The 72,089-nt window shown below is 43.6% G+C and overlaps 2 protein-coding genes across 2 annotated transcripts; both read left to right on the forward strand.

Annotated features, from left to right (window-relative positions):
- The first annotated feature begins 6,577 nt into the window (after window positions 1-6,577).
- Window positions 6,578-28,093, forward strand: TH (tyrosine hydroxylase). Its single transcript, XM_081213444.1, has 13 exons — window positions 6,578-6,753; window positions 13,438-13,653; window positions 17,158-17,332; window positions 17,923-18,011; window positions 18,460-18,527; window positions 20,186-20,236; window positions 20,898-21,043; window positions 22,302-22,437; window positions 22,564-22,633; window positions 22,807-22,863; window positions 23,079-23,174; window positions 23,327-23,460; window positions 26,175-28,093. The coding sequence occupies exons 1-13, from the start codon at window positions 6,664-6,666 to the stop codon at window positions 26,332-26,334; spliced, it is 1,488 nt and encodes a 495-aa protein (XP_081069570.1). The 5' UTR covers window positions 6,578-6,663; the 3' UTR covers window positions 26,335-28,093.
- Window positions 28,094-47,398: 19,305 nt separating this feature from the next.
- Window positions 47,399-52,299, forward strand: INS (insulin; the record flags this gene model as incomplete). Its single annotated transcript, XM_081205834.1, has 3 exons — window positions 47,399-47,424; window positions 49,189-49,392; window positions 52,163-52,299. Exons 2-3 carry the CDS (start codon window positions 49,206-49,208, stop codon window positions 52,297-52,299), a joined length of 324 nt encoding a protein of 107 aa, XP_081061960.1. The 5' UTR covers window positions 47,399-47,424; window positions 49,189-49,205.
- Between the last annotated feature and the right edge of the window lie 19,790 nt (window positions 52,300-72,089).

The following is a 72,089-nucleotide window of genomic DNA, read 5'->3' on the forward strand; positions in this document are numbered from 1 at the left end:
AAGCAATGGACGGATGGGGTTTTGAATGTTCAGAGAAAAACGGTTAAGCAATTTCTCATCCCTCCATTCATTTGCTTAAACTGGCAGCCTCCCAAAGCTTCTTTACTTTAAAAAACCCCAAACAAAAACTTTTAAACCAAAGCCGCCTATGTGTATTGGTAAAGGGGAGCATAGGTGCTGAAGGCTACAGTCTTCACATCACCCATTCTGGAATTCTCCCATTGGCTTTAATGAGACGACACAAGGCTACGTTGTTTGCCGGTTGCAGCCAGCATCCAAGTTGCTATATAATGAGAGGCTGTGAAGTCTGTGTAGTGATGTGGGTTTTAATTCTATTTTTTCCTGTTGTTGCTCAAGCCCCAGAAAGTTTGCTGGAGATGCTAAGGCGTGAGTTGTCATTATGGGTTATTAAACTCTATTGCTTTTGGTACGGTTGATTGGAGCTGCAAAGGCGGAACGGCTCTGTTTTACAGTGAAAGCTCAACTGTGCTGTAATTGCTTCAAAAGACATACTGTAATTATTCAAGATTATAGGAGAGAGAAGGGGGCAGGAGAGGAAAAAAACTACATGGAGATTGAGCTGCACATATGAACATCGGTGACATTTTGTGTTGGTATTATCCCGCTGCCTGGTCATCAGCAAGTACTTGCCATGATCACAGAATTATATACAACCCTCAATAAGATATAGGGCAAGGGTGGAATAACTTTTTCTACCCAAGGGCCACATTCCGTCACGGTCAAGTTTTTGCGGGCCACATGCTAGTGGTGGGAGGAGTCAGAGGTCAAAGCAGATGGGGCAATGTGTGTGACTCCTACCTTTGCACAGTGGACCACATTTCGGCCATGTAAAAAAACCCAGACCTCTCTACACACACCCTAAGCAAGAGGCATCGTCACAATTCAAGGACAAATTCTAGTCAGACAAAGCACACAAGGAGCTCACAGAGCAGGACTCCTAGGGGTGTGGCTTCATGAGGGCCCAGTCCTGCCACTCACCACCTGGCCCAGGGTGTGGTCTTATGGGCTCTATAAAGGACTGCTGCTGCTACTGCTGAGCAGAGAGGCTCCGTTTTGTTTTGTTTTTGTTTTTTGTTTAAATTGCTGTTATATTTTACCTATGTCATTTTAAGCTGTGATATTAATGCTGTATTCTTAGTTTTATATTTTGATTTATGTGGAAATTGTTTCTTGTTTGGTTGTGTACTTTTTGATGTGGTTTATTTATTGTTTATGACTTTTGTAATTATGTAAATCGTTTCCTGCTTGGCAGGGGGTTGGACTCGATGGCCCTTGTGGTCTCTTCCAACTCTATGATTCTATGATTCTATGATTCTATAAATCTTGTTATGCTGTAGGCCACATAATAATAATAATAATAATAATAATAATAATAATAATAATAATAATAATAATAATAATTTATTATTTATACCCTGCCCATCTGGCTGAGTTTCCCCAGCCACTCTGGGCAGCTTCCTATCAAGTGCTAAAAACAATGAAGCATTAAATATTAAAAACTTCCCTGAACAGGGCTGCCTTCAGATGTCTTTTAAAGAGAAGATAGCTGTTTATTTCCTTCACATCTGAAGGGAGGGCGTTCCACAGGGCGGGCGCCACTACCGAGAAGGCCCTCTGTCTGGTTCCCTGTAAACTTGCCTTGAGCATTGTTTCTTAACTGTGGAAAGGCGGCATGCAAATAAAAGATGATGATGATGAAGGTGCCCTCTCATTCCTTTGGTGACTTTGGGCCAGGCATTCTCTCTTTCAGAGACAACGCAGCATGGTTGTGAGGATGATACGAGGGAGGGGAACCCCTTATCGGAAGAGGGCCCAGGAGTCGAGACAGCTCAAGTAGATGGAGCAAACTTGACAAGGAGCTGCCTTGCCAATTGCCCCAAATGTCAAATTCACCCCCCAAAGCCAACTGTCCTGTCAAGAGACCGCAGGTGTACCAGGGTCCAGGTAGAGGATGGGCATTATAAGCATTCTTTGCTCCAGGAAAAGAGTTCAAAACAGTGTTCAGGTTCTACATAGACATATAGAGTAGTGGTTCTCAAACCATCACACATGCACCCTGCCCAACCACTTGGAAATTGCTGAGGGTTTTGGCGGACCACTTCATGATTTTTCTGCCTTTTGTAGGAATTGTAATGCACTGTACTAGATGTTGTGTTATTTTTAATGGCATTTTTACTGCTTATTTTATTTCTTACATTGCCTTTTATTGTATTACAATTAAATTACATGGATTTTCAAATGATAAGCGTTCTTCACAGACATGACATGGGCCACCCATATGAAGATCAAAGAGCACAAGTAGACCATGGACCACAATTTGGGAACCCTGATCCAGGGCTTAAGCTTTTAGAAATAGCATGGGAGCTGTCCAACAGTCCTGCAAATCCTTCTTGTAACTCCATTACTCCCTACCCAGTCTCTTTTTATAGCTGTCTCCCCATTAAATCTCCACTCACTTTGCTACAATAGATATTGGGCTACAAGGCACTGCCACATAGTTCATCCTCTGTGTCTCTGCATGGTTTTGCCCAATCTTCAAGGGCCCTATTTTGCTCCATGGGCTTTTACTAGCAAAGACAGAATGAGCCATAGATAAATCAAGGGGGCATTTCTCCCAACAAGTTGAGTGCAGCTGAAAGAGTCCTATCCTTACAGGAGTATCAGCAACTGCAAGGTGATTAAACAGAAGGTAAGGAGAGGTGCAAATTAAAGCTTTAGTGGATTGATCTAGATCAGTAATGGGGAACCTGTGGCCTTCTATCTGTTGTTGGGTTGCAACTCCCATCAGCCTCAGCCAGCATGACCAATGGCCATGGGGGATGGAAGTCGGAGCCCTACCACTGCTGAAGTGGTAGTCTGACAATCAAAAGGGTGACATTTCCCCCAGCCTTGATCTAGATGAAAATGTACAGCCTTAGATATTAAGCAGGAAATGGAGGACACTGAAAGAAGCCTTAGCTCTCAAGGCCAAGGCATAAGACTTCCCTGCTTCTGGTGGACACATTCCCCTCCCCTCCTCAGCTAATGACATATCCCTGGTTGCGGGGGGGAGGGGGAGGGGTAGATGGAACACTTGGGTTGTTTGCCAGTATGGAAGCGATACTTGTGTTCTCACCATCACCTGTACTGAATAGTAGATGGTCCATGGAGCTGTCTTGGAATGCGGAAACAACCAGTGTCTGCCACAAACAGGATTCATGTGGGCATCAACCCTTGTGAGAAGAACATTAGCAGAAAGAAATTGCACAAGTGCCGCAGCTCTGCAGACTTTTCAACCAACAAAACCAAATTGAAGAACTTCAGCGAAAGTATTTAATAATATAAAATTTCAAGGTGGCAGAGTTTAAATTTAAATATGCCTGAGAGGTCCAAAAATGAATTATACAATCCTGGCTCCTGGCCTTTCTATCTCCAGCGCAATGCTCTGAAGGCAATGCAAGCATCCCAAGGATTGGCATTGTTGCCCTTGATAATGCCACTTCTTTCATCTCCTTTGGCCCTTTGTTTGAATACAGCCTGAATTGTTTCTCTCCCTTTTGATCGGTTCGGTTAAGCCAACCCTGAGGGTAGTTTTCTGTTTTCCGCTTGTTTCAGTAACCACATCACACAAATTCCTTGTTGCATGCCCACCCATACCTTTGCAGATAGAATCTTTTTATTTAAATGTTGGAGAACAAAGTCCTAATCAAGACTGGGCTTTTTTCTTTTTCATGTGTAATTCCTTTCCGGCTTGTCTTTCTTCATTAACAGGATGACTTTGTTCGCAAACCACAGAGATCCAAATGCTAACATAGGAATACCCAAATCAAAGGTTTTTGGCATTAGCGCTTGTAATGGATTTAGGGGTTGCTTGTGCGTAAGTTGCCGCCACTGCTGGCGAGGTTACCTGGTTAAACCCTTTCTGACTGAACAGCCTCCAGCATCGTGACTGTCTCAATCGCTGGCAGAATCCGTCAGTGGGCGTTTCTTGAACCTTTTCCAGCATAAAAGTTGTTTGACGCCAAGTCTCCTCCTATTCTCCCTGCGCGGAAGTCTTCTGCGCAGGGAGGGTGTGGGCAACGGAGTACCCGTACTCTCTCCGCTGGTCTCCGGTGAGGAGTCTTGGAGCCTCCTCTCCGATTCCCCCATCTGCCCCCCTTCTCCACTGGTGTCACGCTGATTTCCTTCCCCAGCAGATGGGCTGCCTCTCTCCCTACTGGGACCCTCTCCGGCATCCCTCTGGAGCCTTCCCTCTGCCTCTAGCTCCGATGGCAGTTCCCTGACAGCGCTAAATGCATATCAAATGGGACACAGAGCTAACAGAGATGCCAGGGTACCTGGCTGATGCAAATTCCAGAGATGCCTTGTTGTTGGTGCTTACAAAACCCTCTTGTGCCACAGCAACACTTGCAAAGGCCCAGGGTTTTTCAGGTGCCATAGATCAGCTGATCAGTAGCGCTTGCAACCACTGCTTTCAGAATGCAGTGAATCTTTACCTGTCACAAACCTGGTGTCACATATGACACCAGGTGTAGGACAGGTGGGTGTGGCTTGGTTGAAATGGCCAAATTACAGGTTCTCAACTGCTGCCTTATTGTCACTGATAGGGTGCTATTTCTTTCCTCCTTGTGGCTGAAAGGCTAATAAATGGAAGCGATACTGAGATTTCACCAATGTTGGCATTCACAAGCAGCAGAACATGTGAGCTGACAGTTCATCTGTCTTTGCTATTACAAGTTCTGGGATCTCTGATGCTCCAAAACTGTATGTCTAAAAAATTGCCATGGCTACATCAAGTCGCATTTTCACTGGAATGATATTGCAGGTCATCAGCAGTAACACAGTAGTATAAGGCTCTCTGTGAAAGGAGAGGGGTTGACAAACATTGGTGCTGCCCAAAAGAACCCTCAGTAAAGTGGTAGTCCTCAATAACTTGTTCTGGTCCAGACAGTGAGCCTAAAAGATAGCTCTAAGTGGTGCTATTTTTCTAGAAAAAGAGGCGCTGGAGCTCACTATGACCTCCTCCACTGTTGTCTTATAATGACAATGGCATCCACCTGAGAGGTGCTGAAACTGAGTTCCAGTGAGCTATGGCTGAAAAAAAGCCCTGGCTCTAAGTGAGAAGCTTGCTCCCAGGAAGGCTGGAGGTGAAGTGAGGCCTTCTGAGTCCCTCTCAGACTCCACCCCAGAGGATACCCCATAGCAGGCCTTGCCCAGGTATCAGCATATTTGATTGCAAATGTTGCCAGCAGATGATGACTGGCTTAATATTTTAATGTGGCTTTTAATTCTGGTGGACAAGGTATATGAAGACAAGCAGACCTGCTGAGGTCCAGTAGTATGATTCATAGTTGCTGCAAAAGGTCATAAGTCCAAATTCAGCAACTTCCACTGAGGATCATAGGGTGACTATATCTTTCCACTGTGAAGGATAACTTTATCAACTGTGATTAATCATGAGATCTAAATAGAACCTCTGTGTTCAGAAGAAGGTTAGCTCTGAGTACTGGATGCGATGCTGAGGGTAGGGGAGGATACCAAGTCAACAGAACAACATCCATTTGAATCAGGGATCTAGTCTTCAGGATTCATTGAATTGGGACAATTCCCTGAAGCTCTGTGCCATTTCATCCATCCTTCCTTGTGCAGTTGTGAATGAGCAGGGTGCTCCACATACCACAGGGCCAGCATTTTGGCCATTCAAGTGAAACTCTGACCCAATTTACCAGCCTACACTCTGACTTCCAGTTAGGAATGGAGCATAAATTCAATTCAGTTCACATTTGAAGAACCTACCTAATCCACACTTTCTGAAACAGTACTTGGACTGAAACACAACCAGCCTTCAGAATTTGCAATGAATTTTGAAATGCAGTTCTCCAACCAAGCAAGTTAAGTACTTTGTACAGAAGTGCATATACCCGTATAAAGTATGCATAAAAATGAAAATATTGGTGAAAATAACACCCCAAACTGCATTATAGTAGGGGAAACCTCCTTGCAAAAATCTGTATATTAGGCAAAATTGCATATAAGAAGAGATTCACACCAACATTCTGATGAATTTCCATGAGGGTTTATTTAAAAAAAAGATACAGAAGTGGAATTATGGGGAACTGAACTTACATTTGGAAAAATGAGAAACTGATAGAACCTGAAAGTGAACGGTTTGACCATCCTGACTCTTAAAACTAATCTTAAAGTATATTTTCCTTACTCCCATATAGCCAGATTAAAGGGAAGCACCTTTTGCTGGTTTCCTCCTGTTCCTTTCTTGTTTGGCAGTGTTAAGATGCTTGCATGAACTGGAACCCCCACTGGAGCAGAGCCCTATGGAATATACAGCTTACACAGTGGAAGAATCAGCTGCAATAAAGCACCAGACGAGCATTTAGCCTACCAATTTTGGGGTGCAGCAAAAGTGCCCACGGTGGATTTGCAGAAGCTGGGTGCCTGTAATCTTTACAGCAATTAGATTTAATGGGATACAAGTGCTTCTTTCCTTCGCCTCTGCTCCCTCCTCCCCTTTTCTCCCTCAGGCTGGAGAGAGGGAGGTGGGCAGAGGGGGATCGGAAAGGGTCTTTGACGTCAGACTTGCCCTATAAAAGCCCAGGGAAGAGAAGGCAAAGCAAAGCTGAATGCTGAGCCAGTGCACCAGCAAGGATGCCAACCCCAAACTCTTCCAGTTCTTCGGCCAAAGGCTTCCGGCGGGCAGTGTCAGAGCTGGACTCCAAGCAAGCTGAGGCCATCATGGTAAGAAAAGATCCCCACCTCTAACTAGCCACAGGTGCTCATGCTGCTTTGCTGCGGCCAGCAAATGGACCGATGGCACATGATTTATAGAAGTTCCAGAATTCTAGAATTTCTAGAACAGCATTCTATTAAGGGGGAAGCCAGTGGCTAGACAAAATTCTCCATTCAAAAGGCTTTAGGAATTGTGCAAATAATTTGTATGCAGTTATCATACAGGTGCCAAAGGAAAAAAGAATGTAGAAATAAGATGCTAATGAAAAAGAATATAGTATAGCAATTATGCATCATAGACTGGAATGATGTTAAGAGTTATGCTCAGAGAAGAATGATGGCAAGGAGGGTTATCATCATTGAATTCTGAGTTGCTGTGCAGGGCTTTTGATTCCTTAGTGTTAAAGTGAGATGTTTGTTCTATTCCCATAAAATGAAAATCTTTGCCCCCCCCCCATACCATGCCTTGAACCAACAAGGCAGTGGGGACTCAGACCAATTTTCTAACTGCTACGCTGCAATATTGCAATCCTTTCATTTTTCTCACTATGGCTTGCAAAAATCATATCTGAGTTATATCAGGTTTTTGCATAGAGCAGATATGCAAAGGGAAATGACATAAAATCTCATGAAGAGTTTATGCACCTGAACTAGGTTGGATTGAACTCTGACAAATTCTGCTAGCCGAGTTGGGAGTATGTGATCCTTGGTTTTCATTGCCATCTTGTTTAGTTGATATGCTCCTGTCTGCTTCTTAGCTTCTGCATTTGACATAGATGTCACCGAGACATTATGTCAGCCTTTCCCAGCCAAGTGCCCTTTAGATATTTCAGACTACAACTCCTATCATTCCCAGCCAGCATGGCCAACAGTTAGGGATGATGGGAACTGTAATCCAAAACATTTGGAGAGCACCAGGTTGAGGAAGCCTGCTTTAGTATGGTTCACACATTAATTTATTATTTTATTTATTACATAAAACTCATATGCTGTTTGATTGTTAAAATAAACTCAAAGCAGTTTACATGTACATCCTTCCGCACATCAGTCCATGATTGACAAGTGTGAGTGACCATCACAGGTGGAATGCCAAAGGTGAACACACCATATACCAGGATAATTTGATTGGCAACTGACGGTGTGAACTGAGCCAATCACCAAGTGCCAGGAAACCAAATGGTGTGCCTGGGGGAGCCAGGTGGCGTTTGCAAGTTGCTTACCCTCCAATTTTACCACAGATTTCAAGGGGATGACAGACACACTAAGCAGTTTGAAAGTTAGAAGCTAAAGGCTAAATAACATGCGGTGTTAAATGTATGGTCCCATTTCATTGGTTAAACAGCAGCTAGGAGGATCAGGGCTAGGGTTATGGTGCAATGGGAAGAGAGCTTAACCTTTCTCCCTGTACTTCAGTCTCAGTGAAAATCCTACCCACCCACCCACCCACAAAATCCAGCTACATAGCAGTACATTTTATGTCAAGACTATGATGCAGGAAGAAAGGGTTAAAACCCACCACCCATCTGCAGCATGGTTCTGATCCTTCTTTCTGTTTAGAAAAAGTTCTCCTGCAAACCATTAGTTATTTGTACAATATTTTCATTGGCTTCTTAGAGGGTTTTGTTTTTTGTATTTTTGTATGTGGTACTACACAAGAAAGGTTTAGTTCTGCTGTCCAACCTCCAAGGAAACAAATGGGAATTTCGTAACTCTCATTTCTACAGACCTTGGGCAAAATAAATTCTCGGTGGATTCTGCACTTGGGCAAAGAGCTCCACACTGGCTTTCAAACAACATAGAAGTTTCTTCTGTGAAGAAAAGTGAATTCCCACTGTGGATAGCAATGTGTGATGATCTTATATATGTACACCCCACTGAAAATTCACTTCTTGGGAAGCCACAGCAAATTATGGTTGCCCACCACATGCATGTATAGCAATTCACACACATTTTGGATCATCACATTGTACAAATTTCAATGGGAATCAGGCAAAACTCTGATCTTGTGCACTGCTCCTACCATGCAGAAGAGCATTAAATCAAGCTTTTAGACACTTAGATAGAGCATTTTAAATTTAAGCACTCCAGGTTTTGTGGATAGCAACCTTTGTACCGAAGTAGATATATGAAAAGTACTTAAACTACCCCAAAAGTAAGGGATTAAAGACTGCATTTTCTCTCTCTTTGGGAATAGATATATTATTCTATTAATTTAGAAACAGACTATGATTTAGAAATGTAATGATGTACAATAACTTGCAAAGGTCTGTGGTTCCCAAATGGCTATTGCTTCTTCATGACCTATATCAAAGCATCATGTTGAAATAGTGGTCTTCAAACATTGTATTAAAAGCAAAACCCAAAGGGACCACTATGTTGCATCTCTTTTTTATTAAGCTCCTGTCTAATGTGGTTGCACTGGATTAATAAAAAGAAAGAAAGAAAGATATACCTTCATTTCTGATAGTTGGTATGGTATGAAAATAAACATTTTTGCAAGTTGGTTTGCATTAGTGATAATGGGCAGAGATCTGTCTTTAATGAAAATGCATCTTAACCTCAAAAACTCATGGAAGTATTAAGGATTCCAGCCACTGTACTTTATGTTCAGGAGAACAGATCAAGAGGCCTGGGGCACCACATTCAGCATTTACACCTGCGGTTCCTCAACTCTGATGCCAACAGACACCACAATAGGTGAAGTTTCCTTCACATGCTGACAGAACCTTGTTTCACAGGTTTGACATCTGTCTCCTGTATATCACAGGTGCTGAAAGGTGGATTAAGTGCAGGTGCACTTAGTAATGTAAATCTCCATTTTACAAATCTAAAGCCAAGTGTTTTCATCTTAAGTCTTTTGGAGAGCCAGTTTCTGATACCTTTACTTAGGGATGTTTGACCTGTCACACCGAGGAACTGAAATTTCCGTATACTTTAAACAGGTGCATAATTGATTTTGGTGAGCATACACTGTATCATTGCCTGGAATAGAGCCCATACATACATTTCCAGACCGGTAGCTAGGCTGATCCATTGCAGCAAAACCAACAAAGTGCCTTGATTTCTGCAGCTGCAGGTGCAATGTTGAGTACTAATCACAGACATGCGTTTATTTACTTTTTGCTTATTTTACGAGCCTGCAAACAATTAGATTTGCTTAAGAATGGGGAAGGAGGATCACCCTCCCTCCAAGAAGTAGTTGAAATAAGCTGCTGCTTATGGCTGTGAGCAAGAGAATAAATCTCTGGTTTTGAGCAAAAGAAGGATGCCCCAGACTTTACATCAACAGTTCAGAGCGAAGAGGAAATGAAAAAAAGAGGAAACCAGCATGTACCTTTAAATAAGCATTTATAGGTACATTCTAATGGAAGAATACCATGTGCCCTCCACATTATTATTATTTTTAGTGCAAGTCCATTGCCCCAGCCAGCATGACCAGTGGTCAGGAATGATGAGGGTTGCAGTATAAAACATCTGGAGGGCACCAGGTTGCCTATCCCTGAAATGAGACATATGTGCCATTGATTTATCAAGAAATCAGGAGTTTGGGCACGGGCGTGGGAAGGAAATCTGTGTGCAGTTTATGGCTTCCACTGTTTGAGAAAGCATCATGTTTCTATTCCTGACTGCTATTAATCTAAAATGTCCATGGGAACATGTGCTCTAGAAAGAATGTGGATTTTAGGCAGGCTGATGCTATGGTCCCATTACACCATTGGCTACTACGCCACAGCCCTATGGTGTTACAGTGGGGTAATAAGAAGAGGGTTCATGTGACTGCCTTCTCATGAATGCATGAGTGGGGATGGAGTTGTGCCATTGGCCACACTCTCTACAACCCAACATATGTGCTAGTCACATATGGCACCAGCCATGCACTTGGCATCATTGTGAAAGGTCTATACATGCATACAAATCTGTGTGAATAGAGCTGCTCCACCCAAGGGAGAATTCTAATGATTTCAGGATTCCCATTTTGCATAGAGGAGCCCAATGAGCATACATCTGTGTGCATAGTCTCTTCATATTGACAGCAAATACATGGCAGCAGTTCCCCCGATGCATGCATTGGCGTGCCTGGTGGGCAAGACCCCCTCGCGCATTCCTGAATACGTGAGAAGGGAGATGTGGACCAGGACTCTATTGCAAAAATTGGCGAAGTATGATATCTGAAGCACAATTGTGTTTTGATCTATGTATTAGTCCAGGAGGTGCAAATTTATTTGTTTAAAAATGCTGATCAAATGAAATGCCCCTTTACACCTCCCTATAGAGCCTATGTGCAACAACCTCTCTCCCACCAGTGTTTGAGTTTTGCTGTGCGTACTCAATGTGCTTGACAAGAATGCATTTGTGTACATCACACATAGAGTGCACCTCAAAGGATTTTTGTGTGTGTCTACAACACATGCTCATTTTGAACTGGTGATTGCACACAATCAATTAATTTATGCATTTTTAGCACATGGCATTGTTTTCTAACTATCCATTTCAAACAACTCCGATGTGGGTAAAGGGTTAATAATAAGGTTGCTGTCTTGCTCGCTGGCTTTGTGCACCTGGACTGTTTCTCACTTTGCATGTGCAGAGGCTCCTTAAAAGAAGAACTTCAGAAAGCTACAAAATCACGGAGAAAACAAGTTGAACTGTTTTAAAAATCTAGTTGGCAGTACTGAAACCTAGATCCAGCAAAAGTCACTAAGTTGTCTTTGTTTGTTTGTTTATGAGCTACCAAAATTGATCCTGCATCTGTTTTCCCATCCTAACCTAACATTTAACAATAAACGCTAAAGACAGCGAAGAGAACAAGGAGACAACATCATATTAGCAGCAGGTATTGTGGCTGAAGACAGACAATCATTGTTTGAGAGAGCTGAAGGTGGCCAAGTTGCTTTCGCTGCATGCACTCATCTCATTGTCATTGCTCTTCTCAAGTTTATAGGTTCCTTTTGTCTTTCTTTTTTAAATCATGCTTTCCCAACCAGAGGTGACAGTGGGATAAATGAAATAAGGGAGTGTGCAGGCAACTGCCTTACAAGCCCCTGTCGCTGGAGTGCCTGTCTTCAGCCGCATTCTTTCTTCCAAAGGACTCATCAATGGCAAACAAACAAAAAAGTCTCAACTTACCAAGCAAGGCCAGGACCTTTTCAGGTAGAGAAAAGACCAAAATGAGAAAGATTCCCTTTTCAAGCACAGCCTTCTGATTCACATCAGCGATCATCCTTTCCTCCACGAAGCAGCAAGTTTTAGGCTAGCTGTGATGTCAGTGGTGGCTGGTGGTGTTTGAGACTGAGGTTTTCTCTTAGCCTGCCTCGCTGAACAGCTGCATGCACCTTTAGAAAATGACCTGCATTGCAAGAAGAGCAGATTTATTCATCTCTTCCCCATCGCTTAGGGCAAATCCTCACAAGGCAGCTGCCAGTACAATGGATGATACACAGTAAAAACACACCACTAGATAAAAGCATATATGGGGTGGGGGGCAGCAATAAGGTCATTTTAAAAACTTGGCAGATTTTTTTAAAGCCCCCTTTGTTAGTCAAGCACATTTGCTGAAATGTAATGTGCTTGTTATTTATGAATGTTATAAATTGCTACATTTTTATACTTCCACGTAAACGTGTTTAGAATTCCAGTAAAAGGAAAAAAAGTGTGCCCATGGAGGTTATTTCTAAGAAAGATAGATTACCATAATTTCTAATTATTTAAATGTATTTAAGGCATTTGTTGTTACATTTCTGACGTACAGATTTCAACTCAGTTCAGTCCAGAAAACATTCTCTTCTGGTTTTCAGAAAGCCATTTCTGAGCTCAGGAGGAGAGGGGGTTGTGGGCTACCCCCCTCCCACACACGCGGGGGCTGGCCTTTTGCCCCTGCGAGAACTCGGGAATCCCCGGGTGTGCCTTTGACCCTGCCCGCCAATCGGCGGACTGGGGAGGCGTGGCCTAGCCTATTTAAGGCCAGGCACGCCCGGGGACCGCCCTCTTTCCCCTTTCCAGCTGAGCCTCCCTCAGGAGAGTATTCCAAATTCCAGGTGTCCTAGTAAAAAAGACCCTGTCTCTGATGCACATCTGACAACAGGGAAACCCAGAGCATGGCCTGTTTCTGAATACCAGTTGCTGGAAACCACAGGAGGGGAGAGTGATCTTGTGCTCAAACCTTGCTTGCTAAACTAGATGGGCCCTTGGCCTGGTTCAGCAGAGTCTTCTTACATTTTTCATGTTCAGTGCACAGCCACATTCTTACAGATGGTGGTGATTCTTCCGATTCTCTGGCCCTAAACCGGTTAAGGCTTTTGAGGTCAAAATCGACATCTTAGGAAAGAAATTGGCAACCACTGTCATTTGCAGACTCCACTTAACATCCTGGCAGCCACAGTTTGGATCCGTGGAAGTATTATGAGTTGTCTTCAAGGACAGCCCGGCATGTAGCACCTTCTGGTAATGTATCTAACAAGAGATAGTTTGCGTATCTGATACTGACTGGTCTAATTCAAGCCCACCCAGACTGGTAATGGCTTAGACAGACCTGAGGTTTTCCAAGTCTATTGCTACTGAGATGTGCTGGTTCTCTAACAAGCCCTCCTTGGTTTGCACTCAGCTGACTTTTAAATGTAGCAAGTGATGTAGGCCACTTTCCTTGGCTGTTGTGGAATGAAAGTGTCTGTTCCTTCCCCTTGTATTCTCCCTCAGTCCCCACAATTCATTGGCAGACGGCAGAGTCTCATTGAAGACGCCCGAAAGGAGAGAGAAGCTGCTGCAGCAGCTGCGGCTGCCGCCTCTGAGGCTGCTGAATCAACCGAAACCATTGTCTTTGAAGAGAAAGATGGCATGGCCATGCTGAACCTTTTGTTCACCCTCAAAGGAGCCAAGACTTCACTGCCATCCCGTGCGCTGAAAGTATTTGAGGTGAGCTGGGGAAGTTGCCTTTTTGGCTAAAGCAAAGGTGCACTTGTTTGGAGAAAAGGGACAGCCTGGTAGTTCATAAATTTCTAGATACCAGACATTAAGTGGAAGGTAGGGCTAGGTCTCAGTAGAATAAGTTATTGCACAGAGCCATATCCACTAGTACCTGGATACCGGTTTTCATGTAGGAATCAGGAGTATGTGCCTAGTCATGCAATGCAAAATGTAGACCTATTGGTATCAGAGTGTGTCACTTCAGTGAGGCAACTTTGGGAGGGGCCAGAAAGGTGCACCCTCATGTCTTACAGTTCTCATGGAAGAAATTTACTAGGTTGTGGCAATAAGAAACTCTTATGGAGGTCAAGCCTTTTCAAGTCCTAGACCCTGTTTTTAAGGTATCTGGCTACCATGCCTCTAATGGAAGCCCCTGCTTGGGCTAGGTGGAAGTCCCACAATTCTTGGTTTAAACTCCTGGTTGGACATGCTCAGTGGTTCTGGAATCCCTTGAGCTAACTGCTTTCTGCTACCTCGTCCAGCTCCAAACTCCTAGGCTGTGGATGGTGGATCTGTGGTCTTTCAGATGTTGTCGGACTTAAACTCCCATCACTCCTGACCATGCCGTGTGAGGATGATGGAAGTTGGACATCTGAGGGCCCACACGTTCTTCCTTTCTGACCTTGCTGTTTTCTTGTATGTATCTTTCCCTGTCAGTTAGGATGGGGTTTTCCTAGTACCCACTTGCTCTCCTGTTCAACCAACACTGAGTTTGCACACTTACATTCCCCCCAGTGTTGATCAAGTCAGAAACCACTTGCAATGTTGTGCAGACTGACGAAATTGCTTTCAACCTGGGAGAAGACGGATGACTGTTGATATGGCCAGATGTGGCCTAGAAGCTACTAGTTGGCTATCTTGGGTTTACACAGCTTGTTGTTCCACAGCAAATAATGAGATGGAGATTAAAATGAGGAGATGGTTTTATCAAATGGAACAGAAAATTAGATTATCAACAACTCTCAGACCCTTGTGTACCTTATATAAAAATCATTGGATGGAAATATGTTATGACTCCCGCTTGATGAAGAGCTTGAAAGGTTTCAATTTCTACTAACATCCTTAAGGTTCAGATCAGTGTGATATACAGGCAAGATGCAGTTCAAAGGCACAGCATGTGCTACACATGGCTAGACAAGTGAAGATATTAAACCAACAACGACATGCCACCTGCAACCCAATTATAAGGGGATGGCAGCTTAGCATGGCAAGTGAATCTGTTCCTTAAAATGGGCAAGCAACCTGGCACTTCTCCTGAGGGCTTAACATGACCCATCTATTCATGCCTGTGCTGGTATCTCCATGACCTAGGGCCTAGGCAATGCAGGGGGCATAACCGCCTCCCCAGAGTCAGAGCAACAACCTCCCCTGGAGAGGCAGGAGTGGACATGGTTTCTGACAACTTTGGAGGCTGAGCTGGTGGGACATTAGGCAAAGTGGGTGAACTGGAACCGGACACAATAAGTCTGAGGACAGAGATGGTGCTCATGCCTAGTGCCACTGAGACTGGCTGGGGGGAGATGAAATGGTGGGGGGAGAGGGACCTTTCCACTGGTACTGTCTCCAGTATCCTCTTTCTTGAGACCTCCCAATCTAGCCAGAGACTTCCCCAACCCATTGGATCCCTCCCTAGGCTCCTCTGTAGGCTACCCCTCTTCTCCATCTGGGCTTGGCCAGCACCCCACCCCCATGTAGGGCCCCTGATAGTGGGGAGAACTCAGGTTCTGTTTCCATCATTCCCATGCAAACTCAGAAATGCCACACCATAAGACAAGGTCCAATCTATCTAGATCGTTACCAAAGAATCCCCAACGTTTCCCAGCATGTGACTCCACAATTGAAATGTGTGCACATGCATTAGTGAGAAGCTTATTTTACAGTCAATTTAATAATATGAATAGCACCCACACACCCCAGGGAGAGAGACGGAGAGATCAGTTTGTGAAGTTGTGTGTGAACAAAGGACGGTGTTTGCTCCAAATGGCATTCACATCCTCCAGGGGAGATTTACATGAGTTGAGAAGCTCTCTTGGTTTATCATGACTACAAGAGCTTAAGAAAAGCAAACACCAATGCAGGCCAGACTTCCACTGTGAGAGATTCATTTCCCCGATCCCTCCGGCACTGCAGGTACAAGATATGAAAACAGACGGGTGTAATGACATTTGCCTCATGATGAAACAGGCTGTGGGGAGGCTGGTTTTCCTCTCCTGTTTTACATTACATACAACTCAAGCAAAGGTAATGCAATCAGATCTGTCAGATTAATGCTAAGGTATTGATTGTCATGGAGGGGCAACGTCCCAGGGATGCATTAGAAAACAAGCGGCTAAATTGAATTTGTCAGTGACATTGCCTTCTGTTCCCTTTTTGTCTATCTAGCTCTGACTGAGTAAAAAATTCAGCCTTTCCCCTCCTGAATCTCTAAGGGGGAACTGGTTTAATTCTTTAAGAAGTGAAAATTGTGCACCAGCTTTCAGCAAAGAAGGAAAAGATCTCAGATGTTATCAGTGACTTTATATTAAAGCCCACCAAGAGGAACCCTTAAAAATAATAATTCTGGATTGTGTGTGGTTCTGGTTGATAGTTTTTTGGAGTCTGCTTAAAAAAACAAAAAATATCTGGCAAGCCTGAAATCAGCCCCTCCCTGAATTAGGCAATAATGGATTGTGACATACATTGAATTGCGCTGGAGAATTGGTAAGTGGGGCAAATGATACTTAAGCCACACGCCATCTGCCACTTTCTCTCCACCCCCCCCCCATGTTGCTTACAAATCAGGGGAAATAGGTTCCATGGGGTTGTTTCAGTGGTGGATTTGGGACCTTTCCGACATGTTTCTCTGGGAAATTGCTCCAGTGCAGTGGTGTCTTGCAGAAAAGTGGTATCTAAGGATTGAAGACGTAAGATGGAGGAAGAATATCTTGTTCAAGCCATGATTTCACACTTCTTCGTGCATTTAATATTCAGCACCTTGGCCAGAGCATAGCACAGAAGCTGATCAAAACCTGCATGGAAAAATTGGCTTCTTTCTTGGAATTAATTACACAGGCTGCCATTTGCCTTGAAGATAGTCTGGTTCTAATGTTCTGTGGCTGTTCCATTGCTGTTTTAAGTTAATAAATTAATAATAGTATCTGTGTAATGCTATGTTGTCAAAGGCTATTCCCATGCTTTAGCTCAAAACTTACAGGAACCCTGTAAGCCAGGGGTCGCTAACCCCCAGATCAAGTACCGGTAATCTAAAAACAGGCATCTCCTGTCTAGATGAAAAGAGGCTAACTGGGGAAAAGAGCCTTCTGAACTTCTTTCTCTCACTTGAAAATAGCCTGTTTATTGAAGTTGTTGCTCCTTTTATAATGTAGTGCTGAAATGATTTTAAAAATGGTGTGTGGGAAGTCTCCTTGCTGTTTTATTTTAATATATTGTTTTTCCTTCCCTGTCTCTCTAAAGACATTTGAAGCCAAAATTCATCACCTAGAAACGAGACACAGTAAGAAACTGCGAGAGGGCTCTGTTGATCTGGAATACTTTGTGCGATGTGAACTCCACAGCTCTGATCTGAGCACCCTCATCAGTTCTCTCAAAAGGGTTTCAGAAGATGTTAGGAGCACAAAAGAAGACAAGTGTAAGGAACCTGTAAGCTTGGTTAACAAAGCACGACGGAAGGATTTTTTCATATATGACTGCTATGGAGATAATCTCTAGAAAGGAAAAATGTCAAGGGCACAACCTTTCTCCCTGCATGTGTTTTTAAGACTGGTATTAGAAATAACTGGTGTATGCACCTTTGAATGTTGCAAATCTGTTAGAGGCAAGATAAGGCAGCATCATGGTATATTTCTGACAATCTTACAGCACAAGTCTATGTGTGTTTACTCAAAAGTAAGTACCACCGTTTTCAGTGGTGCTTATTCCAAGGTATATGTATATACAGGATTGAAGCCTTAGTTTAATATAATAGACCAACCAACCAACCAACCAACCAACCAACCAACCAGCCCATCCATTCAGCCATCTGGCTATCCGAATAACAGATAATTACTTGAAATTCTGTGTAATAATTTGAATAGTTTAGCTACTATTAAAATAGTTTATCTGGGAAAGGAAGGAAATTACATATTGTATTTCCATTAGAAACCCCTTTTCTTATTCTTTCCTATAACTAGCTATTTTCTCTCTCACTTCCCTTCTCTTCCTCACCCTTTTGGATTTTAGTTCATTGGTTTCCAAGAAAAATCTCTGAGCTAGATAGATGCCACCATTTGGTCACCAAATTTGACCCTGATTTGGATCTGGATCACCCGGTGAGTGAATAACTCTTCTTCCCCAAATCCTCTTCCACATTTCCTCACTGCCTGAACTCACGTTAGCTGTCTCCTCGTGGGATAGCTTGGCTTGCTATGCTTCTGAATAGACTGAATAGAAATGCAAGCTGTCATTGCATTTCTAGCAAAACGACTGCAGGCTTGCAGGTACATCTCATGCTCACCAGTTTAAAGCTTTAATAAATTAATTTGCACCCAAGCTTCTCAAGAAGATGAGAAGAATACATTGAGTTGACTTGGAAGTGCCTATTCACTCTAAGTAGAAAACATGGGAGGTGCTTTTTTACTTGTTTAAACAAAGTAGCAACTGATGGTGAACGCATCCTTGCCTGTGAACAACCTGTAATAAAAATTGTCCATTGTCAATATAACAACTGTTCAGTGCAAAAATGTGAGGTAACATTCTTGCTCTGTTCTTTCCTCCAAGGGATTCTCTGATCAAGTATATCGGCAACGAAGGAAAATGATAGCAGAAATTGCCTTCCACTATAAGCAGTAAGACTTGCTGCCTTGCATAGCCTCACCTGCTGAGACTTCCATGCATACACTTATTTATCTCTTTGCTCTCCATGTTCTGCCCTTCCACACTCTTGGTTTTTCCCTTCCACTCTCCTGCTTCATGTTTTCAGTCCTTCTTGGCTGCCAGTTCCATAGAGCTTTTGCAGTCATCCCTGAAAGGTCCATTGCAACACAGATAAGCAACCCAAGAAGTGAATTGTTGAGCGCAACCATTTCAGTGATACATATGGTGTCTTCTTTGCCCCATGTTTGGGATGCTGCTGCAGAAACTATGCATTCTTAGCATTTGTTATGCATTCAGACTCAAATTAAATGATTGTAATGAGAGCCAAGAAAACCCAGGTTTCAGGGCTGGTTTCTCTTCTCAAAACCAAGAGGGATCCAGGATAGAATGGCAATTTAAATCTTCTTTTCTTATTGTATTTGCAAAAATTAAAATTAAAATTAAAATAATCAGCTGCCCATTATTTGTATTTGTGATTTAGAATTGAAATGTGTTTTCTACATTCATTTTATCTTTTTATACAACATACCACCTATATGAATGTTTTCCCCATGTGGTACGTAATGTGGCAACACCCAGGGCCACTCTGGAGACCTTTCACAAGGCAGAAGGCCACCACATTGTCCTTGGCCTAAATCTTCCTAATAACTTGGAGATGGCCAAAAAACAGACCCAGATGATCAGTGGTACAAAACAGCTGCTGGAAATGAGATGAGTTTACATTTGCATTTGAAATTATGATAAATTGAGGATGCTTTTGTAACAACCTTTACTTTCAAAAGGAGCCAGTATTTGAAATGGGGATCTTGGACAGGGAGGACATATGCTAGAGAGTGAAGGGAGCTTTATTTTGGTAAGGCTTTTCGACAAGTTTGTTATTTTTCTCATATTTATATTATATCTGAAATGACAGCAAAGGGGGGGGGGTTCTTTTTTTTTAGGTTAGCTGATTCCCTTGATGAATGTACACTTTCTCCTCAACAGTATGGCATAGCATACTTGTTTGAGCTTCCTGATTACAGTTATATTAATACCAGTATTTCCAGCATTACTTCCAAGTGGGGCAACAGCTACCCTTTTATTGTCATTATTTATCACCCTTCAACAATCAAGGTATTTTAGGTGTGCTACAGGGTACTGAATTACCTTGTGCATCCTTAAGTGCCCCTTATAATCTATGGGGCAAGCTAATCTGCATCATGTGTGTTGGTGTTAGTCTGCCTCAGTGTCCTACAACCCTACTGTTCCTTACTATTCTATCTATACTCATACCTAGAAGTCTTACGTTTCTCTGCAACAACAGGAGCTACTTGTTTTTAAAAGGAACTTTCAAATGTCACAAAGATTTAGTCTGCAGATTTCTTCTCCTCATAGATAGGGCCTGGTCTGCATTGTACATTTGCACCACCTTGTGTCTGGGCTGGGACTTTGTGTGTTAGCTTTGTGGTTTTAAATATTGTCTATCCTGTTCAAACCTTGCTTTGTCTCTTAGACATGCATTAGCTATATACTCCATCTCAGTTATAAGTGGGCAAAGGTTTAACTTAAACATTATTGGCCCCTAATATTTGTTGCCTTGTTATTTTGTATCCCTTCTCCTTGTTATTTTTCTTACTACTACCTATTATAGTGGCGACCCAATTCCTCGAGTGGAATACACAGCAGAAGAGATTACCACCTGGTGAGTATGAATGTACCTTTCCTAGCTTCTGCCAGACGCAGCACAAATCAGTAGACTCCCAGCTATATACCCCAAAATTTCCATTGGTTCTTTGGGTGGCAACGTTCACTCACAGTCACTCTCGGCTAGCAAAACTGGTATTTTACAGCTAAAATAGTTTTAACGGCTAGCTAACGGTGCAGGGAGGGGAGGTGGGTCAGGTAGATTCAACTTATCTTCAGAACAAGCTGTCTGCTGATGCTTTATTTAATAATAGGCACTTCAGGATGCATCCCTTCATCATGATCACTCACAAGATACTTCGGAAACATAAGAACTATTCTCAGAAACTTGTGGCTCTCTCAGTTCAATATCAGTAAGAGCCATATGGGAAAATTTCTGAGTTGTGTATTGGTTTGAGTTTTGCAGAGCACGGTCCCAAATCCAGATACTCTTCCAAATCCAGCCATCCTCTGTCATGATGGCTATATATTACCTACTACAGGATCGGAGGCAGCATGCCTCTGACTACGTTGCTGGGAATCACAAGTGTGGAGAGTTATATGTCCTCCCTTTTGTGCTTGTGGACTCCTCATTGGCCATGGTGGGAGAAGGATGGCAGACCAGATGTGCCTTTGGGCTGACCCAGCAGGGCTTTTCTTATGTTCTTATCGTTCTGAAGGAAGGAGGTGTACAGCACACTGAAGAGTCTCTATCCTACTCATGCCTGCAAAGAACATCTGGATGCCTTCCATTTATTGGAGAGATACAGTGGCTACAGTGAAAATAATATCCCTCAGCTGGAGGATGTCTCCCAGTTCCTAAAAGGTGAGGACTCAGATTAGTTTCGCTTCTGGAGTGAAAAGGCTTTGCTCTTTACAATGATGAAGAGGGTTGGGAAAACCCTTTTCAGCTGGAGCTGAAACCTCTCGCAACCTGCAAGCATTCTGAAAAGGTTTGTTCAAGTAAAGGCTATAAACATGAGCACTGCTCATTATCCAGGGGCAAAGGTTACAAAATGATGCAATACATGGCTGTTTAAAGCATAATATCACTTGCATTAATTCATACAAACCTGGGGCTATAACTCAGCAGTAGAGCATGTGTTTTGCACACAGAAGAAGTTCCACTCTGGCATGTCTATTTTAATTTTGGGGCAGAATTTGCAGGTAAGGTCACACTTTCTTGTTCAGAAGCCTAGGCCCAGAGCTCTTCCTCTATACCCTCCAGGCATTTTCCTTAGGCCACTGTTCTCTCTCCCTGGCATTTTTTCTTATATAGTAAGCTTAGATACATAAATTTGTTTCTGCTAGATGCTTGTCTGCAGCATTTTCTAAAAGTGTCTGTTCCAGAGAAGTACCACTTCATGGCTTGGTGGCCCTGCCTCAAGTAGATCCTGCTTCACCTCAGGCAAGCCCCAGATCCCCCCATGGCACCCTGCCTTGACTCAAGGCAAATCCCAAGTTCATAAAATAATTTTTAAAATGGATTGGGATCACTTATGAATACTGTCAATCAGTATATGCAGACCATCCCACACAAAAAGGACTTGAAAGTGGACTCAAAGGAATTCCGCATGACTATAAGTATTTTTTTAAAAAAGGAAAACTTCACCTTAATACTGTATGAAATACATGGGAATGTAATTATAAGCACAAATTTGCAAAACATTAAAAAGCGTAATGGAAGAGTCCTGTGCAAATAGAAATATAATTTTGGCCAGATTTCTAAAGTGAACAATTCCAACGAAAGCATATGCATGGCAGTTTCTGTGGTGACTGATATCTTAGATAACTTGATGTTGTTTTTATTATTTATTATTAAAAATAATATCCCACCCTGCGTCCGACTCAGGGTAGAAAGCATGCAAATGATAAACACCTAAAAACTTCTAAAAAATGATTCTAGTACCGATGCAGGCTGGGAAAGATCTCTACTTGATCTTCTAACCCAAGGTACCACTGTACACAATTGTTTATGAGCATTATTTAGTTTTTTTGAGTTCCTATACAGTCAGCGGTACAGCTCTATAAAATGTGGCTCAGATGCTACCCTCGGCTACAAAGACTGGTTTGAACTATTTCAGAGAGAACTGGGTTCCAGCTCCGACCTGTAGCTGGTCTCCTGTCTGCTCGGGACTTCCTAGCCAGCTTGGCCTTCAGGGTGTTTCAATGTACACAGTACATCCGCCATGCCTCTTCTCCCATGCACTCTCCAGAGCCGTGAGTACTAGCTCTTGAATTGCCTCAAATCTATCACCATACTGTATTCTTGGACTTGGATGTGTTCATGTCTGGCTTGCTGCTTCATACTTGGCTGTTAACTAAGTGTCTTTCTTCCAATGCCAGGGACTGCTGCCATGAGCTTCTGGGGCATGTACCAATGCTGGCAGACAAAACGTTTGCACAATTTTCCCAGGTGAGCAAGAGGTGAAATGCTTTGTGTTTTAAGCACAGCCGATGCTTGACTAGATAGTGCATGGTATTGATTTCAGAGGGGACATGAATAGCATTGCACTGTAAATTGAGCAAGGTGGGTGATCAACTAAAGCCATCCACGCCTATACATGAGATTATTCCTTTTGCTTCTAGGACATTGGACTTGCATCTTTGGGAGCAACGGATGAGGAGATTGAAAAACTTGCGACAGTAAGACCCTAATTCTGGATTTATTTATTTTAAAAACACTTTGCTTTCACTTTATCCAAATCTAGCTATATTTTCCTCAGTTATAAATGTATGAAATGCCCAGTGAAAGGAAAAGGTTCCATGTGGCCAGCTAATCTTCAATATGTATGGATTTAAAAGAATCATTACAGATTTGAATAACCAACTTCCTTTGGGATCCCGTTTTCATTTCCCAGCTTTACTGGTTCACAGTGGAGTTTGGCCTCTGCAAACAGAATGGAATCATCAAAGCCTATGGAGCTGGACTCCTCTCCTCTTACGGGGAGCTAATTGTAAGTGCTCACCTATTCCTCCTAGCTAAATTGAAGCACACGGCTGCCTCTTAGCTTGTGCTCTCCTGTTCCATTGATTAGTCTTTTGTCACAGTAAGTCACCTTAGGGGTTTTCCTGCAAGAAACTTTGGCATTTCCCTCCCTTCATTCAGCACTCTTTGTCGGATGAACCAGAGCTAAGGGACTTTGACCCTGATTCTACTGCTGTGCAGCCCTATCAAGATCAAGCCTACCAACCTGTCTATTTTGTATCAGAGAGCTTCAGTGATGCCAAAGCAAAACTCAGGTAAGATATACCGTACTTTTCCATCTATAAGATGCGCCCATATATATTTTGGGGGACTCAAATTTAAGAAAATGGGGGGAGATGATACTACTACTACTACTACTACTACTACTACTACTACTACTAATTTATTTATTTATTTATACCCTGCCCATCTGGCTGGGTTTCCCCAGCCACTCTCGGCTGCTTCCAACAAAATATTAAAATACATTAGTGCTTCATATTTTAAAAGCTTCCCTAAACAGGGCTGCCTTCAGATGTCTCCTAAAAGTCTGGTACTTGTTTTGAGATGGCCCAGAGTTGATGAGCTTTTTGGGGGAGGATTGCCCAAGGTTGTTGAGCTGTTTTTTTTTTGGGGGGGGGTATGCCCAGGATTGAAGAGCTTTTTTTTGGGGGGGGGGAATGCAGAAAATCACTAACCCAACTAACAAACGCTGACAATCGCTCCCATTGCCAAAAACAACATGCGCCTGCTCACTCACCAACAGCAGACACCAATAGCATGCCTGATTGTTGAAGTGGCAGCCAATCCAAAGCAACCCTTGACACAGCCACCAGTCACACACAAAATCACCGCTGATGAGCTCCTGCTCCCGGCTGCAACCAATCACCTGTCACCCCCACGCACTATCCGTGTATAAGACGAGCCCCATTTTTTCACACGATTTTTGAGTAAAAACCCCCTCGTCTTATACACAGAAAAGTATGGTAGTTGGGTAGATCAGCAGGGCAATGGGGATCCATATGTGGTAGCCATACCTATATTCTACTGTTCTTGCTATTTATGATACATTTCTTCTTATTCCAATATATGAACATTTTCTCTCACTCACTCACGCACTCACTCACTCACACACACTTCTGGAAAAGCATTAAAACTAAGATTTTGCTGTGGATTGTTAAAAGGAAGTACAGATAAGTTACAGTGCAATCTCAGCATAGGTTTGGTGCATATATTCGGGGGGTACGTGCATTAAAAAATACATCATATTAGGGAAAATTGCATATAAAAATTAGGAGAAATTTGCTGGTGGCTTTTAAAAAGTTGGCAAATTGCTGCAGATTGGAGGGGGAAAAAATAAGAATGGGAAAATGAAAAATTTAGATACCTATTGCAGTCCCCAACTGCAATATGTCAAAACAGGAAGAAAACACAACACTTCCAGGGAACTGATAACTCATTAGGGCACCATAGCATTTAACCAGAGTTTGGAGGAAAGTAGCTCACAGAAAAAGGTGAGCACACTCTATGAAGGGCAGGGAAGCCACTTGACAATATCAGCAGGGAAATGAGGGTGCAGGAAAAGTTGAGCACCCTTCCTGCTACTTCTCCGTTTTCAATTGCCCCCTCTAGGAATCATTTCTCTCTTCAAAAAGGACTATTGGGGCACACTTACACACATTTTACTGCAATGATATTTCATTTTTGGTTGGGTTCTACAGCTAACTCTCACAATCTGACTCTTCCTAAGAGGATATTTACAACTAGAATACATGAAGAAAATCTGTTCAGAGGTCAAAGGCTCTAATATAGCAAGAGCCAAAAATATGGGGAAAGGTGGGCATTTTCTTTTACTCCCCCCCACAGCTGAATGTCATTGAAAACACCACTAGAGGGTGTTCTAACACAAGCAATAGCAAAATCTTACAGCAAAACCTCAAATTCCTTTGTTGCAGCATGAGCTGTCTTGAGCTTGACCATACTTCATCGAATAAATCACATTCCTTCATGCACAAGGCATAAATGTCCATAATACTCAGATGTATGCTCTTGGTACCTACCTCCAGTGGCTATTCTACTTTGCATTCTATTAACATACTTATTATTATTTGTTACATTTCTATCCCATTGTTTCCTTCACCATAGAACTCAAAAGAGTGAGATTCCTGGGTAGCCAAGGTCTGGTCAGACTCAGACCTGCTTAGCAAGTCTTCTGAAGAAGTTACCTTTAGACCATGCTCCAGGAATTACTTTGCTACAGTCCCCTGTAATGAATTAGCACAGGATAAACCAGCCTTTGGCATCCTAGTGCCCTGCAGATGTTTTGGAGTGCAACACTCATTATTGACCTTCTGCTTTTCATACAGATGGTCCCAGGTTGAATCCTGGACATCACTAGACAGGACTGGGAAGGATTCCTGCCTGAAATTCTGGAGAACTGCCTCCAATCAGCAGTGACAATATTGTGAGCCAGGTGGACCAATGGTCTGATACGGCCACAACAACTTCCTACATTCCTAGACATTGTTTGAAATGTTGAGTATATCAGGGATGGAGAACCTGCAGCCCTAGAATGGCATATCACTCAACCGTCCCAATAAAACCAGGACATGCTGCTTTTTTTGCACGAGAACATGGCGGTCATTTTGGGCACCATGATCTGTCCCCCCTAAAAGAACTTTTTCACAGCTGTGATCTTGCGTGGCACCCCAAAATGCACACGTGAGAGCACGCCACCCCCCAAATCACTTTTTTTCAGGGCCACGATCTCACACGGGTTACATGACTCACAGGAAAGTATTGCCCTGGAAGACAGTGTCCCAGATTTTTGCCTTGACATGTTGGAAGTTGTGTGATGGTCATTGGAGTTCAGTGACATCTGGAGGGCCAGGAGGTTCTCCATTTCTGCAGCATGTCTTCCTTTGCCCTCTCTGTCCTTGAGTTCTAGCCTATTGAGGCCAGCCTCCTTTCATCTCTGCACTCTCTCTTGCAGGGCCTATGCAGCGCACATCAAGCGTCCCTTTTCTGTCAAGTATGACCCATACACATACAGCATTGAGCTTCTGGACAACCCGCAGAAGATCCGCCACTCCCTGGAGATTGTGCGCGATGAGCTTCACTCATTAATCGACGCGCTCAATGTTATCAGCTAACACATGCGTTTATTTGACCCTTTCCCTCCTTCATGCCAATGCCTGTTCCCTCAGCTGCCAAACTGGCTTCCTGCAGTGACTACCTGCCACTGCATCATTTGGGCCGCCACGGTTTCTTTTAGGGTTTGTGTTGCTATCCATTGCCAGAGTAACGACAATGGTTTGTGTTTGTTGCCCATATGCTGGACGAGAGAGGCATACTTATTATTTAATGGCAAGCTAGATTGAAGAAAAATAAAAGGAAATGGAATGTATCAATATATTGTATCAAACTAATCAGACTCGAAGCAGGCCCACTGGGGGAAAAAATGAATAACTTAAGCCCAATGATTTCAGAGTGGGCCTATTTTGAGGATGACTTAGATGGATGCAAGCCAAACAGGACTTACTTCCTGATAAAAGTGCTTAGCGTGGCCTTTTAATTTTGCTAGAGAAGAATAAAAATATAATACGAAGGAAGCAAAAACAAGAAGAGGAGAGGTATTGCTTTAATGGAATACCTACTCAAATAGAATTATTGGGTCACTGGAGAAGGCTTTCACTGAAACATGTCTAGCAATTTACTAGTTGCTAAAGTTCCCTACATTTCTTAGTACAAATCTGAGGCCTCTTCCCCCTGGCCGAACTTACACTTCTGTTGCATACCCAGTGACTTCAGAGAAAAACATTCCTTTATAGACTCGCCATTATGCCAAGAAGCCTTCTAACCACATTTTTAAGTGAATTCAGAGTCCAGACAGGTAGAAACCTCAACATGCTGACCCAAAATCCAATTCTGATGATAGGATGAGCTCTTAAAATTTCAGTACGATGACTCAAAAGAAGATCCAGAGCGAGACCACTATCTGATTGGAACAACCTTCTCACTGATCCTAATCCCTCAGTCTGGGAAAAATTCCTTCAGGATGAAACAAACCTTTGACTGGCTGCAATGCTCTGTACTCCAAATAGAGGCAAATCCTCTGGAACTCAGCATAGCCTATTGCCATGCAAGTGTGTGCCTTCTTAGTCCAAAATGGAATCCCACACCTAGCAGCAAATGCTACCATCTCCTAGGGATGGTATTAGTCCTGGTCAAGGTAGCAGGAAACAGGTAATGGAGACCCTCCATTTTGAATGCTCTGATCTATTTCTGTGGAGCACTCCTTAGCAAGGTGATAGATATGTCTCTCATTTCTGGTCATGGGGAATTGATAGATGTATCAAATAGCCTCCTTCCTTCTCTGGGCTTTGTAGGGAAATGTTCTTTCTTTGTCAGGATAGAAAGGAGTATCCTTCGTAGAAAAGCACCATGAAATTATTGCCAAAGTGGAAGAACATCTGGAGAGCATCAGCTACAATGGAAACATAGGTAGATGATATCGCAAGGACACAATACTCAAATGTATTGCTACTAGCTCTGCAGCCGGTGTAAGGTCTAATAGTTGCCATACATTGTTCCTACATTCAGGCACAATGCTGAAAATGTTTGAATCAAAACAGCCTGGAGAGATGGAGAGAGAATCAGGTCACTGGGTCAAACGCTTCACGTTTGAGAATGAGACTCAAGAGAAGAAACACACGAAACCTCCCTTTTCTGTCTGGCTTTGGTTTGCTCATGGTATTTGTGTGCACTAAAGCCTCAAGGAATGGATCTCACTGCTATTGCTCCTGCTGTGTGGGTGGATCTGTCTGTCTTGCTGCATAATGAAGATATTTATTTCTCAGTTTTGAGTCATGCTGCTGCTGAGAGGCTAGGTTTATTCATAATAAAGTTATATTTCTGGTCTAGCATCTTGGGTTTGTCTTTGTGATCTCTCCCCTTTTAAACAATGGCACTCTGCTTCCAGCCCTCTCTGTCTTGTTCCCTTATCACACATGCTGTATATCCAGTGAGTTCCTGTGAAAAGCTCAAGTGGTTTCCTGGTCACACATTTTAGAGGGATATAGCAGGTGCTGACAGTATTGTATATTGGTGCCAGTTATGGGACTTGCAGGCGGTTACATCACAACAGCTTAGCAGGGTGAGCAGGGAGGAAAGTGGCAAGGAAGTAAGACTTTAGTCCTGTTGTAGCTTTCGCAGGGTGGAAAAAAACTCACTCAAAGGAAGGTTCCACAGAACCGATGTACTTCCTTCCCCTCCATCTCTCCCACAGCAAATGTGCACAGCGTAGGGACATGATGAACCCATGTTAATAGACAAGAATTGACCTAGACCTTCATCCAGAACTTTCAGCAACAGAAGTTGATCCTTGAAAATAAGAGAGCTTTCCATACTTTTCCCTGGTGTGTGTGTGTTTTGCACTACACTTTTTTTTAAAGGTCAGCTATGCTGAGTCATTATTTTGGGGGGGACAGAAGCTGAAGTGTCAGATTCTTACGAATTTTCTTTAAAAGAGATAAAGAAAGCAGGGAAGGTTAAAACACAGACAGGCAGGGAATTCCAAAGAGCAGATGCTGCCACACTAGAAGATCGATTTCTTGCAAGTGTGGAATGAGTATTGTGTGGCCTTTGTAACGGTGACAGTTCAGTAGATTGAATTGGTTGAGTGGGCACATATGGGGTAAGATGAAGCAGCCGATCAACAGGTTCCAAGCCATTAAGGGCTTTATATACCAACAGTAACACCTTAAAGTTAGCCCATAGCAAATTAGCAAACAGTGTAGAGTTCTGAACAGAGGCACTAAAGGCTGATAGATTCTCACTCCTGCTGGCAACTGTGCTGCAGCATTCTGCACTAACTGCAGCTCCCAGATCAGGTGCAAAGGAGACCACACATAGAACCCCGCCTTTCTCAAAACATTCCTTTTTAACTCTGATTCTTGCTTCAGAACAGAAGAAGAGCCCTGCTGGATCGGGCTAAAGGCCCATCTAACCCAATATCCCATTCCCACACTGGCCAACCAGATGCCTAAGGAAAGCCCATAAGCAGGACCTGAGTAAAACAACTCTCTTCCCACATGTGATTCCTAGCAACTGGAATTCAGAGGCATAGTGTCTCTGACAGTGGTGGTAGAAAATGGTCATCATTACTACAGGTGGCCTCAAATTTGTCTAATCCTCTTTTAAAGGCATACAACTTGGTGGCCATCGACAGGAGCTGCTCATCAGGTGGAGTAGAAATGCTACTAGAGCTTCCCAGTAGGTGGGTCACTGTTACTTATGGGGAGGAAGAGGAAGAGGGGCAAAGTAGTGGGAAGGTCTGTGTGGTGAAATACATTGACTCTGGATTGGTTCCTCCAATGCATGTGCACTGTGCTAGCCTCCTTGCTGCTTCAGCTCTCCCCTCTTCCGCCAAGTAAGCTTCTTGTGGGAGCAAATTCTATAGTTTAACCATATAGTGTGTGAAGAAGTGCTTTGTTTTTGTCAGTCCTGAATCTTCTATCAACCAGCTTCATTGGATGTCATCTGAGTTCTAGGGTTATAAGAAAACTTTTCCCTATCACTCCCTCCAGGCCATGCATAATTTTATACAGTGCTTTTTAGGGGTACTCTCATTTTGACTCAAGAAAATCACCATTTTACAGTTCAAATCGGGAAAAATATATACACTGCTTCACACATTAAATGCTCGCTTCCGTCTGAGACTCAGAAAACACCATGACAGGAAATGAGGCCGCCATCAGGGGTAGCAGCGGAACTGACTATTCACTGTGCTGGAGAAGAATTTTTATATATATATATATATATATATATATATATATATATATATATATATATATGTTTCTTCTCCCGTTAGATTCACAAAATGTTTAGGGGTATGCATTCCCCTGCATTCCCCCAGAAAAAAAGCACTGATTTTATATATTTCTATCATGTCTCCTCATACTTGTCTTTTCACTAAACTAGAAAGTCCCAAATGTTGTAAGCTGTCCTCACAGAGGAGTTGCTCCAGCCCTTTGATCATTTTTGTGGCCCTTTTCTGAAGATTTCCCAACTTTCTTCTTCCGCTTTGCCCTTTCACCTCCTTTATTTCTCTGGACTGGGTATCTTGTTCAGTATCACGTGCTGGGGAGCAATCCACCTGCCTGGGCTTTTGATCTTTCAATAGCTGCCTAGCATAAGAGGCAGCACCTACAGATTTGCAACAAAATCCAAAAGAGCACAATCAAATTAGAAGCTTAAGTGCAGCAGCATCCCAAAATATACTTACATGGATGTAAAGTATTGAAATTGGTGTGATTTACTTCTGGGTAAATGTCTTTGTGACCAGAGCACTGATAGAAACGGGGATTTCACCCAAATATTGTCTAGATGTCTCGGAAGCTGTGGAAGATTACAACAGCAGGAGACCTGGGGCATGTTGTTCAAGGCTAACTCCTGGGCACCCTTCCCTTCATTCTTATCAATGTTTAGAAGCAAGACTTGAAGCTGCTTGTTGGTGCTTTGAAGTGGTCAATCCACAGTATTTTAAATCCTTAGCAGTGTTACCTCTGACCCAGAGGGAAAGAGAGTTCAAGGTGGAAGCAGCACCAGAAAACCAACATTGGAGGGTAAAGGCAATGCAGGGGTGAAGGCATTTTCAAAGAGACAGCCTTCTCAGCCACAATATCTCTGTGTAGTAGTCAGCTATGTTTTACCCAGAGCAGACCTATTGAAACTAATGGACTAAACTCAATCACATCCATGAATTTCAGTGGGTCTACTCTGACTAATACTCTACATTTTCCGGCATGTGTAAGCTAAAACAAGGGGATCAATTAACAAATGCCCTGTATGCCATGAGGCAAGTGATGGCAGGCAGAAGGGAAGAAGAAGGAAATGTTCAGATTAGAGCTACCCTGATGTAACATGGAACACACTATGATGTAATGGACAAGATTTTCTGGGGGCGCTGCCTGAGAACTTGCTGCTTGAGGATTCATCATACAATGTCACTGATGACTGAGAATTCATTTTTATTTGTTTGCATGGCACTAATATGGTATTGTGTCAAGTCGACCCACCATTTTTCTAGAAAAAGAGGTGCCGGAACTCACTATGAATGCCTTCCTTGTTCTCTTATAATGGCGCCTACCTGAGATGTCCCGGAACTGAGTTCTGGTGAGCTCTGGATGAAAAAATGTCCCGCATACCACACTTTCCAGTGCATTTTCACATCACTTTCCTTATTTCAAAAAGTCAATTTTTTTAAAAAGTGGGTTTGTTGCACAATAATGCCAAATGCACTTTAATTGCATGACCTAAATTTGCCGGTATACTATTGAGTCAATCCCACAAAATAGCCTAGAAGCAATGTGGGTGTCTGTTGTCAGATGCATCTTACATTTTGATGACTTCAGCTGTCCTCCAGTAACTTTCAAAAGTGCATTTTTTGCTTACTCTGCAGAACAATTCTTTTTTTTAAAAAAGCATCTCCCCAGATGCCACCCATAAGGTGAAGTTAAAGGATATTGGCAATCTACTGCATTAGTTTACTGCAGTGGCCAGTGAGATAGTTCTCTGCTGGAAACTGGATTGATACCCCTTCTCACTTTTGGGGGGAAAAGAAGGTGGCACTGAGTGATTTGTACCATTGGTGGCTTACAAATCTCCCCTCCCTCAGATCATTGCAAGGGTCAACATACAGTCATACCTCGGGTTACGGATGCTTCAGGTTGCGCGTTTTTGGGTTGTGCATTGCGTCGACCCAGAAGTACCGGAACAGGCTACTTCCGGGTTTTGGCGCTTGCGCATGCGCCAAACTGCAACCTGCATGTGCACACGCGCAATGCTGTGGGTTGCGAACACTGCGGGTTGCAAACGTGCCTCCTGCACGGATCACATTCGCAACCCAAGCTTCCCTGTATACCCCCTGAAACACAGCACCAAAGTGACTGTCCCCAGTTGACCACCTCTGAACATGGTGGCAAATTAGGGGAGGAATTTTAGCCCACCTTGGGAACCACTCAATGTCACAGAGGAAAAAAAGCAGTGCACCCATTCTATCACACCCTAACCATGTCCATCTCTCTTGCTAGAATCCATCACGTCATAAATCTCTCTCCTCACCCACTCTGTCCTTGGCTCCTTCATTTCTGCATTCAAACATACCACTGTTCCCCATTAAAATAATAATAAAAAGAAATCCCTCAACCAAACCTTCCTCTACAACTGTGGCTCAATGTCTCCCCTACCCTTTATCTCCAAACTCTGCCTGGCCTTAGTAACAGATGAGAGTGAATAAACTGAAATCTGATCCAGATAAGATGGAGTTGCTTGGGTTTGTGAGCCAAGGAATCCAGGAGTGGTGGGTTGACCTTTTTCTGAAAGGGTTACATTCCCCTTGAAATACAAGGTTCACAACTTGGGAGGCTCCTGCATTTGGCCTTGCTCCTGGATGCTCAGGCAGCAGCTTTAGCTAATATATGTTACCTGCCTTTCTGGATGACAAAGATCTCACTGCTATATTGCATTGAATACTGAAGCATGATCTACGAATCCAGAAACTTCAGCTCGTCTACAATGTGCTGGTTCTTTTGTTCATTGGGTCCAAAAGCGTCAAACTGATTCTCCTGCAAGAGATCCTTGGGCTGCTTTCTAAGTCTATCTAAAGTTCTAGACCAAGGGTGAGGAACCTCAGACTAGGAGCTGACTGTGGTCCTCCAATCCTTTTTATCCAGACCATACCCCTCACTGGCACTTCTCCATTCCCTCCTCAAGTGCTTTTGCCTGAGTGGATTGTGTTCCTGAACTGTGAACTCTTGCTTGTCTAGATGGAGAAGACAAGTATGCATATATGGGAACCTCAAGACTAATGCATGGCTGCAAAGGAGCTGGGCCAAGACATTTTGGCACTTGAGGCAAACCACAAAATGGCACGTGCTCCTGTCAGAGAACAGGGGTGAGCAAAGATCTACAACAGGCACAAGAAGAGAATAAAAATCTACACTGGGAACAAGGGCATAGAGGAGACCAGTGGCACCTTCTATTCACCAAGAGGCTGCTGGAGAGGCAGTATGGGGGCAGGGCTGATGAGGAGGAGGCAGGTCCAGCTTCCAAGGAGCATGTTGCAAGTGTTGTTGCCACCTAGGCAGTGGCAATGGGCAATGTATTCCTTTGAGGCTGGATCTGCTGCCTCTGTTGCCCGAGGGGTCGTCTCCCCTTGCCTCATGGGCACAGAGTCCTGAAACAGAGCTCCCAGCTACATTCCTTTCTCTACCCATTCTGGCTCTACCCACCACTGTCCCGCAGCCTCCAGAAGAAGTTGAGGTCCCAAGGCTGGAAAAATGCTATCCATTCCTGCTCTAGACCAAACTCACTGTGACATCTCAGCCCTTTTTGGGAGAATTTCAATAAGCTTTTCAAAAAAGTCTAGGGGGGGGGGAGAGGGACGGAAGGAAGCAATAACTAAAATCAGTAAGGAGAAGTGAAATTTTGAACCATGGGCCTGAAACAAAGTGCATAACTACTTATTCTCTCTTCCACTTCCTTTCCTCTCTGTCACACAGGATGACCAAGAAGTTGTAAATTTAGACTTCACACTTCCAGAAGTGAATTTGTACTGATGATAAACAGGGAAGAGATCCTTGACATTTGTCTCATTTATTATTAAATTTATACCCCGCCTTTCCTCCAAGGAGCTTAAGGTGACATATATGATTTCCCCTCCCCATTTTATCTACACAACAACCCTGTGAGGTAGGTTAGGCTGAGAGACAGTGACTGACGCGAGCTTGCTGGCTGAATGGGGTGTGAATCCAGGTCTCCCAGATCTTAGTCCAACATTCTAACTACTACATCCCACAGTGGCTCTCTTAAAGTGATAAAATTAATTTTATTGTGGTTTTTTAAAAAAACGTTTCCAAGTTTATATACAGCCCAATAACTGAAGTCATCTGTAAAAAATACAACATGAAAATAAAATCTAAAACAGATTAAAATCACCATCAGAGAAGAATGTTTGCTCCCTTTGGAGGTTATAGAGATTTGTGTGCTGGTCTCCACTGTAGGCGCCTCTCCAGCCTGCCTCTGGCTCCATCCCAATGACCTTTGTAATACTAACAGCTCTTATCAGAAGGATTTACACCTCGTTGTCTAGATACTTGACAAGTTCATAATCAAAGTCTACCTACCAGTTGTTGGGCCGCCTCTGAAAATCCTCATCTCTTGCTAAACTGCTCCAAATAATCCACTCATGCAGGAATTGTTATTGCTACACGGCCTTGGGAGGCTCACACTTTAAACAGTGAGATGATGGAAGAGAGAAAAAGAAAGGCAAGGAGTTTCATTGCCCCATAAGTGTTACCCTCTGCTAACTTGATAATTACTCCGTGTAACAAAACAAAAGAGGAGGGGAGCCCTCCCCTGCCCTACAGAGTTTGAAGGATATATCTAAGATCTTCTTTTGAGCAAACATATCCAACAGCTTTTGCATGTCTTTGAATCACTACACAAGCCTGCAAACTCTGACCAGAGACCTTTATACAATCTTCCCTAACTTTGGACACATGCTAATGAAGTTCACCCCGACTGGTGACCATGCTGACTAGGAATGATGGAAGTTGTACCCCAACAACCCATGGGGACTAAAGGTCAGGGATAGGTAAAAAGGTAAAGGACCCCTGGATGGTTAAGTCCAGTCAAAGGCGACTATGGGGTTACAGTGCTCATCTCGCTTTCAGGCTGAGGGAGCTGGAGTTTGTCCATAGACAGGTTTCCGGGTCATGTGGCCAGCATGACTAAACCGCTTCTAGTGCAACGGAACATCGTGACGGAAACCAGAGCTCAAGGAAATGCCATTTACCTTCCCTCCGCAGCGGTACCTATTTATCTACTTGCACTGGCATGCTTTTGAACAGCTAGGTGGGCAGGAGCTGGGACAGAGCAACGGGAGCTCACCCCGTCATGGGAATTCAAACTGCCAACCTTCTGATTGGCAAGCCCATGGGGTTCAGTGTTCTGCTTAGCAGAACAGAGAAAGTGAATGCATGCATCCGTGAGGGACACTAGTTTTATTGTGTTGAATGTCACAGGTCATCACTGATATTCTAATGGCAGAATAACTACTCTCCTCTGTATTTTAATTCAAAATGATAAGATGTGTTCTTAAGAGAACAGAACTGCCACAGGAGATGGTAGGCTCTCCTTTGCTGGTATTTAACCATCATCAGATTTGTTTGAGGGGGGGGGGGGAGCTTTCCCTGGATGCACTTTTCATTGTGCAATTCATACATAAGTAGACATACCAGAAAGTCCTTCTAGTGCATTGTCATTAATTGTTTCCTTACAACATCCCCAAATTTTAGTCAGTTACCAGTTTCCATTATTCTTCTGCATTTAGAGAGCTGTCGCCACTGCCTGTATGTGTATATGCTTACTTTCAGCTGACTTTTTGATTTTATTCCTTTTTTATTTGTTTCTGTTGTTTTATAGTATTTATTGTTGCTTTTATTGAGGTTTATATTGATGTTTTTATTGCTCCGATTGCAATTTTGTACAGTGCATATTGCCTTGCTGTATTATTATTTTTAAATGAAAATGTGGTTTATAAACATTCAAATAAATAAGGTGTTATATTGCACACTCTAATCTGTATAGAAATCTTGTTTCTTATTTGAGCAGAAATTCTTATTGAAACATGAATGAGCTGCTCAATCTCTACAGAGCAGGGCTGGGAGGGGGGGCTGTGGCTCTCCAGATGTTGTTGGATTTCAACCCTAGTTGCCCCTGACCATGGGACATGCAGAGCCAGAAACATCTGGAAGGCCAAAGCATCCCTTCCCTTGCTGCAGAGACAAGGCTTTCAATTGCAATGCTTCTTCATTATCTCACAACAAGCTCATAACCTCTTTCCTCCCATTAAGAGGGGAAGATAACAACCAGGGCATTGTGAGATAGCAGGCTGAAAAGATAAAAGAATGGGAGAGCATCTATGGAGGGTGCAGACACAGAAGAGAGATGCCCTGACCAATAGACATTACAAATGCATCCTGTCCTTTTGTGACTACAGCATTTCCTTTCTGGAAAAGTGGTTCACTTCTATAACCGACATTTCATTGCAGCAGGCAGACACCCACAAATCCAGGGTTCTTATCCATATCACTCTCCAGTAGCTTTGCCACTATTCTAAGAGGAGGGTTTGAAAAGGTTTTAGGTTATCAACAAAGGCGCTGAGGATTGGCTAATCCAGGGATGGGGCACCAATGGTACTCCATAAGCTATTGGACTCTGCTTCCCATCATCCCTGGTCATTGCTGGCTGGGGCTGATGGGAGCTGGAGTCCCAACAATCTTTTGGGGGGGCAAAGGTTCCCTAACCCTAATCTAGCCCATATTCCTCTTCATATAAATGATTGGAGTTGGGATAAAAAGTCCCCCTGCCCTGCCCTGGAAGATGGCATCAAACTACATTCTGAAGGTAGTTGGCACATGTGTAGGGTTAATATAATTCCCATTGAAAATAATGACACATCATTTTTATTATCTCATGTGAGAAAAAGTTTAAAGGTTCCCAATGGCAGCAAACAAATAAAAAAAGCTTAAATGTATACAGCAGTGGTTTTCAACCAGGGTGCCTTGAATGATAGCCAGGGGTGCTGCAGGCAACACTGGCCTCTATCCCTTTTTCCTTCCCTCCCTCCTCTGATGCCCTCTTGCATCCTCCCTCCCAAAGGTTTGCACATCAATTTGTTGCAGCAGCCCTGGCTTCGAGCTCTCCAGCTGAATGGTGCCTCAGGGGCTGGCCATTGGGTTGCTTCCCAGCCTCCTGTGGGGCACTGTGAGGAGGAACCTCTCTTTGGGGCAGGGGGAGAGCTCAGAGACCAGGGGCAACAGCTGCGACTGCCCAGAAGACTCCCAAGGAGAGGGGAGAGGAGGCTGAGGGAACACTTCACAAGGGAGGGTGTTTGAAAAAGAGTGAGAGGCTGCCAGCTCTGCAGGCGAGGGGTGCCGCAGAAAGAAAGTGGTTGGTCAAGGGAGAAATGGACTCAGAAAGGTAAAACCTCTGGTATACAGAGTTGACAGATTTTATTTCAAGAATTCTGCTTGATGGGTGGGGACAGGGACAACCTGGTGTGCATGAAGGCACCCTAAAATGATGCTGCCAAAAACCAAATAAACACCTTTACACAGAAGAAGTGTGCATGCACATGAAAGCTTATACCCAGAACAAACTTAGTTGGTCTCTAAGGTGCTACTGGACAATTTTTTAAGCTTTACACAGATACATTCATTTTTAATCCAGATTATTAGTTCAAGCATTCTTCCCGCAAATGCTGTTTCAAAACTTGTATCAAAACCTAGGAACTCCCTGGCTGACGTTCTTCTTGTAGAAGGGAGTGGGGCAGAGTGGGAGAGCTCATGCGCTGCATGCAAAATGTCCCAAGTTCAATCCTTGGTATCTCTGGGAAATGCATGTCTGAAATCCTGGAGAGCTGCTGCCATTCAGAGTAGCGATTACCAAGATGGACCATGGATCTAAGGCATGTTCCTACGTTCATAAATTACTGTCCCTTGCCAAGTATTGCAAGTGACATTTTCCCCAGTTGCTCCTGTGCATCAAGAGCACAGGTAGGCAGACGATTAGTGGACGTGGGAAGTGGTGAAGAGACTCCTGGCCCATTGAAGAGAAACAGTAGAAAGGCTTTCTGCATCATCTGTACTGAACTGTGATCATCTGAGCTACAATGGGGGAAAAGGTAGGACTACCTTATGTCCGGATTTCCCCAGACATTACTGGGATCTCAAAGGCAGAATTGACGTCCAGGGGGGAATTACGGCAACCCTAGAAAAGGGGGGGGGGAGAGAAGCTATTTCTTCAACCTGAAGTTAAAGTGGGGGGGGGGGGGGAGATGTAAGCTGGGAACCTGAAGCCGGGCAGCTGGGAAATAGTGCATGGCGACTAACTTGAATTAACTCCCAATCTCAACAAAGAAAGAGATCATTTGCCTCCCCTGCTCCTTCTGGTTGTTACACCAATAGTTCCTACAACCTGCAGGTGCTTCGTTTTGGCTCTGGTGTTGTTTTCCTGCAAATCTATGATCTCTGAGCTTCCAGGAACCAGATGTGTCGGTGCCTGATAAGTGCCTCGAAGAGTGTTGGCACTGAGGGCCAGGAGAGATCAGAAAACAGGATAGAGGTTCTGCCACCAGTATTATGAATTCATATTCGCCCCCAATGCATTTATGGCAAATGGTCAATCAAAATTATTTTAGGACATGACCTAGCAAGGGCAAGGGACACAAGTCCATGTTCTGTATCACAATCTGGTGACAGAATGTTTAGTGGATCATGGGAAGGGGAGGCTCTGAATCTTTGGAACATGGGAAGATATCTTCTTCTAGTTCAGGGACATCAGCTCTCCAGGATGTCAGATGGCAATTTTTCCCAATCCTAGATGCCAGGAAAAAGATCCTGGGATCTTTTGGATGCAAAGTGTGTTCTCTACCACTGAACTGGGTAATACCATATAATACTCTGCAGGATTTGAAATATCAACCACCTGGAAATCTTCCTCTTAAAAATAAACGGGGGGGGGGGGAGACCAGGTTCCTTATTTTCATCTCATCAACGTGAAATTCACAGACTTGTGAAAGCATCAATGCTGGCTTGGCTTAAATAAAAGCTACAAAAAGATTTAGCTCCAAAGCTCTATGACAATTACATAATGTACTTGCTGAGCTAATGTAATTGCTTACTGCACAGTTCTCTTCCTTCCCTATTTTTTTCCATGAAGATCATCAGACAGGAAATGTCAAAGCCTCATCAAGAGACAGGCTGCCTGAGGACAGTCAATCTGTATCCTGAAATTCAGGGTTACCAAAAAAAAAAAACCTAACAAAAAAACAATACCACACCACACACCAGTTGACAGATCATTCAGAAATATAGAAGTGAGACTGCCATTGCATTTCTGGGTTTCTGCATCTAGCCCACATCATAGTTGAACCCAAGTCTAAGCCAAGCTCATCTAGAAAGATGTGAATGAGACCTTACGCAATCACACAAAAAGCTTGTACTAGTGGTTTTTATTTGAGATTAGTTAAACAGGTATAAAACAGATAAAAGGCTTCTGGACTGAACTTGATACTGTACATGGGGGTCAGGAAACACCAATGGAGCTTTTGTGAAGGCAACCCTTTCTCCAAGTATAGTTCATCTGGGAGGAAACGCCACTCCTGTTTTTGGTTCTCACGGTTGCAAGATATTGCTGGTTCCAGATGCATTCTCTGGCCTCTCGATGTGATCTTGGTAATACATAATTCATATTATTATATTTATTTATTGCATAGATAGTCCACCTTTTCCTCCAAGGAGCTCATGGTGATGCACACGGTACTTTCTCTCCTCATATAATCCCCACAACAACCCTGTGAGGTAGGCGAGGCTGAGAGGCAGTGGCTGGTCTAACCACATATAAACATATTTTTATTCACAGCATTTGTGTACTGAAAACACAATAATACAAGCTTTCAGCATATTATATCTGTTCCGGATGAACAATTTTATATACAAATTTCCCTAACAGAAACAAATTTGCAAGCAATTTCCCCTAATACAGCATACATGGGGGAAAACGTACCATCAATGTATGCAGTTTATGTACACTTTCACCTACCATATGTATTTTTGTACACATTTTTGGGGTGGTTGGAGAACTGCAAAAATGTGCAAAGGTTGAAGAGTAGCTGCATTTTGGACTGTGTATTGTCCCAGGGACTGCAAATTAGGTAAACTGAATTAAAATGCAAAATGGCCCTGAATTTCTCCTTCACTCCCTGGACACTCTCCTTGTCATGTCTGTACCTCCAGGCCACCCAAAAAGGGTATTTATGTGCTCAGCTCCCCCTTTTAAAGTGAACAGAAGGAGAAACATTAACAATGACAAAAAGGACTCAGAGAAGGAATGAACACCCCTGGCCTATCAGGGTTTTTAAAAGCTCCTTTACATGCTATTTCCATGACAGGCTCAGAGTCAGCAAGAATTTCAATTCCAGTTGTGGCAGAACTCTGGCCTATCTCTGCCTAAGGCCTTGGCTCTTTTTTGTATTTGCACATCCCATAAATATACGAAGCTACCTTCATGAACCAGACCATAAGGTTATATAGTCCAGTATTTTCTACTTGGGCAGGCAGTGGTTCTCCAGAATCTCAGCCAAAGGTCTATCCCATCATTTGCTACTGATTTTTTTTTTTTTTTTTAAACTGGCAATGCAAGGATTGAAACTAGGATCTTCTACATGGGAAGCATGCACCCTTCCCATAATTTTTTATGGCCTCAGTCCAACAGAGCATGTGACCAGGGCGGTTGTACAGCTGAATTGTAAACTAGCTGATAATATATGCAGATAAAGTAACTTTGGGCAAGCAGACCTGATTTTTCAGACAAACTCTGTGAAAGTTGAAGGACAGACTTCTGAAAAGGAAGGCACAGCTTATCACCCAATGTTATGAGCTACTATGCAGTGTTCAGAGGAACATTTTAATAAATAAGAGCGAGTGGGTGAATCTTCTGAGAAGAGTCCTAAACCTGCCTCTCTCAACTCCTTGGACAACTGCAAGTTTATGGTGGCTCAGTATTCTCTCCCCCTCTGCTTCCTCTGCTTATGGCTTCTCCCTCCCATCTTTCTTTTGCCAGGTGCTCTTGGGCTGCATCCTCTTGAGTGGTCAATTGCCTCTTCCCACTTCTTGTATGTGTTCCTGTTCCTCCTTGCTTCCTGTCTTGATGTGCCATTAACCCCAGTGCTCCTGCCACCATTCAACTCAGTTTGGGTGGCAGCAGCAGCAGCAGCAGCAGCAGCTATGGGACCTTCCTCTCTACACAACCAGGCATGCAGTTCCCTCTTTTTCTCCTCCTCCTCCTCACTGGAGACTGGCAGTCATGGCTCACAGACTAGCTGTGGTCCATGAACTACCACTTTGTGTAGCACCGAGGTAGGCCATGTGGCCTACATGGCTCTGTTTTCCAACAACTCACATCCACTCCCTGCCCTAAGCCTGTTTTCTGACTCTTTCCAATGGTAGGGCCGGCCCTGTACCATGTCTGAGGAAGTTGGAACTGGGGGCAGATGAGTCCCACAGTCTCCCACCCTCCAGCAATTCATGCATTGGACAGTGGTGCTTTGTCTTCTCTCTCTCTCTTTCAGTTAAGACCTGGAAGTGTAGTTCTGCTACTTGTCATCCCCTCGTTTTCTTGTCTCTGTGCCAGACTATTAACACTGCTATTATTCCTCTCTTCCTGCTCTCTCAGAGCCCTGTCTGTAAAGCACATCTTTGGGTTTGTTTTTATATGGTACCTTTTTACATTATGGGTGCCATCGGAAGTAGCAATGCAACAGGATGGGCAAAAGGAGCAGCAATTATATCCTTAGCAATTCGACTTCCCATCAAATCTGCAATCTCAGGAAAGTGGTTCCTATGCCAAAACATATTCAAGTACTCCATCAGGCATCCTGTGGTTGCTATAAAGGGATTAAAAAGCAGAGGTGTCTGCAGAACTATGCAGGAAAGGAATCAGACAACTGGTTTAAAACCCCTAACATTTATTTATTGCACCTTGAGCTTTATTGAAAGATAGATTCTGGGCACAGTACTTTGGAAAGAACTCACAGAGGGGGCACAATTTGAGGCCTTAGAGAGGGGCGAAGGTGCCAAGTGACCCCCCCCCAATATTATTTGGGCTGCTCCTGTTGTTGTTGTTAGAATTTCTATACCACCCTATACCTGGGGGTCTCAGGGTGGCTTCACAGAATAAAATCAAGATATAAAACCACGAAATACCTAATAAAAATAACAACAACCCAATAGGCTCCCTGCCCCTGCAATTTTTTATTTTTTTTAAGGGCATAGGATGTAAACCAGATCAACCAAAGGCCTGGTTAAAAAGGAACATTTTTGCCTGGTGCCTCTAACAGCCATGTAAGGTGTCCAAAAATGCATATACTAGAATAAAGTGTGCATAAACATGCATATATTAGTAAAAGTAGCATACAAAAATACATCATACTAGGAAAAACTGTGTTGCAAAAGTGAGTATATTAAGCAGAGTTGTATACAAAGATGTATCTATTAGGAGTATTTGCACAAACTGATGTGGAAATGTACAGAACAGAACTTAAGGCTGTTAAAGTGAGAAACTGAAATTGACCATTTTCACCCATCCCTACCTGCCAACCAGCCACTCATTAATTAAAAGGCCCCATCTTGGATCTCAAGCCAGCAGCCGAACTCTGGCTCTTTACCTCCTAAGCCATTAGCACTCAGCTGCCTCATAAGGTCAGGCAGACTGGAGCTTATAGATCAAGGGCTGCCATTCCAGCCTAAAAGGAGTCAGCTGATTCTCCCTTACCCTCAGTTGTCATGCTTTCAGCTGACTCCACAAGGCAATTGGCACACAACAGGTCCTATAAAAGCCTTGAGGCTAGGCCAGCTCATTAGGTTAGTCTGGTCAATTTCTTGCCTGGTTTCCATCAGCCTGACTTGGGTCATTTTAGCTTTAGTGCTTATGACAGAGCCAGACTTTCCCACAGCTGCTGCATGTCCCAGCACTGGGCCAGACCTCACAACCAGTGGGGCTCCATTTGCACCCAGAGTAAACTTTTAGTCACTACCCAAAAAGTTGCTCAACTAACACACACAGAAAGTGTGCCTGCATAAGCACTGGTATCATTTCTGTAGCTGTAAACCATCTACAGATTTACCACCAATATATCCAACAGCTAAAATGCTGGCTACAATAGTGTGCTAGTCATTGAGATCCTTGACACAACACCCACAACCACAGCATTGTGGCAATGATCATTCAAACAAAGCTCAACTGGATAAATCAATATGGTTAGCATGAGAGGGAAAAGCAAGACTTCTGGAGAAATATTTTCAATGAACAGCTGAAGTTCTGGGGAAATCCTGAACCAATGGTTGGTGCTCTGCCAGAGTGCATTTACGTCAACAGCTGTCCTGGGCTGCATCTGTGAAGCTTCAGATATGTTCACACAATCAAATAATAGTTGTAGAGAGTAGCCAGTAATCTTTGTTTGTTATTTTTATAGCCCTGGATGAGCTGAGAGATTTTCTCCTTACCCGACTCATTAGTTTACATGAGCAGGGATGGCCGAGGAGGTCCAATTTCTTATCCTGTAGTATCAAACGGGATATCTTCAAAGGGGAAATAGCTGCATTTGTGGAGGATACAGCTACCCATGGTCAAGATGGCTGTGTACTACCTCCAGTATCAGGGTTGGTGTGCCTCTGAATACCATTGCGAGGAACACAAGTGGGAACGGTGCTGTCGTACTTCCGTCCCATCCATGAGCTTCCCATAGCCATCCGGTTCACCATTGTGGGAACAGAATGCTGGATCGGATAGGCTTTTGGGACTCTTCCTATGTAAGCAAAAATAGCTGTCTATATGGGAACTGTATATATTAGCAGTTAATAAATGACATCAATTGCTATTGTGTTTTTGTGAATTCTGTGATTGAGTGTAGGGTTCTCTTAACCTTTCTAGACCCGTGAACACTTGCAGTTTTCGTCTGGAGGTGGGGAATCCATTGTTTCAGGTGGGGATCCAAATAAATGAACAGAAAACCACTGATCTCCTCAGAACCAGGAGAAATTTCTTGTCTAGTTAAATATGAGCTAACTACATATGCTGTAAACTGTACAAATGACTCAAATGCCACAGCAAGGAATGAGGGCTGATTTAGGGGTTCCTGCCATTGAGGCATGCAGTCAATGGACTAAGGGGACTAGGCTAGGTAAATTAGAATATTAAAGTATTAAAGCCTGGCGCTTTCTTCCCAAAGCCCAGGAAACTTCTTTCCAGCTTAGGGAGGGAGGCGCAATGCTCATATCCATGATATCAGGACGTCATGATATCACACATGCAATTGCCCTCATAAGCTGGCGTCTCTAGCCCTACGAAAAATTTCACCATCACTGATTGGGGTCTTGGTTTCCCTCCAGTCCATTTGGTGCACTCTGTCCTGTTGCCTTGGCAGGCTGTAGGGTGGAACTTTCCATCATCAATAGATAAGCATCTTCGTATTCCTCGACTACATAAACTAATTTGAGGTTCTTTTTTGCTGCTGTTGATTAGGAACAACCCTGAAACTCTTCATAATTCCTTACTTGGCAGCCTGGCAGCATGTAAACAACCCTTACGGGGAATGTCACTGAATTGGTTTATTTTACTGATACTATCACCTAAACTTTATGTCGTAAACGATGTTTATGGCTGTCCAGGCAGCCATAATCCGTTACAAATTTCTGCAGAAAAACCTGGTTAGCGTAAAAGGAAGTCTATTTGCGTGTTTGGTGATGCAAACTCTCTGGATAAGAAACACACATTTAATTCCATTCCCTTTTCTTCTTTTGTTTTTGTTTGAAGGGGGCTTGTTATAAATGTGTTTTGATTTTAATTCTTTTTTTGTATTTGGATATCATAAAGGCATTTGGTCAAAACAGCTGAACTTATGGTTCATATTAATTTCAAAATTTCAAGCTCTCTTTCAGCACTATGTGTTTTGGAAACGATTGTAAAAACAAGACTATGACTCTGCTGTGAAATAGTTCGGGGTATTGTTGCTATGTTATACCCACCAAGTGTTGTTGGATAAACAGGGAATAAAAGTGAGCTTTCAGTTTTATTCCATTTTTTAAAAAAATGAACTGAGCAATATAAAGGTTAATAGTCCTTGCATCCGTTTGGGTGTCAGCAAAATAGGTCTTCCAGTTGCGTTTCAGTTCTGATGAAGCCTAAACTGTACCCAATATCTCATCATTCAGTGGCACCACTCAATGGCTTTCTGTTGAATATGTAAATAACCTCCTCCACTGTCTCTGAGTTGATATGAAAACTCTAAACTTGATCTATGACGGACTGTTTTGGATGCATAAGGCATCACTTAGAAGTAATGCCATCAAGTAATGATCATGCATATATGAATGTGCTCTCTCTCCCTAGGGTCCATGTCACATTTTTATTTTAATGGGTTTAAAGTAGGGTTGAAGAACCAGATGTTGTTGGACAGCAACATGCATCATCCCTGACCGTTGTCTATGCTGGCTACAACTGGACAGCAACTGCAAGGAATACTTGACACAGAAGAGTGAAAACCTCTTTGGATAATACTCTTAGCACTTACATGCCATTTTAGAGTCCCTCAAATGCTCCACAGACATCTCTCCAGTATTGGTGTCTGCAGCCACAGCAGGAACCGTAACTCTCCAACAGTTTGACTTTAACTGTGATGGTGTGCTCTTCCACTGTCTCTTGAGACAGACGGATGCCAAACACTTCCATTGTGCAACCACATAAGCTTTCATCATTTCTCCATTCACATTATGTTGAATCTCATTATACATTAGCAGAACTTAATTCTCAGTGAAATCAATGGGACCTGAATGATGACTAACTTGTTCCATTGCATCAGAGCCAACTCCTAGTGGCCAAGGTCCTTTGGCCCTCTCATTAAAATATTTGAGGGGGCTGCCCCTCCCAAGTTGACGGGCATTGCCATTCAAATGGGGTATGTGCACACACAACTTGTCATTGATTATGTGAAGCGAGGCTTACCTGACCCCCTCCCCCAATACTTTATGCAGGTTGGAACCCCTGTTCCATTGATTTCAAGAGGACATAAGTTCAGCTAACGTTAGTCTGGAGCCAACCAAATGAGTTTAACCAAGATCCAAAGACTTGTGTGCAATAATAATTTTCTGTCCTCATTTCCTTGACATTTGCTCTTAGAGAGGCCAGGAAACCCTCCAGAGCAGCATTCAAAGTTGCACAAAGCAATGCAGGCAGCAGAGGGTGGAAGCAAGGTTTTGATGCATGCAAGTGAATATCTGGAACCTGGCCTTAGTGTTTAACATGCCATAAATGTCTTTCCTGATTTTCCTGTAAAATAAGTTAATATTATTATCCCCCTGGACCAAGCAGATAACTTTCTTGCAAAACATACAAATGATAAAATTATCATTCCATCTCCACCCACCTCCAGGTTTGCTCATTCACTCACTTGTTTTGGATCTGGGGCATTGCCATCTATGCATGGCTTTTTAAATACATTGGGAGGAATTCAACATCTTACTCGCAGGGTCATTCTATCAGTACTTCTGCTAGCCAGATGGAAAGATCTTCCCCTCTCCTTTCCCCTGCACACTGTTCTGTGGATTCACCCCATCCTCCAGAGTGAATTTGGGGAAGAGGGAGAAGAAGGGGAAAAAGCCAATTGCATTGGTGAGAGTCTTTGCGCTGGCTTCTGCAACCATGCTGGGATACCTAAATCCAGCCCAGGAGGTGGCACTTGGTGCTCTGGGTAGACCCACTGAAACTAACAGACATGACTAACTTGGGTTCATTAATATCATTGAATGTACTGTGAGTGGACTTAGCTAAATACAACCCATAAACCAGGCATCCCTGGTGCTTTAGCTGCATTGAGTGTCCATAGTCCCAGGGGTGGTGGTGGTGTTCTTCTACCTTATGCCACATGAAATGAAAGCTGTAATGATATCGTTAAAAGATGGAAGCTTGCTGGCTCCCTGCATAAAATCTCCATATCTCTGTTTCTGTACATTTACTTCAAGTAGGCAGTGAATGTGATCTTAGTGATCCTTTGCTATAATGAAGTGTTTTCTTTCCTCTTGAACACCTGGCTATAGCAGTGTCCCATCAACAGCTTTGCCTCATCACTTGTTACCCAGCAGGGGTGAAATTAACCTAACACGTTAACATGTTTGTTTTTACTTAATTCTGCACTTCAGAAACAGCTGGCACATTGGTGGCCACCCCAATCCCAGCACTGTCTATTGCTCAGCATTCGTGTAATTGTGGAGCTTTAATAGCCCCATTATCTCTTCTGCTAAAAGGGTCACAGCAACTCAAGGCAAGGATTCTGTGAAGCAAACGCAGGTTGCCGGTTTAATGAGATGGAAACTGCAACCTGTAGCTTCCATTTCCCCCCATCTTTAAGACTTGTTGACTAGGCACACAGTTGACTTAATGTGCTCAACCAGCAAAATAAAAATGGTCTAGGACTATGCTGGGAGGGTGGAGCTGTGCCCAAATCTTACGCAACTGGAACTAGCCAAAGGGTTATAAATATCGAAAGGAAACAAGGTGGAAGTCACTTATTTCCTTTAGTCCCTGAGCCATCTTCGACCCTACCACTGACTCATCTTGGTTAGGTAAGTCTGTGGTCTCCACCATTTCTTTTTTGTCGTGATGCAGCAAGTTGAGTTTAAACTGGGGAGTTCAGAACCCTTCTTGGGTGTTGCACTCATGGGGGACGGTCATACGTAGGTCTTGAAGGTTGACTTCAGAAATTGCAATGATGCGACCTCAAGTGATGCCCAGCCATGCTTCTTTTGTAACATCTGAAACTGTAGCCAGAACATCCTGTTGCTGGGCAAATTGAAGACTTCAAAGCATTTTGCACCCTTAACAAGTTGCTCCCAAAGTCATGTGTAGAGACATATAAATTCTGTTTTCAAAATTTCTGAATTGCTATTGACTGTCAACCAATATCGTTTGATGGTGCCCACATTCAGGGGAAATTCCGCATGCTGTGTTTTGCAAATTTCCGCTTTGTGCCACGTGCGCATATAGCAGTGGGCAGTTACATTTGATTTCAAAAGATGAAAGTTCCCCAAAGGGAAGAGAGGGGTTAAAAAGGAGTAGTTGAAAGGAGAAATCAATAAGGTAAAATCACTCCAAAATGCTTGGGAGTTGTTTAGAAACTCAACTGGAGTGTACACAACAGATCAGGAAAGGTACCATGAGAATGGTGAAGCACGCCAAAAGGATCTCTCCAAGCTAACTTGAATGGGCCAGAAAAATAGCAAATGCAATTCAGTGTAAACCAGTATGAACTGATGTGTGTTGAGATAAAAAAAAGGGTGTGTGTGCGCATAGTCCTGATCCAGAAGGCTCTTCTTATGTTCTCTTAGGGGCTATGCCAGTCTGGAGACGTGAACTTTGTCAAGTGTGCCCTGTCACATGTTTGGGTATACATGTAAAATGTATTTAAGTGTACAAAAATATATATTATATGGCCTCAATATTTTAGGTAAAATCAGAGTCCTATTGCCATTAGTATTTTACCACTTCAGCAAAAACTTTCTGTAAAGAGTAGAAGAATAGTGAAGATCAACTTCATTTAAAAAAAAAGAAAAAAGATTTAGAGTAATGTTAAGTTTTAATTATTTTTATTTAGCAAAAGTTTGCCACTCAGTAAAAAATTAGTTTATACAGTCGTACCTCAGAAGTCGAATGGAATCTGTTCCAGAAGTCTGTTTGACTTCTAAAACATTCAGAAACCAAGGCGCGGCTTCCGATTGGCTGCAGGAAGCTCCTGCAACCAATTGGAACCTGCAGAACCCATGTTGGACGTTCGGGTTCCAAAGAACGTTCACAAACTGGAACACTCGCTCCTGATTTTGTGGCATTCAGGAGCCAAAACATTCGCCTTGTGGACTTTAAAAACAGTAGACATAATAAAATTACCATGGATAAATTCAACCATTTTGCTTTCTTAAAACACACACACAACCAAATATAATTACATGCCTGGGTAGGCTTACCTAAACAAGATTTTTAGCAGGCATTGAAAACAGTAAATTGAAGACATCTGTCTAATATTAATGGGCAAGGACTTCCAGAATAGGTGCTGCCACATTAAAAGATCAATTTCTCTTTTAGTGTGGAACCAGCATTATGTAGCACTTTTTAAATTGCCAGTTTCACAGATCAAAGCAGTGAAGTGGGTACAAATTGGGGAATGGATTTTTAAGCTTCAGAATTTTATGATATATACTACTAACATTTGTATTACCATTTAGAGTTTGTTTGCCATTTGTAACGTTTACATTTGCCATTATTCTGAAGCTCCTTTTTAATCTACTGGCAACTTATTTCTCTCCTCTCTATTCCTACCCCTCTCTCTTTCCAAGGTCTCCTGTTCATCAGCATGACTCTTTGGATCAGATCTCTGCCTCTCCTAGCGCTGCTTGCTGTTTCAGCTCCTACTACTAGTTATGCTGTTCCCAATCAGCACCTATGTGGCTCCCATCTAGTGGAAGCACTCTACCTTGTATGTGGAGAGCGGGGTTTCTACTATTCCCCCAAAACACGGCGGAATGTTGAACAGCCCCTAGGTAACTTTTCCAACTTCCTAAAAAGCATCAAAGTGTTTTATACTATGGTTTCTTCATGAATGGCTCATCCACGCTTCCGCTTGTCCTGTGCCTAGAAAGCATGGATCCAAGTAGTTTTCCCTTTGCTCCACTCCTTTCCCCAGGGAAAACCTGATCTTTAGTGCTCAATCGGAACAAACATCAACCCGGAGAAAACCTGAATTGTTGTTTGCTTCGACTGAATGTTAAAGAGCGGTTTCCCCTGGGGGAAAGCAGTGGGACAACAGGAAATGTGGCTAAACACTAAGACATAACTCTAGATGCAGAGAATCTTGTGTTGGGGGCTGGGCAGCATACACCAATATTTATATCATGATTGACGTTCCCAGGCAAGCAGTTCCAACATAATGGTGAACCCATCAGCGCTTTAAAGAATTAATGTAAGGGGAACAAGGTTTGAAAAGAGCCCTTCAGGTCTTCCCTTGGTGCCCATGAAGTCTCCAAGCCTACTGCTCCCTCACTGCTCTCTTGGTCATGAGGTGGTGAGTGCGGTAACCTTATCCTCTCATGTAAAGTACATAGAGATGAAGGAGGAAGTTGGAAGAGCTGGCACTCTTTCCCACTTCCTTTTTCAGCTCTGTATGCTTTCTAAGGTCAAATTAATTCTCCTGGATCTCACATTTACTCAGATCCTTTGGAAAAGTAAAGTGTTGTGTGTTTCTTTGTGTTGTTGGTGGGGACTGGTCCAGGGGAAGAGAAGTGAACAGAACTCATGGTATGCCCTGTATTCCAGGAATCTGCTCTCTCTGAAAGTTCAGTGTTCGATTTAAAAGCTCTACCGTTTACAATTAGAAATGTAAGGGAAATGTGAAGTCTGTGTTCTGATCAATTGATCAATCAGGAACCGGTTGCATATTTGGCTTCTCAGCTCTAAATAAGTAATTGGTTTCAATGGTTTGTGATATGTACACTGGCCTCAATATTCATAGAACTTGTTTTTTCCACAGTTCTGTCTCTGAAGCCACACTTAATTTTGGTTGCATAATTAACTCTTTTCTGTGTTTGAAAAAGATTTTCAATTTGCTTTTCTTTAGCCTTCAACCCTCATCCTCACCTGTTAAATGTTCTCCTAGTTCTTCTTCTTACTTTTAGCCATGTTAATTTTTATAGCATGCAAATGGGACTGTCCAGAATTGTTTCCATAAAATGGCTATCCATATAGCAAATGTATTACAGTGGTACCTCGGGTTACATACGCTTCAGGTTGCATACACTTCAGGTTACAGACTCCGCTAACCCAGAAATAATACCTCGGGTTAAGAACTTTGCTTCAGGATGAGAGCAGAAATCGTGCTCCAGCAGCGGCAGCAGCAGGAGGCCCCATTAGCTAAAGTGGTGCTTCAGGTTAAGAACAGTTTCAGGTTAAGTACGGACCTCCAGAATGAATAAAGTACATAACCAGAGATACCACTGTATTTGAAAGCCCTGTTCCATGCAAAAAGAGTGTTCTGCACCCTTACCAATGGAATGCTGGATGTGACCAAGCCAAAATATGTGGCAAAGAGCTTTTGAATGCAATGATTGCTGCATCTATCACTTACCCCTGAAGCATTTTTATTTTACTCGCCTCCACATGGGGACAACGACCTTTCAATCAATACTTTGATTCTTTTTATTGCATAGTACAGTAGATACAGTCTGTCTTGTATTATATATTATGTATCAAGTGTTTTTTTCCTACTCCCATTAACTGAGGAAGCAAGGCTGTTATATATTGAAATAAGGCAGGTGTGGAGAGCCTTTGGCCCACCAGAATAATAATAATAATAATAATAATAATAATAATAAATTTTATTTATATCCCGCCCTCCCCAGCCACAGCCGGGCTCAGGGCGGCTAACAACAATCAAATAATCAGTCAAATAATCACACAATCTAAAAATATTTCATTATAAAAATTAATTAAATCAAATTGATGGCAACCAATTAAGCAGAATTATGTGCAGGTTGCCAGAGGAGGGAGTCAGGCTGCGCCCTGACCAAAGGCCTGGCGGAACAACTCTGTCTTGCAGGCCCTGCGGAAAGATGTCAGAAGTTTCTGAACCACAACTCCCATTATCCTTGGCCACTGACCATGCTTGCTTGGGCTTCTGGGAGTTGCAGTTCAGCAACATCTGGAGGGGCAAAGGTTCCCCACCCTTGAAGTAGAGGGAGACACAATGGCAGCTTATGGAGAAAGACCTGCTATAGCACACATTGGGGGGCTCTTCTGAGGGATATGTCTGCCCAGATGTTGAAAGGTGGTCAGAGTGGAATGCATCCCATCAGTTTCTCACTGCTTCTTCTATGTGGGAATTTGCTGATGGTTCACTTCGTTAAAAAGACTCACAATGTGGAGAATAACATTCCGGCCGTGATATGGAATATGCTACTTGTTTTTAGTTAACTGGCTCAAACTACTGCAGCAGTCCAGGACAGCCATTGCAGAGATGAGTTAGACATGAATATGAAGCCAGAAGTGTTCCAAAAGTATATACTGCAGTTTTTCAGAAAACGGAGACATGGCAGAATGGGAAACCCCCCTTTCTATCTTAACCTCGGTTGTCTCTTCAAGCTGAGTGATTGGTTAAATGAAACGAAACACTTCTGGGTGCACATGTTTGCCCCACTTTACAAGAAAGCTGTTTTAATGGCTGAAGCAAGATAGGAATGCAAACTTTCTGGCGGGCATATGCACACGTAGAGTACATTTCAGAGATGCATCAACCTGAGTATTCTCTCCTTCCAACAGTGAATGGGCCTTTACAGAATGAAGTGGAAGCACTGCCATTCCAACCACAGGACTTTGAGAAGGTGAAGAGAGGAATTGTGCAGCAATGTTGTCAAAACTCCTGCTCCCTCTATGATCTAGAGAGCTACTGCAACTAACAGAGGAAGACCTGGCTGTGCATGGGGGGCGGGCGGTGGGGGGGGGAGAGAGAAAAGCACTTTGCTATTGCACCTTTGAAGTAACTGAATAAAAACCCCGTGAATCTACTTAAGCAGCATCTGTGTTGATTATCTATAATGAGAGCGGGGAACCTTTATCAGCTCAAGGACTGCGTTCCTTCTTAGATAACCTCCCAAGGACCACATGCCAGTGACAGGGTCAGAGGCAAAAGTGGGGGATCAATGTGCTTCTTATTTTTTTGTACAGTAGGCAACATTCGATCCGTACAACATGCTGTTCATGCAAAAGTAAGAGCTTTCTACATCAGCGCCCCAACACATCTCTCTCCATCCAGGCAAGGAAGAGGACACATTCCAGCCAGGCAAATCATCTTCAAAACATTTAGAACCCCCTGGATTCTAAAGTTTAGAAGAATATCATTGCTTCAATCTCTGGCTTGTCTACTGCTTTAGGACTTCTAATGTGCTTATGGCGGTCCCCTTCCTGCAAGAGTATCCCCATTCATTTCAGTGAAGGAACCTGATCCGCCTGCTTAAAGGAATGCTTCTGAGGATTAGTCCCTTTCATTCAAATGAATGAAGAAACCTCAAAAAGAAGAAGCTAGTGGTCATCATGGCTAGTAGCCATTGATAGCCTTATCCGCTAGGAATGTGTCCATTTTTTTAAAGGCTTCCAAGTTGGTGGCCATCGCCACCTCCTATAGGAGTGAGTTCCTTAGTCCAGCTTTGCTCTGCATGAAGAACTTCCTTTTATCTGTCCTGAATCTTCTTACCCTCTGGATGTCCATGAGTTCTGTACCTCTTTTCATATATAGCGGTGAGCTTCAAAGCTTTGCCAACATAACCCCACACCAAAATGGACAGGTCCTGTATTGAAGAGTGAATTCAGAATCTGAAACCAAGTGGCTTTAATTTCAGGCAGATGTGGTATTAGCCAAGGCATACTCTAGATGCTGTTCCACTGCTTGTTAGCATTTTGTGTGCATGAGCATACCGTAAGCACTTCTGAGAGTTACATGCAACATGTTCAAATATGGAATCATTGGATGTAGCTGAACACAGAGGAAGTAGCAACGTCTTCCATTTCTGTAAACAAAGACCTCATTGCTCTGCAATTTAGAGATTCATTGTTATTGGTGGAAGGGAAAATTAGCCACAACAATTAGCCCACATACAATTTGAACATTTTTGTATGTGCATTATCCTCTTTCTGCTCATTTTCTGTTTGCTCTTACTTGAGGGATATCATTGGATAAAACAACTATCTCTCTGGAAGTTCCAAAATTCACTTTAGAGGAATATGCTTATTAGACCAACTGAAGGCGACGTTTGGCCTTCTCAAAAACACTATTTTTCTGCACGCTGATTTTGAACTTTTTCCATTGCCTAATAAAGATATTGCCCTAATGTTTATTTTTGGGATTTTACTTAAAAGCTAATTGGGTTGTCGTAGTTATAGAGCATGCATACCGTATGTTTTACTTCCAATATGAATGACAGTTGCTGGGATCTCAGCACCCATCACCCCCACTGTGGTTTTTGTACAAAAAAAATCTTAATGTCATGGGGAAGTGGTAGAAGCCAATAGGCTCTGTCCAATAGTAACTGTAATAGTGGCTGGAGAAACCCAGCCAGATGGGCAGGGTATAAATAAATAAATTATTATTATTATTATTATTATTATTATTATTATTATTATTACAGTTATTATTGGACAGAGCCTATTGGCTTCTACCACCTCCCCATGGCATTAAGATTTTTTTTAAAAAATAGGGGGAGTGCTTTTTAATTTGTTGCTTTATTGCCTTTTCTTTAGAGAAAGTAGAGAACATCCCCTCTCTCTTTACAAACTTTTATAATTACAATTACCTTCCATTTCTTATCAGTACTTTCCATAATGAATATTTTTATCACACCCACACCGTACACTTAGAGCAAATATAAGGCATATGGATTCCCTCAATGAATCCTGGGAACTGTAGTTTGCAATTCCTGAGATTTTTTTTACCATTCCTGGGATTTCTTGGAGGAAGCTATGTCCTTTAACTGTGTGGCATGGACTCTCCTTGGGTGCTCACGTAGCCCTTTACATGAAAAAGGAGCAAAATACTCAGGGAAGGTTCCTGGCATTTTGGGAAATGTTCATTATATTTTGGAAAATACATGTTCTTCACTGCTTTCATTGTGATGCCCTCATTCACACTTGCTGAAAAATAAGAAACATGGTGCTGCTGAAGGGTGGGTGGATGAGTTGGTAGGTGGCAAAGAGGCTGCAAGGAGGCATTCTATGGGTGCCTGTAATGGCTGTCAAAACGGACAGCTGCTACAGTTCACCTGGAAGCTTCTTTCCATATGAAGCCTTGCTCACAGGTTGCTCTGTGAACTGATCCTGAACAATCCATGGCTTAATAGGTCTCGTAAGGCAGAAATATGCAAAGTAAAATAAACCCTGTATTCCTGATTTGAAGAAATCATTGTCCAGGACAGCTAACTCCTAGGAGTAATGTTAACTGGAACCAGGGTGTACAGTTGCTTTTTAACACCCGTTTGTATATTTACACCAAGCGTACCTGGCATTCAGCTTCAAAGCCTGAGGTAGCCTTCCCTGTGACAGCTTATTCACATACACATGGCTAATCTAAGGTTACCAGATTTTTTCCCCAATGAATCCGGGGACACTTTTCAACTTCAATGGATTTTGTATGGGGACTGATTTGTAAATCCGGGGACTGTCCCCTGGAAACGGGGACGTCTGGTAACCTTAGGCTAATCTGCATGCTTGCAAGTAATTAGAATTGCGGAGAAAGACAATACCAGCAGCTGTCCGGCACTTTGGGTTACATTCCCAGCATATTTAAAGCATTCAGATACCACAGGGATGAGTACATTATTAATGCTAGGAGAGCGGCGTTTTAAAGTTGGCATCATGATCCTAGAAGGATATGTGGGGCAGCTGCAGTTTAATAACATTCTCGGGGGCACTAAATAGCTCCCTGAGCACACCTGTCATTCACATTGCTACTTTGATTTAGAAAACAAAACAGTGAAGGTTCAATATTATATTAGAAGCAACAAAAGCACACGCCTGCTTTGTAAAGTGGAGTTGCTGACAGGAAGAGGAAAGGAGGGAGAGAGAGAGAGGAGATGCAGCAGTAACGGTCCATGAGTTTGTTTCAGAAAATGGAGACACATCACAAAACACCCTTTTTTAAAAAAGAAAAAGAAAAAAGAGGGACATGGTTGTGTGTGTGTTTGTGTGTCAATCTGTGTACACAAAGGGAAAGGGTGCAAAATGAAAGCCAGTTTCTCTTCCAAGCATCCCCCCCCTTTTTTTGGTGGGGCGGAGGCAGATCTAAATGTTGGGAAATTCTGATATCCATTAACCACACATGCCTGAGCATCCCCATGTTGCAGTTTTGTTTCTCTGAACAAAGCCTGCCTCTCTGGTGGTCCATGGATCTGCTAAAAACAAGAAGAGAATCCCAGTGATAATATTTCACCTTTTCAAACATATGCACACAAATACTCACCAAGCGGAGAGGCGAGCTGTTTGCCTGTCACCCTGACATTTTTGTCCGTATCTGTGGTTGTCACTGACTCCACTCTGTCTGGAGAAGGTAAGCTGAAACAGTTGATACCCCTCACTGTGAAAAAAGACACACACACACATGAAATGGTGGTCTCATTTGACTCCAGAATTGCAGCCATTTTCTTAATCTCAGCCAGCTGGAGAGATCCTGAGGGACACAACAGGTGGGTAATACGGCAGTGTCTTCTCCCTCCAAAATACAAAGAGCACACAGACACCCCACCCCCTGTTAAAATTGGTCACTGCCATCTTGTCATTCCTGGCTTAACCATTCCTGAGGAGGAAACCAGTCCTCAGCCCTGGCACATGACAGACCATTTGTGATTATGGCTCAAAGAACTTTATTTCTGCCAAAAAAATTACTCGCTATTGCTATAAACAATGAAATGTTTCTATCTATTAGGGCCAAGTAATTAGCCATTCATACCAAAAATATTTAAATGTGACCATTTGACTTTTTCTGTTAACATGGTTATAGTTATACAATTTTCTCCCTCTGCTTTTGTACACTATCATTTGGAATAAATTCAACTGCAAGTCTGGCTGACTTTTACTCTCCTTATCTCCCCACCTTACCCCTGGCAAAATTTCTTTCTCGCTATCTCCCACCACTGACTCCTGAAATGGGGTGGAAGAGAAAATATCTAGCCTTAGCACTCAAGCCAGTTTTTAGAGGCTAGAACATGGGTCCAAAGTCTTTTTCTTCTTCTAGTTCAGCACATGCAGTATTGATAAGGTTTGTCCACTTCCGACAGCATAGCAACACGGACTGCTTTGATAGCGATCAGGCTGGTCTCTTTCTTTTATTGCTATCAGGAGCAAAAAGCCACATGCAGAGCCACTTGGGGAGGGCAAGAATTGGCAAATGGCCACATAGAAAACTATATTTCATGCTTTTCAGCTGACAGTGGACCCTAACAGAGTGGAAACCACCCCCCAAAAAAGAAACCTGCCTCTACTGACTGGAATTTGGAAGTCAGGCAGTATGGGCCAAATTGTTTGAGGATGGTCATGTGTCTTGCTTGAAGATGGTCATGTGATCCTCTAATTTGAAGGGCTGTCAGAAGGCAGGCCTCTCTCTGAATGTGTCCTCTATTTGAAAGTTTGTCAGGTCCAAGTCCAGTTTAAAAGATAAAGAGTCATAAAAACTTGCCCATGAAAAGCACCAGACAGTAGACTGAACCAGCACACAAATCACTTGAGCACATTCTTCCCCACTATGGTGACATGTGAGAGGTACTTCTAGTTAAATGACAGAAGATGCTTCTACACTTGCATATATGTGTGTGGATATGTCAATTTAATGCAAACAAAAGTCCTCTTTTGTTCTCTTTTTTTGTGCTGCATTTCTTCTTCTTAGGCACTGCGCAAGTGTCCACCCTAGATTGCTAATGGACAGCTCCTTCACTCTGTTTGCTGATCAACTACATTCTGCCATAGTTCCATCTCGTCTGGATTGCTTCCTCCAAAAACCTCTGGAATTCATTCAGAAAGTACTAAGTGGTGCATCAACTAAGGGGCCAAAAAACACTTCCTCATAAATGGCCTAGTGTATTCTGTTTGAGAAGGGATGAAGAGAAAGAAGTATGGATGGAGACGAAGCAAGAGGGGTGGAGAAGAAAGCATATTGCTATCCCAAACTGAGATTCCAGAAATGGTCTTCCTCATTGCGGTTTACAGTTCAAGATCTTCCTCTACTGGCCTGCCATTTTAGGAAGGGCTGTTCTGGAGCACCTTCAATCCAGCACCATTCATGATTAGCAAAAGATTTATACAGAAAGACTGAGAAGTAATTGTGCCTCACTTAGTTATTCTGGGTTGCATACATAATACCAGGCATGATCAACGTGGGTTGATTTCCACTCAACTGTTGAATGAGAATTTAACCCTTGCTCACTTTCTTTCCTCTGTTCCTCTCTGAATTGGTTATCTTGTTCCATTGCTCCCTCTTACATGCCCCAGTCCTCTGAGCTGTGTGGACTGGCTCCCTTACTTGAACCATCTGCTCTGTTTTATTGAACCACTATCAACCAGAGAGATGAAGTTCTAGGCCTAATACACAAAACAAGAACTAACAAATCACCAGGCTGGGGCAGCTTCCACTGAGGCATGGATGGATAGGAGACAAGAGGGAAGATAGGTGGAGTGGAAAGTATAAGCAATTTCTGAAAGAACTCAAATGTGAAAATGCTGATCTTCTAACAAAAATATGCAACTTGTCCCTTGGATCAGCCTCCATATTTGCGGACTTAAAAATACCCAATGCAACACCCATTTCAAATATGAGTACAGGCACTGGGATCTGCCCCATATCTTTGGTCATGAGGAGAGATGTAAAGTATCCATTCAGCTTCTCTGCAATCTCCTTATCCTCCTTTAGCATTCCTTTGACTCCCTTGTCATCCAAGGGTCCAGTTGCCTCCCTGGATAGTTTTCTGCTACTAATATGTTTAAAAACTTCTGCTTATGCAATGAGGCTTCCCCACACTCTCTTCACCATGTAAACCCGTTGAAATTGGCTATGGGGAAGCCAGGAAAAACCCCAGAAGAGGGGAGGGGGGACTCATTTCATCTGGCAAGGTGAAATGCATGTGTTGGTGGAAAGATCACCTTAATGTGACATTTAATTTCTTCCAAAGTCATTTCTGAACTTGAGAGGAGAGGGGGTTGCGGGCCACCCCCTCCCACACATGCGGGGGCTGGCCTTCTGCCCCTGCGAGAACAAGGGAATCCCCGGGCATGCCTGTGAACCTGCCCACCATTTAAGGCCAGGCGCGCCCGGGGACCGCCCTCTTTGCCCCGTTCCAGCTGACTGGATCACCTTAATGTGACATTGAATTTCTTCCAAAAGGTGCAACACTGCCTTCCATGTTCAGATTCCAATCTTCAAATCATAGCTCTTCTCTGCTAGCAGAAAGACACACAACATTTATATCATTTTCAAGAATGAGATCAAGAGAATGGGACAGGAACACTCCAACAGCCTGGGGATTCCCCTTCCATCACTCCAGAAATAGGGTGTGAGTCAAACTGACCATAACCTTTCCCTGTAAATTTGCTATCCTTTGCTATTTGGAGAGACTGGGTATGGGATGACTATGCCTGCCCCTGCTTGACATACCAGCTATAAATACATTGTTGGAGTTAAGTACATAAAAGACAGAGATGAAAGAAAGCAACAGGGAACCAAGAAACTACGATGCAAGAACATATGGTTAAAAATGCCACAATCTTGTGAAATATATGCATGTTTTACATGTGCCGAAGATCTTGCTCCTATGGTAGAGGTTCTGAAACTGGCATGTCCCTCCCCCACCACTTAAAATGTAAGGTGAAGATCAGATGTTCCACATGGATACTCACTTGTGCAGGGACATTCCTCCCTTCTCAAAAAGGGGGGGCGGGTCAAGATCACATCCGTAGCAGATGGCATGGTGAGTGATGCTGCTCACCTGAGCTTCAGTCAGTTGTGTTGCTGCTACTTACAAGGGAGTAGAGGGGGTTGGTGGAGGTAGTGGTTAGGGCGGTGTAGTGCAAAGGCACTGACAGACCTGATCTTGTGCTCCTGCTGATGCACTTGCACCACAGCAACCTCTCTGCCACCTTGCCCCTTTTGGTAAGCTGCAAGAGTACAAGTGACCAGCCGTCAGGTGTGTGGTGACACTGCATATATGGGCTTTTGCTTGGAATATATCCATCACATACTATATTACCATTATGAGGCGGCACTCACTTCTCTACGACAAAACCAGGATATCAAATTTGGATAAGAATTCAAGCTACAGACATTGCTTGTGCCATGAATTAAAAGGAAGGTGACTTGTGGGACACAGGAGATTTAGTTTATTATACCCAAACACTTGAGAATGAGGACCTTGCGGCACTGTTCCATAGAGGTTGAAAACATTCTTCTCTCAAACCCAGCCAGCCAAATTTGGGTGCAGATGGGAATACTTCCATGCCTCAATCCTATTAATAAAATCAGAACAGGGATTCATATTTCAGAGAATTAATGCATCAATAGTCAGTGGTAACATAAACATCAAACAGCTCACTCATCTCAGTGTTTACACAGATCTAAGTTAGGAATTCAATCCCAAATTGCAGCCAATCTTGGTTAAACTGTGTGAGAGATTTATTCCTAGGATGTTGGATTATGGAATTAATCTTTTCATTACATTCTAGCTTCACTAAAACTAGAAAATAGTTGCTGGCATGCCAAGGGATAGTGAAATCTTCTGCCAAATCAAAGTATTGGGAATGCCTTGTGTCAGTGATGGCCCACTTCTTCAGCTGGGAGAGGAGTGGACATGATCCCTAAGCCCCAACCATCTCCAACTTGGTGCTCTCCATGTGTTTTGGACTACAACTCTCATCATCCCTAACCATTGGCCATGCTGGTTGGCAACAGGCTAAGGAAGGTTGCCCCAGCTGAAGAACCTCTGGAATGTATCTCAGTGACATTCCTGTTACCCTGTGAAAATTCCTGTTACCCTGTGAAATATACTCGGAGTCGAGAGTGGATTTCATGCTCTTTATTCAGCTCATAGTGGTGAGGAGGAATGACTGTTCCTCCAAAGTATCTGTTTTATATACATTATTTACACAATGGGCTGCACGTGATTGGCTAATTCCGGAATTCTCCTGTAGGCCAATCAGGTTGTGGATTCACTTCCATCTGGAGCAGGATTGGGTGGCTCCTGCAGACCAATCATACTGCTGCATTATTCTAGGACCAATCAGACTGCTGCATTTTGAATCCTATTGTTCTAGGACCAATCAGACTGCTGCATTTTGGATCCTATTCAACTCAGTACATAACACCTTGCTTATGTCCTGGCTCCTGCTGTTGGAAAGTGGGAGAGTCCTGGGTCTCTGCAATGGCACATCAGACTCCAAGGGGACCTCCCATTTATTCATGGAATGGAACAGACTATCTCCAATTCTCTGACTTGACCTAAGCTTGCAAACTATTTGGGAGCAAATGTAGCTGGTGCAATGCCAAACAAACGTCAGCTTATGAGGGAAGAAGCAGTCTGAGTGGTAGCCACTTGAAGGAAGAAGCACTGCTGCTGTATGCCAGGGCTATGAAATCTCAGACCCAAAGATCATGCTGCTTATGGACCTGTTATGCCTTCTCCTTCAGTGCTTTGGCCTGTCTAGAATGTGGCCTTGAACTATGATAATGGCTCTTGCTTGCCTTGACAGAAGATGGAGAGAAACCTCCAATTCCTGCATGCGTGGAATGTACCCTGCTCTACAAAGTAAGGATCATACCTGTTGTTTCATATACTTTTGTTACTGGTCCCACCCACCACTGTCATGTGGCCCCTGAAAGGTTTCCTATGAGGAAATGTGGCCCTCTGGCTGGAAATGTTTTCCCGGCCCTACTACATGCCATCCAATCTCAGGAATGCTTCATTTGGCCTTAATGTTTGGAACGTAGGTTCCAAGAAAGAGATCAAGAAAGGTCTAAACTACCTCCTCACAAATAAATCAAGCAATGTTGGATAGCATGTATATGGTTAGGATTATTTGTTCCAGCATGCATCACCTTACAGTTGCTTAAATGAGATTGTAAACAATGAGAAAAAACAGTGTATGCCATCTCAGTTCTCCATAATATTGCATGAATGAATGGATGCATGAGTGAGTGAGTGAATGAATGAATGAATGAATGATGTCAATTCCAGAGAATACAGCAAATGTCAAAGCAACCTTAGATTGCTGTTCGGGAAAGTGATACACATACTCAAATCTTCAACAGGACTTAAAATAAACAGTTCTGATCTTTTTCCTTTCCAGTTTAAACAGCCATAGACGTACCTTTGTGAATACAAAGCTCTTTGATTTATAAAACGTTCAACTGTTATTGTTATATGGCGAATGGAAAAAGAGAAACAACCTCACACAAGAAATTCAAGGTCTTTTTCTAGAGAACAGAAGTTTTCATTCTGCTCTGCTCACTCCCGGCATTATCATCAGTTACTTCAATGGCAGCGTGTTTAGAGTGAAGGACAAACGCTGAGATGGATCAGCAGCTGGAAGGTTAGGAAGCAATGGCCCTTTCTTATGGCTCCAGCACATGCCCACAAAAAGAAAAGAAGAAGAAGAAAACAGTACAAAAGGGTATGGTCATCAGTGGCTACTAGTCCTGGTGGCTATAGTCCTGGTGGAAAGACCTACACTGGCTTCCAGTACGTTTCTGAGCACAATTCAAAGTGTTGGTGCCGACCTTTAAAGCCCTAAACGGCCTCCGTCCAGTATACCTGAAGGAGCGTCTCCACCCCCATCGTTCTGCCCGGACACTGAGATCCAGCGCCAAGGGCCTTCTGGCGGTTCCCTCGCTGCGAGAAGCCAAGTTACAGGGAACCAGGCAGAAGGCCTTCTTGGTAGTGGCACCCGCCCTGTGGAACGCCCTCCCACCAGATGTCAAAGAGAAAAACAACTACCAGACTTTTAGAAGACATCTGAAGGCAGCCCTGTTTAGGGAAGCTTTTAATGTTTAATAGACTATTGTATTTTAATATTCTGTTGAAAGCCACCCAGAGTGGCTGGGGAAACACAGCCAGATGGGTGGGGTATAAATAATAAATTCTTATTCTTATTACTACACACGGCAGGAGGTGGGAATCACATCATACCATTGTGATGTCAGGTGATGGACAACTGGGCGGAGCTGGTATCTGACAGGTGGGTGGAGTCAGGGAATGAGATTAAGTGAGTCAAAAGGGGAATTGCACAGAGCCATGGCCACAAGAGGAGCCTGTAGTACCAGGGTCTCTCTGGCCTAAGGCTGTCACACTGCTATCAACTGACAGAAGTCCCGGGACAACTAGTGTCTCCCTTGCTCTGGTGTGGTAAAAGAGTGCTGGAGCAGACTGGGCTCCTTCAACTGAAGAGGCATTAAAGGTGGCGCTTACAACTGAGCTAAAGCTAGTGCCCCTATATAAAGCTCAGCCTAAGGCTAACTGCATCAGAGCTCTGCTCTTATATAGCACAAGGCTTGAGTCCCCTCTGCTGCCTGCCCTTGTATTCAATGTGAGCCCTGCACAAAGACTTGCCTTGCCCAGGATGCTTGGTTCATGACAGCATGGTCATCTGGACATATCACACCCTCCCAATGTTACTTTTACACAGCCCTCCGGTATTCTGCAACTGCTGCACTTAACAAAAATAATATTTTTCTTAGATTCTGTTGTGTGACAGTGCACATGCTGTCACAAAATGTCATTTCAAAACGTTCTGTTTGTGTTGGTATGCAACAGCGTAAGTGCAGCGGTGAAGAAGCTGTGTGGAAACAGCCTTTGTTGGAATATTCTGGATGCAACTTCATCAGCTTTCACATGGAGCAACTGGACTCGGCTCTGATTTGGGAATCATTTATTCATTTAAATTGGAAGCTCTTTGGGGCAGGGACTGGTAAACTGCAAGCAAAGTATTATCCCTTATTTTGGAAGGGCAAAACGAGTAACCTTTGCAGAGGGCAATTCAGCATCTTTCATCGTTCAACAGTTGCCAGGTTAAGTAGGGGGATTCCTGAAGCAGGAATGCTTTGGAGCCACAAAACAGAGCATCCATTTACGCTGGGGGGGAAAGGTTTGTGTGCATTTTTTTTTTACATTGTGATTCTAGAGAAGAAGGGGGAAAACACTATATACACATCCACAGAGACTAATTTATTCTGACTCAGCAACTGCTTTTAAAGCAATTTTGTGGTGGCAGCAAGGCACCATGCCCGGCTAAAATATCTTGGCTCCACTAGGCTTAAAACAAATATGCCAAGGTCTCATGCCAGTGGCAGAGGGCAATTTGAAGGGAATGCAAATAAAGACTTAAGTTCATTCATATTGTTTGCACAGAGAGCTTGAAAGCTAATCTGGAGAGTGGGTTTTGTGAGATGGAAGCCTTCAGGCTGAGGCATTGTTAGCATTGCCTAGAAAGGCCAGGAGTCCTTTTTCCTCATCTGTGTTTGCCAATGCATACCGAAAAAGATCTTGCTCAAGTTTCTAGGAAAAAAGGTTGAATCATTTTGTGATTACTGGTCCAAATATAGGACGCTGGGATCTAGGTTGCCTAACAATTCTGGAAACTAGTGGCGGGGGGAAGAAATGAGATCCAATCCAAATGGTAAAGCCCTTCCAGAGCCACATGTACAAAAGGAAATTCCAATAAAACTCTCCACTTGTGCAATCAGTAAGGTCAGGTGTTGTGTTCTCAGATAAACCTTGCTGCCCAGAATAATGGTCTTTAGCTGTATTTGAAAAGGAAGGGGGAGGTTTTTTTGCTTTCGAGTTTGCTAAGGTCAGCATGGTATGTAGCTGACATTGTTGGACTTTGCCGAAGAAGATGCGACTCCAGATCTCTTGTTCACCTGTGAAGCTCACCACATGACCTCAGGCCAGTTACTATCACTCAGCTTGACCTCCATCACAGGGTAGTTGTGAAGAACAAAATGGGGAGCCCCTTGGAAAAAGCAGGATATAAAAAATGTACTAATTCTTTCCCCTATATTTCTTTCCTCTTCCTGAAAGACATGGATAAGAAGGAGATTCCTTTGTGTCTTGCGATGAATCCTCTATTTCAGACCAATATTTTGGTTCATTTATTCTTTGCTGGCCATAGTATTTTGGAGAACACGTCCTTTGCTACAGGCAGCAAAGTGTATTGGACTGTCCCTTGGAATTTCATGTCTAACTTCCTTAATCACTACACTTCGCAAACCTAGTAGCACTCCTGCCTTGAACAATAGCTGGACTGAATACATCATTTGAATGAGACGGTGAAATTTTGCTAGGCAGAGGGTTAGCATTGCTAGTTTGTTCCCATTACACTGAAACATTCATCTGTCAGGGTTGAATGTTTCCTTCAGCCATCGCTCTGTTGTGTATTTCAGTATCCTGGCATAGGAACACAAAAACAATTCATCCCTTCTCACCATTTGCTCTGGAAAAAGGTCTTAAGTATCTACATTGTACTGTAGTGGTGAAGCCTCTGGCTCTGATTTGAAGAACCACTGGGGTGGTATGGAATACTCATAAATATCCAAACACTAGGTGAACAAACCTGTCTGAGGATTTGCTGTTGAGCTTCTGTGAGAGAAAGGAAATTTGTTTGGCTGGAAATGAAACATCAGAAAATTCAGAGAGTTTCAGCCTTTAGGAGCAGGCATAGGATTGGGAAGAGGTTCCAGGAGGCAGGCAAGCAAATTGAATGAAGAGCACAGGCTAGTCAACATACTGAGAAAAATAGGAATAGGATCTGAGGGATGGGTAGAGGAAAGGGCAAAGGAAAGAGGAGTCTTGGTTGGAATTAACCAGCCATCATTTGCACAGCAGACATTTATTTTTTCTTAATTATTTGGGTGTTGGGGGCCACCTGAAAGCTCATTATAGATCACTAGCAGGCTGCAGACTATCATTAAATATATATATATATATATATATTCATTCCTCTGCTTTTTAGAGTTCCTGGGAAATCGTAGGTATTGCGTTTGGGTTCAGGGTCACTGTGATGGATACATTCTCCAGCCACCTCTATTCCTTTTTTCTGTTTGCTACAAGGGGGTAGCCATCTCACTCCAGCCTCTTATCCCTGCTGGTCAACAATGGAGAATCCCAGCCCTCCTTGCACTAATAATATCACCACTGAGTCATGTGAAAACCTGCCAGCCCAAAGGCATCCTCGGTTGGGGATCTCTCAGCTGCTGAGCAGGCAGGGGCTGGTGGGCGGGGGGGGGGGGGAGAGAACCAAGGAAGATTAGAGCCTGCCGATGTCTGTCATGAGGGGAGGCCACAGCTGTGGATGTGCCGGTGAGGCAAAGCAGGATAGAAATCTCTCTTTTCCACCCCAGCAGCTGAGAAGAGAGTGTAGGGAAAGCCAGGCTGTTGTCTGTCTCCATCAGTTTGCGGTCTGGCAAGAAGGAAATTCCATCTCTCCTCTGTCACACCAACAACTGTGTCGCCCAATTTGCCATGCGCAATGAGCAGAAATAGAAATCTGAGCACTTCTGCTATGCCCACATTATCACCACCCATATTAAGGGATGAACATTTTTGCAGGAGCACTGCAAGCATCCCAAGACAGAGAGTTATCTGGTTATCATTGTGGGGGAGCCTAAACATCAGGCACACGCTTCCAAAATCTTGGCCCCACATTAACATGACAAAAGTTCTGGGGAAATCTTCTACTGTGGAACTGCTTTTGGGACACAGCCCTAGTCTTGAGTACAAGTGCTCCTTCTGCACCTTACTCCCCAAGTGACAGTGAGGAAATGGAAATATTTGGTTGGCCATTCAGGAAGTCGTCATGCCAAACTGCGGCAAGGAAGGCATCAGGTGCTGAGACAGCAGGCAGTTGTGTGGTGACGGTGGCCACATGTCCTGCTGTATGGAGGACAATTCTCTGCCTAAAGGTGTCCTCTATTTAAAAGGCTGTCCTGTCCAAATCTTTAAGATAAAGAGCCATCAATCAGAACAGCAAGATGAGCAGGCATTCAGATTGCCTGGTCAGTCTTCTTCCATGATGGGGAGATATATCTTATTTCCACTGAAATCACAGTAGTTATCGCTAAACTTGCATCTACACATGTAAGTTAGCATATGCAAATTTTATGAAAATCGGTGCCCACTTTTGTCCTCTTTTTTTGGCAAGTTTGCTTACAGTCAGGTGGTGTTCTGGCCTGGCTGGCTGGGGAGGGTTGCAGTCTGCGGACTGGCCAAGTGCAGGCAGGCTTGGGCACAGGAATTCCCCAGGGGGCAGGTCCAGCTGGCCAATGGGCAGAGCTTATCTCTGCTCCCAGCCCCCCTCCCCAGCTTTTCTATTGGATCTCGTAGGACAGAGATTGTCCATCGTGGGACAGAGATTAAGGACACGGAGCATCATGAAGGAGCATAAGGGTTTGTGATCTGGAGAAAGGCTCCCGCTTTCGTCCTCTTTTTTTGGCAGTGTATAATTAGCCCCCCAATATACAGTGAGCCTGGATGAGGTCAGGAATGCCTTTGACCTTGGCTATGGCATGAGGTCCTGCCTTCCCACGTGCCTTGCTGCTGCCTGAATCCAAGCTCAGTAGACTAAGTGTTCCAGGGTTCGGAGTGGTCAAGGGCACCCCAGAGGCGGTTTTAGGGTAGCAGTTTGGCCACACTGCAGGGGGCACTGCAACAATGATGCAGAACAGAGTGCAAGAAGTGGGGGTGCTGAATTGTAGCGTTGCACAGGGCACCAATAAAATTTGATGGCCCAAAGTCCTCCAGTGGAATCCCTCCTGAGCCCTTCTTTACCTTCAAGGAGCAGCCTGTGCAAAAGTGAGAATTCTCTGATTTGGCCTCTCGGCTCCTTGGCCCTGGAATGCTTGGCCCTGGCAAATGCCACCACCTGGAGCCAGCTCTCCAAAGCATGGGGTTGGCAATGTGTCCTGCAGCATGCATGAGGGTGGCAGCATCTCTGGACATGACTTAGGCGGCACACTTGCCAGAAAGGTCAGCCACCGTTGTACTGCTCTCTCCCTCCCCAAGAATCGCTGGCGCAGGCTGTGTCAGAGCAAGGCCAAGGGTCTGAATTCCAAAGTCTAAAGCCCATCGCAGAAAATGCCCCGCCAGCATTCCGCTTTCCTTTGAAATGATCTGTGACCTGGCAGTGGGGACACCGGTCATACGTCTTAGGTTGCTGCAATTCCTCTGCTCCCTTTGCACTTTGCTTTTCAAATTACTCAACAATGTAGCTTTTGGCACCCCTTAGGAGAGCAGGGACATGCTGCAATCCGACAGGCATCTATTAAGAATGGTGTTTGTGGCTGGGGCGGAGCATGCTATTTTCCATCTCAGCTTTCAGATTCTGCCCCAAGAAAATCCAAAATCTCGCACTGACAGCTCAGATTCTGTGATCAAAATAAATCACCTATGGTGATCATCAATAAGCTTTGCGTAATATTGCTTCTGTTATGTTAAGTGGCTCAGTTTCCATAATGCTGCTCCTTACTGAAACAAACATGGTGTTAACTGGAGGACAGGTCCCCAGCTAGAGTTGTACTGTAAAGATACAGAAGGAAGAAAATCTACCTTTCAGGAGCTGTGCTTCACTCATTTATTGGTTTGTTTGTTTGTTTTCAGAACTTCATCTCTCCTATTTAACTATAAAATAATTCAAGGTCTCTCACAGCCATTCAATATCAAACATGCATTATACCACCATAATAACAAAACAACCAAGGAGCCAAAATAGGAAGCAAAAAAATCTAATAAGCGGGAAACCAGAAACAAATGGAGGGCAACAGAAACAGCATTGATAAGCCCACATAAGAAGGAATACTGGAGGCCCTCATCATTAACCAGGTGCCAAAGGCATACAGCATTGATCGTTGGCAGATCTCAACTGAGGAAAGATGGGCACCACCACTGAAAAGGCCTTGCTGCCCACTGCACCTCAGATGGCCGAATGAGGCCTCTGTGAAACTTTAATTGAAACCGTGGACACATTTTCAAACAATGAGGATGAGAAACTTGCTTCTTTAAAAATGATAGCTGGTATTCACCCCAGGAAGCAGATAATCAACCAGTCATTAGATTCCACCCAAAAAGTGACACACATAGCATTGCAGAAGGCCAGCAGCCTTGTGTTTAGCACATTGCTGCTACTGAAATCTGCCCGTCTGCCTGTGACTGCTAGGCAGAGCCCTGCTTTTAGCCACCGTCCCCACCACCACCACTGCTTGCTGCAGCAGCTGTACATTGCATGCAGTGGTTTGTTGAAAAAAATCCAACAGTCAAGGACCTGTAGAGACCAGGTGTCATGATCACATGAAGCTACTACAAGCAAATAGGTTCTCGCCCATTGGGATTTCTCTGCAGACAACTTGTGTGACATGTGGTCGCTATAGTAAGTGGTTACAACATCAGAGGTGGGTGGCTCTGAGCAGGGCCCTGTTCTGCAGTCACCACAGAAATGTCCTACATGTGAGGAAAGCACAAACTGGGTTATTTACATGTTCCCCTTGAATATTTGGGGAGCATGACTGTCACCCCACCATAATTAACTTGTGTGCAACTTTATTTTTGAAGGGAGGTATTCCTTTTTGGAAAAGAGCAAATATTGTTTCAATGCAATCTGACTCCAAAATAGCTTAGAATTGATCATACCTTATATTCATTTGTGAGCTGTGCAATTATACTAGAGGGTGAGTGGGAGAGTGCAAAGATGCTCCACCAGTGAGCTATGATCCTATCGGTTATTATTATGAGGTATTAACAGTGGAGATTGGTCCATGGGGGCAAATGGGGCACTACCCCACCAACTTCAGCCTGCTCTCAGCCAATCGCCACCTGCCTACCTCCTTATTTACAACCAATCAGGGGGTGTCTCCGCCTGTCGTTGGCTCTGACTTCACCTACCCTTGCTTTCTTTGCCTTACACCCAACTGGCACCAGTCACCACTGGGTATTAAATAGATCAGCCACAACGAATGTCCTTTAAATAAATGGGGGCTTGCTTTGTTGAAGCCTGAATGTATCTAAGATGGGTCCTTTGGCCCTTGCTGTGAATGCTGCCTCCATCCCAGGAGACCCGCTCCCTTTCTCCTCCTAAAACGACAACCTTCTCCCCACATCGCAAAGCTGCTGTAATGATAAATTGGAAGTGCAACTGTACACAGGCATAATCTGGAGGCAAATCTCATTCAGATTAACAAGGCAACAATTTTAGGACTGGGTGACAAAATTTGATTTGTAAAGCACTTCACAGTGGTATCTCGGGTTACAGACGCTTCAGGTTACAGACTCCAGAAATAGTACCTCGGGTTAAGAACTTTGCTTCAGGATGAGAACAGAAATTGTGCTCTGGCAGCGCGGCGGCAGCGGGAGGCCCCATTAGCTAAAGTGGTGCTTCAGGTTAAGAACAGTTTCAGGTTAAGAACGGACCTCCGAAACAAATCAAGTTCTTAACCCGAGGTACCACTGTATGTGGTGAAAAGTGCCATAGTGATGATAGCAGTCACCTTTTTACCCAGGTGAGCGGTACTTACCCGTTCAGAGAAACTTCCAGCTCTGCTCTGCAAATACCACTGATTCAACAAAAGTTATGCACAGGGGAAAATAAAGGACCCTACCTGCATTTCAATCATTGAGCAATCCGTGTTTTAACAACATAAGGATATTTAAGAACACTGCCACACCGGCCATATAAACAGTAAAAAAAGGTAAAGGTAAAGGACCCCTGACAGTTAAGTCCAGGCGCGAACGACTCTGGGGTTGCGGCGCTCATCTCGCTTTACTGGCCGAGGGAGCTGACATTTGTCTGCAGACAGTTTTTCCGGGTCATGTGGCCAGCATGACTAAGCTGCTTCTGGTGAAACCAGAGCAGCACACGGAAATGCCGTTTACCTTCCCGCTGGAAGAAGAAGAAGAGGAAGAGTTTTGATTTGATATCCCACTTTATCACTACCCTAAGGAGTCTCAAAGCGGCTAACATTCTCCTTTCCCTTCCTCCCCCACAACAAACACTCTGTGAGGTGAGTGGGGCTGAGAGACTTCAAAGAAGTGTGACTAGCCCAAGGTCACCCAGCGGCTGCATGTGGAGGAGCGGAGACGCGAACCTGGTTTCCCAGATTACGAGACTACTGCTCTTAACCACTACACCACACTGGCTCCCGCTGGAGCGGTACCTATCTACTTGCACTTTTTGGCGTGCTTTTGAACTGCTAGGTTGGCAGGAGCTAGGACCGAGCAACGGGAGCTCACCCCGTCATGGGGATTTGAACCGTTGACCTTCTGATCGGCAAGCCCTAGGCTCAGTGGTTTAGACCACAGCGCCACCCGCGTCCCTATGTAAACAGTAATGTTATATAATAAAATATTCCAGGAGAAAATTTGACCCATTTCCCATCCACAGCTAATGTTGGATTTTAAAGGATCAGAATGTCTATGCTTTGTGGTACACCAAGAGTGACTTCTACTAGGGTTTGGACTATGGATGCAGACTTTTTCACTGCCAGCAAAATCTGTTTTCCAACAATCCTAACCTTGCAGTCCCAGATGCATCCAGGAGATGGAGTAAAAGTTAACCAAAAGAATACTTCTGAAGACTTGGCTGTGTTTGGATGGAGAAGCAAATATCTGTGCCATGGCCATTTTGAGCTCTCTGATCAGTAGCAAATGCTGCCTGACGTGACACATGGAACTGCTCGCCAAGTGGAAATAAAACCCATGCTTCATGAAAGGAAAAACATGTTGTTGTTGGGTTTGTTTAAAAAAAAAAGAGAGAAAAAAGAGAAAGAGAAGAAACATCAAAAATTCATAGGAAGTATGATGACTGGCAAACTGGACTCATTAGGCTCAGTTCAGATCATGTTTACACTTGCATAAATCCAAAGCGGTGCCACTGAGGTCTAGAGGGATGCTCCAGTAAAGCAATCTGACTCTACTCACTAGCTTTAACCATATCCCAGGAGAGGGGCCAGAGCTCAGGAGTCGAGCATCTGCTTTGCATGTAGACAGTTCAGTCTCTGGCATCTCCAAGTATGGGAAGGATACAGCCCTTTCAGAAACCCTGGAGGGCTACTGCTATTCAGTGTGGATGGTTCTGAGCTAGATGGACCAATTGGCAGCTTCCTATGCTCCTATGTTGTGCAGGATATTAGATATGGTGGGGGGTGGGGGGGCATGTGCATGCCCCCCAGATCTGTAGAGCATGGATAATATGGTATGACAGTGCCTGTTACCAACAGCTGTTCAAAACTAGCAAGATGACCATCATTATGATGCGAGATGAGTCTGCAAGTTCACCCATGTGGTCAACATAGGTAAAAGGTAAAGGTACCCCTGCCCGTACGGGCCAGTCGTGTCCGACTCTAGGGTTGCGCGCCCATCTCGCTTAAGAGGCCGGGGGCCAGCGCTGTCCGAAGACACTTCCAGGTCACGTGGCCAGCGTGACGAAGCTGCTCTGGCGAGCCTGCACCAGCGCAGCACACGGAATCGCCGTTTACCTTCCCGCTATAAAGCGGTACCTATTTATCTACTTGCACTTAGGGGTGCTTTCGAACTGCTAGGTGGGCAGGAGCTGGGACCGTAGACAGGAGTTCACCCCGCCACGGGGATTTGAACCACCGACCATACGATCGGCAAGTCCTAGGCGCTGAGGTTTTACCCACAGCGCCACCTGCGTCCCTTCAACATGGTGCCATCCAAATGCT

The sequence above is a fragment of the Podarcis bocagei genome, assembly GCF_964188305.1.
Source record: "Podarcis bocagei genome assembly, chromosome: 1".
Taxonomy (NCBI): domain Eukaryota; kingdom Metazoa; phylum Chordata; class Lepidosauria; order Squamata; family Lacertidae; genus Podarcis; species Podarcis bocagei.

What these genes read in the sequence shown, in the direction of transcription:
- TH (XM_081213444.1), top strand. Translation starts at nt 6,664, where the DNA reads ATGCCAACCCCAAACTCTTCCAGTTCTTCGGCCAAAGGCTTCCGGCGG. An exon ending in GAGCACAAAAGAAGACAAGT is followed by an intron (nt 17,333 to 17,922) that starts GTAAGGAACCTG and finishes TTTGGATTTTAG; the next exon opens with TTCATTGGTTTCCAAGAAAA. An exon ending in TGTCTCCCAGTTCCTAAAAG is followed by an intron (nt 21,044 to 22,301) that starts GTGAGGACTCAG and finishes GAACTATTTCAG; the next exon opens with AGAGAACTGGGTTCCAGCTC.